The 70,376-nt window shown below is 44.9% G+C and overlaps 7 protein-coding genes, 1 long non-coding RNA gene and 1 other non-coding gene across 15 annotated transcripts; 4 read left to right on the top strand and 5 right to left on the bottom strand.

Moving 5' to 3' along the window:
* Positions 1–15,730: 15,730 nt before the first annotated feature.
* Positions 15,731–17,014, bottom strand: LOC133901412 (uncharacterized). The gene has a single exon (XM_062342788.1). The coding sequence runs from the start codon at positions 17,012–17,014 to the stop codon at positions 15,731–15,733; it is 1,284 nt and encodes a 427-aa protein (XP_062198772.1).
* A 5,291-nt stretch (positions 17,015–22,305) lies between these two features.
* LOC133902598 (small nucleolar RNA Z247) lies at positions 22,306–22,444 on the bottom strand. Its single transcript, XR_009906925.1, has one exon. It is a non-coding gene; the product is annotated as a small nucleolar RNA Z247 (small nucleolar RNA).
* A 5,838-nt stretch (positions 22,445–28,282) lies between these two features.
* LOC133902281 (uncharacterized) lies at positions 28,283–28,908 on the bottom strand. The gene is made up of 2 exons (XR_009906849.1): positions 28,747–28,908; positions 28,283–28,653 (listed from the first exon to the last, which is right to left on the bottom strand). It is a non-coding gene; the product is annotated as an uncharacterized LOC133902281 (long non-coding RNA).
* Positions 28,909–29,328: 420 nt separating this feature from the next.
* On the top strand, positions 29,329–31,458 carry LOC133902059 (AAA-ATPase At5g57480-like). Its single transcript, XM_062343636.1, has one exon. The coding sequence runs from the start codon at positions 29,695–29,697 to the stop codon at positions 31,255–31,257; it is 1,563 nt and encodes a 520-aa protein (XP_062199620.1). The 5' UTR covers positions 29,329–29,694; the 3' UTR covers positions 31,258–31,458.
* Positions 31,459–41,008: 9,550 nt separating this feature from the next.
* On the bottom strand, positions 41,009–43,480 carry LOC133901216 (uncharacterized). 5 transcript variants are annotated; one of them, XR_009906685.1, is made up of 4 exons: positions 43,064–43,480; positions 42,838–42,949; positions 41,680–41,753; positions 41,009–41,268 (listed from the first exon to the last, which is right to left on the bottom strand). XR_009906685.1 is itself a non-coding variant. In XM_062342507.1 (3 exons), the coding sequence occupies exons 1-2, from the start codon at positions 43,268–43,270 to the stop codon at positions 42,887–42,889; spliced, it is 270 nt and encodes an 89-aa protein (XP_062198491.1). In that variant the 5' UTR covers positions 43,271–43,480; the 3' UTR covers positions 41,009–41,268; positions 42,838–42,886. The 5 variants fall into 5 exon arrangements, 2 of the variants coding, with proteins under 2 accessions (XP_062198491.1, XP_062198490.1); XR_009906684.1 differs by having other exon boundaries at positions 42,860–42,949; positions 43,064–43,479; XR_009906686.1 differs by lacking the exon at positions 41,680–41,753 and having other exon boundaries at positions 42,792–42,949.
* A 1,345-nt stretch (positions 43,481–44,825) lies between these two features.
* Positions 44,826–47,896, bottom strand: LOC133902004 (uncharacterized protein C227.17c). Of its 3 annotated transcripts, none has more exons than XM_062343570.1 (2): positions 47,753–47,896; positions 44,826–45,376 (listed from the first exon to the last, which is right to left on the bottom strand). In XM_062343570.1, the coding sequence occupies exon 2, from the start codon at positions 45,366–45,368 to the stop codon at positions 44,997–44,999; it is 372 nt and encodes a 123-aa protein (XP_062199554.1). In that variant the 5' UTR covers positions 45,369–45,376; positions 47,753–47,896; the 3' UTR covers positions 44,826–44,996. The 3 variants fall into 3 exon arrangements, with proteins under 3 accessions (XP_062199554.1, XP_062199556.1, XP_062199555.1); XM_062343572.1 differs by having other exon boundaries at positions 44,826–45,373; XM_062343571.1 differs by lacking the exon at positions 47,753–47,896 and adding an exon at positions 47,153–47,724.
* Positions 47,897–53,221: 5,325 nt separating this feature from the next.
* Positions 53,222–56,367, top strand: LOC133901707 (gamma-tubulin complex component 3-like). Its single transcript, XM_062343163.1, has 2 exons — positions 53,222–55,551; positions 55,649–56,367. Exons 1-2 carry the CDS (start codon positions 53,297–53,299, stop codon positions 55,902–55,904), a joined length of 2,511 nt encoding a protein of 836 aa, XP_062199147.1. The 5' UTR covers positions 53,222–53,296; the 3' UTR covers positions 55,905–56,367.
* Positions 56,368–57,424: 1,057 nt separating this feature from the next.
* Positions 57,425–58,082, top strand: LOC133901708 (uncharacterized). Its single transcript, XM_062343164.1, has one exon. The coding sequence runs from the start codon at positions 57,573–57,575 to the stop codon at positions 57,834–57,836; it is 264 nt and encodes an 87-aa protein (XP_062199148.1). The 5' UTR covers positions 57,425–57,572; the 3' UTR covers positions 57,837–58,082.
* A 2,004-nt stretch (positions 58,083–60,086) lies between these two features.
* LOC133901610 (formate--tetrahydrofolate ligase-like) lies at positions 60,087–64,437 on the top strand. The gene is made up of 5 exons (XM_062343025.1): positions 60,087–60,803; positions 60,881–61,030; positions 61,962–63,137; positions 63,537–63,683; positions 63,880–64,437. The coding sequence occupies exons 1-5, from the start codon at positions 60,360–60,362 to the stop codon at positions 64,153–64,155; spliced, it is 2,193 nt and encodes a 730-aa protein (XP_062199009.1). The 5' UTR covers positions 60,087–60,359; the 3' UTR covers positions 64,156–64,437.
* The last annotated feature ends 5,939 nt before the right edge of the window (positions 64,438–70,376 follow it).

Here is a 70,376-nt window from a genome sequence, read left to right as displayed (position 1 = left end):
TCATGACAAGATTCAGTGTTTCGAGTAGGATCATCATCGACAATGGTACTCAGTTCTCCAGCACAACATTCATCGATTATTATTAGGAACTAGATATTACAGTTTTCTTTGCATCTGTGGCACACCCACAAAGCAACGGATAGGTCGAGCGGGCAAATGGCCTAGTACTTTAGGGAATCAAAACCTACATCTTCAACCGCTTATCCGCTTACGCTAAAGCCTGGGCTTCTGAGTTTCCTAACATACTATAGGCACTTCGAATGATGTCTAACAGGGCACATCTTTCTTCCTAGTCTATGAGGCCGAAGCAATGTTACCCTATGAACTAAGTCAAATCTCCATGAGTCGAACTATACGACGATAAGGATGAAATCCTAAGAGGACAGGATGACCTTAATGTTCTCAAGGAAAAAAAGAAACAAGTGTTGATAGGATCAGCTCAATACCAATAAGCTCTTTAATGTTACCATGACCAGAACATTCACAAAAGATCTTTCGAACCTAGAGATCTAGTTTTACGACTCATACAAAGCCAAAAAATAGCAACAAACTATCTCCGAAGTGGGAAGGTCCCTATAGGGTGGTTGAATCCAATCGACCAAGGTTGTATAGTTTAACTATGGAAGATGGTCAAGTCCTTAAAAATCCTTAGAATATCGACCAGTTTCGTAAGTTCTATGTATAAATACTTAGAATATATTTATAATATTCGTTATCATATTATTAATGTACATCCTTTTGCCTATCCTCAAACGAATACCTTAAAAAAATTGAGATAAGCCGCAATTCAGAAACTTATACCCACACACGCACCTGGTTTTTTTGGACTGCCCATCTAGGGATCCTTCCCCAATAGCTAGTCGAGGGCTTCATGTATACTAGAAGTAAAAAACTTGTCGTGCATATTTTTCTCTAAAGAAAATGGAAGAAATTTTATTTTAGGGACTGCGGAGAACCTTATCGGATCCCCGAGTGCTTGAAAGCTCGGATATTTTCCGCTTGGAGTCAAACCTAAGGTCGTCACGACAAACATCTTGACAAGAAATTTCACAAACCTCAAAACTATCCGAAAGAAATGTTGGACACTTGTTAAAACTTTCTTATTTTCAAAAGAAGGTTCACAAGCATACACATGTATTCTACTAGAAATAGGAATCTTCTATTTAACAAGATTTTTTGAGCTCTTTTACATATAAGCTAATGGAGAGATGATTAAAAAAGTCCTAAAAGAGCTACCTGGTAAAGAGGAAGGAGAGACTGCCCTAAAGCTCCTGCCCAATGAGAGGTTAAGGTCAGCAATGTCCCAACTCCCAGCTGAACTCGCTGGTGTCGTAGCCTGAGATCATCGACATCTATGATGATGACAATTTGGGAGAGGCGTTGATTCCCCACCACCTGTTGTTGCTCTACGATTACGGTTTGGGGGAGGTATTGGCTCCCACCTACCATCGTTAGGGCCTTCACCTTGGGTACTCCCTCTAGCCACCCTCATCAGAATAACACGAGGACAAAGAGGTTCAAGCACCGAGCGTCTTGCCGTCTTTAATGGACACGCTATTGGATGCCTCCCTCTTCTCCGCCTCAGCCGCCACTTTTTCCTCCTCTATTTCGGCATCCACAAGGTCCCAGTCCACCTCATCTTGCACGTGAGGCACTAGGGGCTTACCATCTTTTAACAGGGATGCTGCAAATCGCATCCCTTTCTTCAGGCTCCTCGTCGGAGGAGACATCGATGACCTCCACCACTGAACCAAGTTCTGTGGGAGACGATGAAGGGGTATGGGGTGTGTACTCGAGGGAAGATGGTGAGTAGTTGGGGAAACAGGGCATGCACTCAGGAGGAGGAGAATCCTTGATCGAACTCAAGTTTGGTGCAACTAAGATCCGGTGCCCAAAGGTTTATATAGACCAATAGGTTAGAAGGCGAGACGTCTCACCTCCTGAGGTTTAATTTTGGGTGTGGCTGCATTATGAGTCACGGGTGCTCAGGCGATGCTCGGTCATCAAAGCTACGTCTTTTTAACTAAATGACACAGACAAAGAGACAAACTTCGGTGTATTTATTTTCCCGCTAGGTTTTCTAGCGCATGAGAGCAGTCGGAAGGATGGAGCAATGATCCTTTCACATTCATAATACAAAATATTTTCAACCACCATGCAAACTTCCCGCTGCCACGGTTTAACTTCTGAGCCTAGCCAGCGATGAGTCCTATCTCTCTTGTACTTGGCAAGGACGGGATAATTTTTTGGATCGACTAGAAAATCTATCCAAATGAGACAAAGAATCTAGTGCTCTCTTGAGGACTTGGAGGCGTTCAGAATCTTGGGTAGGAAATCTTAGAACCTAGGAAACCTAGTTAGATGTTTTATCCTAATCGGAAATATGAGTCTACTCGATGACATGGTCAGATAAAAAGCTTATCTTTACTGACTATGTATTTGAACCGTTGAAGCCTCATTTCGTGTACTAATGGGGGGCTTAATGATAAATAATAGATAGTTACTATATCCAGGTACCCTAGGGTTTCTCATAATTCTCAAGGCATATCTGTATCTCTAGAAAGGGGATCCTTTGAAGAAAGGAAACCACTCGTATATACCCAAGACATCCCGTAATCGGGAAGGTTTATCTCTAAGAATAGGTAGATGGAGTCCAGAGGACATATACTACCTCCATATATATAGAGAGCCAAGTGGCCTAGCAGATTAGGAGCCAAAAACAAGTCATCAAAGAGCATTACAAGCAAGATAAGCCAAGAAGGAAGTTGCCGACTAGGTTTAGATCCATATAGACTAGTCACACACACTTGTAATAGGCTCAGATCAATACAAGACAAACAAGACATAGGGTTCTTATCCTCAGGAATGCTTGAACCTATATAAAACCCACTGTGTGTTCCCCTTGTGATTCATTTACTCAAAGTACTCCCTAATTCTCCAACAAGTTTGTTAGATCATAGTTTACCAATCGTCGACACCCACGAAGTCATCACCCTCCAACACCATGCCACTATCGAAATATATGATTTGTAGCGTGTCACTTCCAGTTTCACTCGGACCCTTGCTCCCCATGATAAGAAAATCGACTGGGTCTACAGCTAGAGCTCTCGTGTCTTGGCCTCCAGATCGGGACCTCTGTGTCTAGGTAGCTGCCCAAGTCGGCGATAGTCGTCACTACAAGTAAGACTACTTGGAAACAAAAACAAGAATCAAGAAGGTTTTGATGGTACCTACCGATATGATTCTTATGGCTAGAAGAAGGGATGGCTTCAAAAGAACCTTAACCTTCTTGTTGGTAGCCTCCAATGAATATGGCTACTCGGGATTGGAAAGTACCTAACTTACTTTCTTGGGTCGGATCCAATCTAGTTGGAAATATCCAAGCTCCTGTAGTCCTTAACTTCAGAGGATTAATGAGGCGCTTGTTGAAGTCCCTAGCAACATCGTACGCCATCAGGTTCCTCTCCTTTTGGAGTAAGATCTCCTCAATAAGTTTTTGACGTAGAGTGGTCATCATCGGCTCCTTGACAGCGGCGACAGGCCTTAGTAAGGAAGTCTCTTCGAGCCAGGTTAGTAGTAGAACCACTTCTTGTGCCAACCCAACCAGGAGGACTTGACGTTGAATTCGATGTACTCCACCAACTTGCCTTATTGGAGCCAAAATCTAGCACTGCCGGTGACCTTGTTTTGGAACCTCTTTAGAACATAGAAGTGCCAGAAAAGGTTGAGGCATGGATGAAAGTTGAGAAAGGCCTCGCACAGATGCACAAAGATGCTCAGCATGATTATAAAATTGGGATTTAGATGGATGAGCTCTAGGCCATAGAAAGCCAGCACCTCGAGGAAGAAGCTGGATGGAGGGAAGTCGATGCAGCATCGGAAGAAGTCAAGGAAGACCACCGAGCTGTGGGTGTTCGGGCTCAGGATCGCCTGCCCCGACACCAGTGTGTAGGGGATTAGATCTCAAGGAGGAATCATCTCCTCGCTCTCATCCTTCTCCAATGCCTCCTGCTTGATCTTTGACTTATGGCATTACAGGATTACGCTCGCCATCTCACCAGTGAAGGATCTCTCTTTCTCGATCCTCTTCTTGCCCATGGCAGTGAAGTGATTGGGGGAAGAGGGTTTGGGGGGGGGGGTTGGAGTAGGGGTGCAAGGAAAATGATGAGTGTGACGGGAAGTAGTTGATGACGGAAGAGTGGACATTGAAGCGAGTCACTCAAGACCACGATATCCCTCTTTATCGTCACGTCGCATTTAATACTCGGCGCATGCAGGGCAGTTGGCGGCATACCTGGAGGAGTTTAGCTTCTCACACTGCTGCCGTAATCATAATGTTATGGCAAGAAAAGATTCTCACCACTACCCAAAATCTCCGCTGCTATGTTTCAATTTTTAAAATTCACTAGTAACAAGACTTTTTCCTTCCAAATGGATAGGCTTACAAAGAATCTATCTGGATGGAACACCTTCTCGAGAACTCTCTTGTGGACTCGTAGGCGTTTGGAATCCTGAGTAGAAAATCAGAAAACTTGGTTAGATGCTTCACCCTAATCGGGGACCCAAGTCCTATTCGACGACATGGTCAGACAAATAGCTTATCTTTGCTCACCATATACTTGACCCATCAAAGCCTCATTCACGTATTGATGGGGGACTTAACAATGAATAATGGATAGTTACCATACCCGAGTACCCTAGGGTTTTTCGTAATTCTCAAGGTATTTTTTTATCTCTGGGAAGGAAATCCATGGAAAGGAAATCACCTGTAGATATCCAAAGCGTCCTATAACAGGGAGGTTTTCTTTCCAATAATCGGGGCCCTATGGAGGAGAAGCCAAAACAAGTCATTAGAGATCACCACAAGCAAGACAAGCCATAGAAACCAAGGAGGAAGTCATCGACTAGGTTTAGATATATCTAAGTTAGACACACACCCCTTGTAACAGGATTAGATCAATACAAGATAAATATAATATAGGGTTATTATCCTCAGGGAGGCTCAAACATGTCTAAAAAGCCATTTGTGTTCCCCCTGTGATTCGTCTACTCAAAGCATCCCTTAATTCTTCAACAAATTCGTTAGATCCGTGATTCACCAATCATCAACAATTCCAAACTCTAAAGCAAGCATTGATTCAAGCTCCAGTGCACGCCCTACTAGATTTCTCCAAGCAATTTGACATCGAGACAAATGCCAATGAACTAGGCGTCGATGCAGTACTCATACAGGATGGCCATCCACTCACCTTTGTTAGCAAATCACTAGGATCATGCACTAGGGGGCTATTGACATACGAGAAGGACTATCTGGCTATTCTTGTTGCAATTGATCAATGGTGTTCTTGCCTACAATTGAGTGAATTCATCATCCACACTGACCACCGCAGCTTGGCGCACTTGAAAGTGCAGCTTGCCACACTTGAATGAGTAGTGGCTTCATACGCCATGGCAAAAGAAGGTGTTCAGGAAGTTATTGGGCATTTACTATAGCATTGTATATAAGAAGGGCATCACCAATCGATCTGCGGATGCATTATCTCTCCAGCCGCCTCCTACTATGGAACTACTCTCAATCTCTTCTTGTTAATCGAGCTGGCTCTTGGACGTCAACACTAGTTACAATCAGGACCCATTTGCGCAATGATTGATGGTAGAATTGGCTACTTCTTCGTCTAAATCGTGCTGCTATATGCTAAATCAAGTCATTATACACTACAAATAGCGCATTTAGATTGGCCATGAAGAATTGCAAAACCACATTGGCCATGCTCTACACAGCAACACGATAGGTGGACATTCAGGATTTCCCATCACTTATCATCAGATTAAGAAATTGTTCACTTGGCGCGGGATGAAATCACAAATCCATGACTTGGTGACTTTGTGCACCATCTGTCAAAAAGAAAAGCCCGATCGCGCCAAGTAACCAGGTCTATTACACCCTCTTCTTGTCCTAACTCAGTACTGGCAAATTATATCTCTTGATTTTGTGGAAGGACTTCCACATTCTAGACAATTCAATGTGTTACTGGTGGTTATGGACAAATTCTCGAAGTACGGCTACTTCATCTTGTTGGCCCATTCCTTCACAGCGGCGCACATCGCTAAGGTATTCATGGATTCCATTTACAAATTGCATGGCTTGCCTCTCTCGAATCTCTGACATGGACCGAATCTTCACAAACTCATTCTAGTGAGAGCTATTCAATCTGACTGGCACCAAATTGTGGATGAGCTCCGCCTACGATCCACAAATATATGGGCAGAGAGACTCAATCAATGCGTGGAAACATATCTCCTCTACTTCAATAATGTGTGCCCACCGCTATAGAGCCAATGGATCGCGCACGCCGAGTTCTGGTACAACACGAGCTTTCACTCTACATTGAACAAATCACCCTTTGAGGTTCTCTACGATAAAACTCTATGCCACCTCACCAATGATTCACCGAATTCTTGCTCGGTATCAAAGTTAGCCAAGTGGCTGGAAGAACGCACATTGGTGAACCGGTTGCTCCATCAGCACTTGTTTCGCACACAGCAGCGTACGAAGTCCCAGGCTGACAAGATGCTAACCGAGCACCAATTCGAGGTGGGCGATATTGTCTTCTTAAAGCTCCAGCCCTATGTTCAATCCTCAGTGGTCGTCCATGCAAATCACAAGCTGCCATTCAAGTATTTTGGTCTGTTTCGCATTTTGGAGAAGATCAATCATGTGGCTTACCGCTAGGAATTACCCCTTGCCAGCTCGATCCATCCAATATTCCACAATTGAAAGCAACTATCGGGGTCAAGGCTTAGTGTAGCATCTAGGTCACTAGGTAAGTGGTAAGAGTTTTGGTGATTAATGGTAACCATATAATTATGACTAACAAGTTTATTTTGAAAGTTATTAAAACTTTAGTTCACAATAATGATTGGGTATTTTTTGTCCCTAAAGTTGATTCTATGGACGATCAAAGGATATGAGCATCAAGATAAAGGATCTTCTAGTTCTAAGTGCCACAAGGAGACGAAGGACACTTAGAGTAGTATATGCCATTTTTCTTAGTCTTTTGACTGTATTATAAAGAGGAGCTAAGAGTAGTAGCTTGATCTAGTTAAGACTAGACTAGATTGGATGCACATGTGAAATTATAGCACTAGGTAGCCCAGAGAAGCCTATGGTTGAGATATCGAGAAGTTAGAGCTCAAGATAGTTTGAATTGGACGAGTTCAGAGAAAATTACACTCACCAGATGGTCTCGTCCTCAGATTGTTGTACACACCAGAATGATCTTGGCTCAGGAGAAGCTTTTCAGAAACAACACACTGGATGGTTCAATTAGAGTGGTATGAACACCAGAGTGTTTTTACAGGAGAAGTGTAGTTTTCAGACAAATGATGAACTCACCGGATTGTCCGATGATCACTGAGATAGCCTCACCGTAGTATTTTTTAGAGTTTTTGTCTGTTGACTCGGTGCAGTGAGGACTGGTGCACACCGGATGGTCCGGTGTGTGGATGGAAGACTTCACTGGAGTATTTCAGTAATAACGGCTAGTGACAGTTGGCAGTGGCCAACCGTTTGAAAAAGGTACATGCCGGATGGTCCGATGTGTGAGAGAAGGTGTACACTGGGTCATCCAATGTTCACAGAAAATATGGGTGGTTGAGCAACAGCAAGATTTGGACCTCTAGCCTAGAAATACCCCCTCATTTCATCTCACTTAATGATCTTGCAGACTCAGAAGAGCATATACATTGTGTGTGTTATCAAGAAGCAAGAGAGTGCAATAGAGTGATCTGCAAAGTTCTTAATTGAAGATTAAGAACATCATTAGTGTATATAAAGTAGTAAGTGTGCATCTAGTTATAGTTTAGGCTTTATCTTGGTCAAGTGAAGCTATTGACTTGTTACTCTTGGTAGTTGGCAAAACCTAGTCGGTCTTGGTGAGCTCTTGAAGATCTTGTGGGAGCCCCAAGAGAAACTTAGGGCTTTGTTTGATGTCCTCCAATCCAAAGATGGAGAAGTGGTAATCATGAGGGAACACTTAAAGTCTTGGTGGCTCAAGGGGGAGCGATATCATTAGTGGAGCTCCAACAAGGACTAGGGAGGAGTGCTAACTCCTCGATACATCGGGAAAAAATTCAGTGTCGTTTTGTCCATCTCTTCACTTTTCCGCATTTACTTTGAGCATTTACATTCTTTCAAACTTTCAATTCCACAATTTACTTTGTGTTCTAGCTTGCTTGTTTACTTGTCTTCCTCTAGCTCGTTCGTGTAGTTGCATTATCTTTCATCTAAGATAAGGTTGCTACTTATTCTAGAATTCAATAGAAGTATTTTTAATTAGATCACAATTCATTCCCACCCCCTTTTGGGCCATTCAATCCTTTCACTTAAGTACTCCCTGATTTACCAACAACTAACACTAGTTTTCAAGTGCCCAAACTTGTTTTGTAGCATCGCATGGCCACGTGGGGATCATTGTCTATAGCCTAGGTGCTGATAAAATGGTCTTCGTCGCTGGTGGAGTTGGCGACCTGGGGGGACGATGAAGCACTACGATAACGCTTTCCTAGGGCTCCTGCTTGGGGGCAAGCAGGCGCTCAAGGGGGAGGGAATGTTAGCATTGATGACCAAGATAGTGCCGACATAAGGAAGAAGAAACTACCAGAGGACAAGCCCAGAAGGTCCAATAGATAGCCCAAGCCCAATTCAAATGTTTCTAATTGTAGTTAGGCTTGTTCTTGAGTTGAGGCCCAAGTTGGGGTGTGTGTGTGAGAGGGCAAGATAGAGAGGAGAAGGGAAGTAGCACAACAATGTATCTCCATTCCCCTCTCTAAATTGCTAAACCCCGAACCCACAACCGTTCTTCGTCATCCTCAATTCTTCCTCCGAACTACTCTCCAATAACCCTCAATGCTACCCCAATTGTACCCTAACACCTTGGTTGCAAGGAGAGATCACTAAAAGGTCATTTCACTTCATGCTCCGCCATCATATAGATGTTGCCAATCCCACAAATGGTACTCAACGAATTCAATGATTTTACTAAAGGGTGAACCAAAGTCTTAATAATGTATTTTTCATATTTGATTGCAAGTTAAATAAATCACCTAGCATTTATTTCCAGAAATATTCTCATTAGATATTATCTTAATCTAGTTCAGTAACTATATGTATTCCCACACATTTCTTTAATTGATTAGTAATTACTTTTATCGTCATTAATTTCAGCAGATCCTTCTACCGTTAGATATAAATATAGTTAGCGCAAGAACATAAACATTTTGCTCTTTATGGATATGATACTTTGATATAATTTTTTTCAAAATAAGTTATTGACAGTGAACTATGCAATTGCGGGGCCTTAGTCCATCTCACGTTGTTGTAGCAGAAACCATAAGTTTTCAATATGACATGCTAGCAACTGCATGAATGCGTGAACTGTGACCATGAGACCGACCAACGGGCACCCATCTCTGGCCCCGTCCATGCAGGAGGTCGTTCTTGGGAGGCACAATGCAGCTGGTTGAACACCCTCGCGAGGTGCTTCCTCGGCCACTGCTAGTCTAGCGGCACGACGGCTTGGAAGAAGATCGACATTCGGCACTGCCATGAAATCTGTGATCAAGTACTTCGAATTTAACTCCTCAGACGCCTACTATATTTGGTAGGTTGTTTATGGCTCTGTCTATAGCATTTCATCAGATCCCAACACTAGACTTTTTTTGGCCTTTAGATCGAAATCGAATGGCCCGTGGCTTTCTTCTTCCTCCTGCTCTCGATCTCTCCTCACCCGCCAGCAAGCTCCTGTACCACGTGTCCCCTGCCATGATGTTGCAGTCAACTACTCAGGTGGCCTGAGCCGCCCCTGCCATCTGCTAACGCATAACAAAAACGGCCGATTGGGGGAAAAAAAAATCAGGGCCGCTTACCGTGCGATGTCTGCTAATCTCTGCTTGCTATTCGGCCTTCATTTCTTGGATTGAGCTGTAGATATTTTCCAAAAATGAGGCCCTTTACAACGGCCTGTTAGAATTACCGAGGTATGGCATGACTACAGATAACTGGGCCGGCCCAATTAATACTGTTGCATCTTCGGTGTAAGTTTTGTATTTTTTTAAGTTACTGGATCGACCCAAAACTAAAAAAATTAACTAAATATTCACTCTCATCTAACTAAACTAAGAAAGAAAAGTGAATTAAGAAGTGACCCAGAACGACCCACTTGCATCCCTAATCTTCAGTCTTCGGTGTCTCTGCATCTGCAGGGATCAGCGACAAACTGGTTAGTGCAGCGAGTTGAATTTGCCCATTTTTTAGAGCAATTTTTGGTTGCAATTTTAACAGCAGTAGTAAGGCAGGATCCACTATTTTAACTGGCGGGAAACTCTGTACACAAAAGGTCAGGTTAATTTAATAATTTATCTTAGGCCAAAGGTAGCATAATGCACTTGAAATAAAGGAAAAGAAAAGTTTCCACTAAAGACGCAATGCAAAAGCTCCCTAGGTAAAGATAAAAGTTTGCGCTCAGAAAAGTATAGTTTTTTGGGACTCAAAATCAGATTCCCAGCCATGTGTATGGAGAATACTGCCGGTTGATGCCAAATGTAAGGAAAATTCCTTTGATGAAAAGTAGCAAATGTTTTTATCAGGGAAAGATAACACAAAAGCAGGGGAGTATCCTAGGCCTTGTATTCTGGCAGCGCGGCAAGAGCTTCCTATCATCCATGACACAGAACAGCTAGGATTACCGTCTGCATTGTGCTATTTGTGTTGGGTCTCTAGATTCAGATACTTTCAGTCGAATTTCAGATTGTTCATGAGTAATTCTCTCTTACAAGAAAGTAAACATACATAAACATAATTTGATTTCAGAATTGTACCATAAACATCGCTGAACTTGGAGGGGGAAGTAGAAACAGTGAGCACGCCGGATGATTACAGGATGGAGAGCATAAAATACATGCATAAAGCTCCTGTTCTTTCACATGCATGGTGTCATCAGCTGAACCGGCCTGCTGCTGCTGCTGCAATTTTCGGCCCATGTCGCGAAAGGAAAAGAGCATGGTTGCACGCACTTGCATGCAACGGAAAGGCCCGTCTCGCAATGATGAGTCTTCGTTTCGGCATATATTCCCTCCCAACAAAAGGCGTCTCCAGCACTCCGTCAGTCAGCTACAAAGGACAATTAGGGCCTTTAATCCCAGTCTTTGGTAAAACTAATCCACCCTGCTTTTGGCAAGGGAATGCTACAACCAAATCGAACTTTAGTTTCCAATGCTTCGTGCGAGTTTGATTCCCATGTGACATCCACATGTAAGGAGAAAGTAAGTGCTACCTATCTCCACAGTGCTGCTATTTTGAAGTGTGAGTAGGGACAGTAGAGTTCTGTAGTTCGTAAATAATCTCAGTATCAGGAACACGTATAGACACATGTCAGGAGCCAATGCGTTGAAGCTCTCTTACCTGAGCAGTCCAATTGTTGTGAAGGCGAGACGTGTCTGGAATGCATATATAGCTCAATCATAGGCAGTCAGGCGCCAGAGTTCGTGCCTCGCTGTCAGTGAAACTGACTGACAGACTGAAGCGAACACCTGTAGAGTATCAGCGCCCGGCAATGCAGGAGAACGTTCTATGCGGTAGCTCCTCCCTTCTCCGTGCACTAGCGGTGCAGGTGGGGCGGGTTGCGGACGGCCCCGCGTGCCACAACGCTCGCCACAAAATGATTTGGTGGGTTTTTGTAGCTGCCCACCAATCAACATAGCTGCAATTAGTATATTCGGTGGGTTTTACTGCACCAACATGCATGACTTGCTTGCACTACTATTTCACTTTGTATGTTTACATGATAGCACTAACTAATCATATTGATCAGTTGCTGCAAAAAATTCCAAAGAATCAAATAAAATCTAGGAAATCAGCTAGGATGTGCTCAGTTGCCTGTATATGTATCAGTCTGACGTATGGGATACAGATATCAGGTGTTTGGTTACACATATGTCACACTGAGCCTGGTTCTTGGGATGCGAATGCATGAATTCAATCTGGTTTTGTAGATACGTGGAACTTGAGCGATTCTGCAGAGCCAGGCTTGCTAAATGTAGCCTGCTGCCCGGCTAATGATATTATTAATGTATGATTAGTGCATATAAGTGATATTAATGTATTTTGAACAATATTAAGGCTTAATGAAAGCGAGAGATAATTCACGCGATGATTGATTGATTTACCAGAGGTTACATATATAGGCCAAACCCTTCCATATCTTAACAACCGACTTATGGAAACAATGACCGGGAAGATTAGGAGAGTGATCACGTCTAAATATAGTCTAACACCCCCCACAGTCTGAGCGTCGTAACTAGCCACAAGGACGGACGTTCAGACTGGAGCGAAACTCGGTGAAGACGGATGAAGGCAATCCCTTGGTGAAGATGTCGGCGTACTGAGATGACGTCGGCACGTGAAGAACGCGGACGGCTCCGGCGGCGACCTTGTCATGGACGAAGTGCAGATCAATCTCAATATGCTTTGTGCGCTGATGCTGCATAGGATTGAAAGAGAGGTAGACTGCACTGATGTTGTCACAATAGACAACTGTAGCACGCCGAACAGGATGATGAAGCTCCCCCAGTAACTGGTGCGACCATGTAGTCTCAGCAACAGCGTTGGCGACAGCCCGATACTCGGCCTCAGCACTAGAGCGAGAAACTTTGGCCTGACGTTTGGAGGACCAGGAGACGAGATTATTACCTAGAAAAACTGCATAGCTTGAAGTGGAGCGTCGAGTCTTAGGACAGCCGGCCCAGTCAGCATCAGAGTAAGCCACAAGATCAGCCGAAGGAGAGCGATGAATCCGAAGCCCATAATTTAGAGTGCCTTTGACATAGCGCAGAATGCGCTTGATCACGGCCAAATGCTGCTCGCGCGGATCGTGCATGAATAGATAAACCTGCTGGACGGCATATGCAATGTCGGGACGGGTGAACCTGAGGTACTGCAAAGCACCAGCCAGGCCACAAAAATGAGTCGCATCAGCCACTGGAGTACCATCTAGAGACAACTTGGCACTAGTGTCGACAGGAGTCGTGCATGGTTTGCAGTTAGACATGCCGGCACGGTCAAGGATCTCAAGCATGTAGTGGCGCTGAGACAACTGTAAACCCTCTGCACTGCGTGTCACAGACATCCCCAGAAAATGATGTAAGGGTCCCAAGTCCTTCATAGAGAATTCAGCTATGAGAGCTGCAATGATCTTCTGAAGAAGTGCTGTAGAAGAGGCAGTGAGAATAATATCATCCACATACAGCAATAAATAAATTGTGTCGGAGCCACGACGGAAGACAAATAGAGAAGTGTCAGACTTGGCACCAATGAAGCCCAGAGACTGAATGTAAGTAGCAAACCGACTGTACCAAGCACGCGGAGCCTGCTTCAGACCATATAAAGATTTGTTCAGCCGGCAAACATGATCAGGGCGAGAGGAGTCCACAAATCCAGATGGCTGTGCACAATAAACTGTCTCCGATAGGGTCCCGTGGAGAAACGCGTTCTTCACATCGAGCTGGTGTATGGGCCAGTCCTGTGAAATAGCAAGCGACAGCACGGTACGAATAGTAGCTGGTTTGACAACTGGACTGAAAGTCTTACTGAAATCAATACCGGGTCGTTGTGTAAAACCACGAAGAACCCAGCGTGCTTTGTAGCGATCAAGAGTGCCATCTGGGTGAAGCTTATGGCGATAGACCCATTTACCAGAGACAATATTGACACCAGGCGGAGGAGGCACGAGATCCCAAGTGTGATTTGCTTGAAGAGCGGAGAATTCCTCAATCATAGCATCGCGCCAATTGGGATCCGAGAGGGCACCACGATATGTCTTCGGTATGGGCGACAGGGAGGTCGCCTGAAGATCAAACGCCTTTTTCGGCTGCCAGAAGCCATCTTTGCGGCGGGTGCGCATCGAATGCGCATTGTCCACAGGAGGGACACGGACAGTACCAGCAGGGGGCGCTGCAGCACCCGTGGGTGGCGCGGAGAAGCCAGGCGGTGGTCCACGGGCCGCAGCCGATGGGGCCGCGCCAGGCCCACATGGGGGTGAGGTGGCCGTGGGAGATGTCAGCCCAGCGACAGGGGACGAGGGAGCGACGCCAGGCTCAGGGGCCGGCGAGGCCGCCGGAGGTGCGGCGGGGAACGGTGGCCGGATGCTGGCAACAACCCGGGGCGAGCCGAGGGCAGCATCAGGCGTGGCGTCACTGGTGGCCGCGCCAACCTCGCTGGCAGCAACCTGCGGGGAGGCAGGGGTAGCGGGGCTGACATGGGGAGGACTGCGGGTGTACCTGAAGAAAAAGGGTGGCCAACTGGAGGAGGCCCGTTAGTTTCATCAGAATCGAGAAACTCAAAGTGGGATGAAGGCGGTGCCGAGCCGAGTTCGGCGAAAGGAAAGGAGGACTCGTCAAACACAACGTGACGAGAGATGATGATGCGGTTTGTGGCTAGATCAAGGTAGCGATAACCTTTATGTTCGGGCGGATAGCCAAGGAAAACACAAAGGGAAGAGCGGGGTGACAGTTTGTTGGGGGCTGTGGCAGAAAGATTGGGATAGCATTTGCACCCGAAAACACGAAGATGATCATAGGTGGGTGGGACACCGAAAAAAGCGAAAAAAGGGGTGGAAAAATTCAGTGTTTTGGTTGGGTGCAAATTCAGAAGATACGTAGCTGTGCTGAGCGCCTCAGCCCAATATGGTGAAGGAATGCTAGCCTGAAACATAAGAGAGCGCTTGATATTGTTAGTAGTACGGATAATGCGCTTGGCTTTACCGTTTTGGGGTGAGGTGTGAGGACATGACATGCGCAAGGTAACGCGCTTGGTGAGAAAAAAATGACGCGAGGTCAAGTTGTCAAACTCTCACCCGTTGTCGCACTGGACAGTTTTTACAGTGGTGCCAAACTGTGTAGCAACATAAGCAAAAAAATGTGAGATGGTCTGAAAGGTGTCTGATTTTAGCCGAAGGGGAAAAGTCCATGTAAAATGTGAGCAGTCGTCAAGAATGATGAGATAATATTTATAGCCAGAAATGCTAGGCACAGGTGATGTCCACAAATCACAATGTATTAAATCAAAGTTCTTGATGGCACGCGAATTGGATGTAGCAAAAGGTTGTCGTGCATGGCGACCAAGCTGCCATGCATGACATAAGGGTTCTAGCTCATGTTTATTGCATGGAACTAAATGAGATAAAGCTTCGACACCTAAATGACCAAGACGCCGATGCCAGAGGGTGCTAGGAGTGGTGGCAGCCAGGAGCGCACGAGGCAGGACATGGAAGGAGTAGAGCCGCCCCGAGCTGTTACAGTGGACGATTTCGTTCCTGGTTGCCAAATCCTTTACAGAGAGGCCTAAGGGATCAAACTCGATAGAACAAAAATTGTCAGTGGTAAATTGTCGAACGGATATGAGATTTTTAATAATGTTAGGAGAAACAAGAACATTATGAAGATATAAAGGGCGCTCGACAGAAAAACTAGTATGGCCAGTGGAGATAATGGGCAGCAGTGACCCGTTACCGACAATAATATTAGGAGGACAATTCGATGAAGGGGGAGAAGAGGAGGAGAGGTTACCAGATGAAGACGTCATGTGAGCATCGGCCCCAGAGTCCATGTACCATTCACTGGACGGCGGGGGAGTAAGCGTCATGGTGCTGAAGGAATTAGCAAGTGCCTGCTGATCCTAGTACGGAGCAGGCGGGGAAGGCGTCCAAGCACCAAAGCCGGGGGTCGGCGCGCCTGGCGCGTCATAGCCAGGGGACGCACCCGAAAGACCGAAGGCGGGTGCAGCGCCGTGTGTGCCCTGCGCAGTTAGCGCATGACCAGTGGGAGCGCCGGCACCAGGGGCGCGTGGACGAGCGCCGAGAACACCCGAGTTGTAGCCGGGCCACACCTGGAACGTCCCAGTCATTGGGTTAAAGGTGGTGGACCACGCCGGCCCTCCGCGACCGCACCCCTTACCGCGGCCACGACCCTTGCCGCGAGGCGTCGCGCCGCCAGAGGGAGACACCGCGGAAGGCGAGGTAGCAGCAGCAGCAGTCGAAGGGGCGCCGCCACCAGCAGGCGTCGCGGGTGTCGTTGTCCGTGGAGGGGCTGCAGCGACAAGGGCTTGTGAGGGCGCCTTGGATAGCATGTTGATCTCCTCCAGCTCAAGATCGGAGCGCATGGTGACGAAGGACGGGAACGGGCAGTAGCGTTTGATGAGGGCCGCCATGTACTCGAATTGCTCGTTCAAACCGTGAAGAACGGAGAGAACGAGGGTGCGATCCTCCACCGGGTGCCCGAGATCAGCCAGGCCATCCGCCATACTTTTGAGTTTGCGGCAATACTCGGTGATGGTGAGAGTGCCCTGTACAAAAGTACGGAACTGGCTGTCGAGCATGAGGACGCGCGTCTCCTTATTGCCGATGAATTGTTCCTCAATGTTCTGCCACATCTCGCGGGCAGACGGCGTGCCGGTGTGAACGATCTCCATCAGTTTCGACGTGATGCTGCTGAAAATCCAGGATTTCACCGTGCAATCCATACGCGCCCAATATGGATCGGCGGCGGTGTCGTCATCAATCTCAACCAAGACGTGGTCGGTCAGCTCATATTTACCAAGGGTGTTGAGGAATAGGGCCTTCCACTTGGTATAGTTCGTCGAGGAGAGATCGAGGACGATGGGGATCGCGGCCTTGATGCTGGAGACAGCCACCGCCTGGGCATGGGGCGCAGTGGTGGCGGCGTGTGCCTGGGCCGCCGCATATGCCTGGACGGCCACGGCTTGGGCGGCTTTCAAGTCGGCGTCGAGCTGCGCCCAGGCGGCGCGGAGATCCTCCAGGCGTGTGACGGCGTCCTCGGCCGCGTTGATGAGGGCGGCGTCCTCCTTGGCGGCCTGGAGACGGGCGAGATCGGCGCGCACCACCTCGATGGCGGCGTTTTCCAGAGCGGCGGCATGAGATGGGCCCTGGGAAGCGGAGGCCATGGCGAGAAGAAGAGAGAGCACGCCGGAAGAGAGAGGGGCGGCGGTGGTAGGGACGAACGCATAGCGTGAGACCGGCGGCGATTGTTAGAGGTGCGGAAGCGAGGGTCGCAGGAGCGAACCGCTCGTTGATACCATAAAAGCGAGAGATAATTCACGCGATGATTGATTGATTTACCAGAGGTTACATATATAGGCCAAACCCTTCCATATCTTAACAACCGGCTTATGGAAACAATGACCGGGAAGATTAGGAGAGTGATCACGTCTAAATATAGTCTAACACTTAATAAGATAAAGTAAGAACTATAATATTATAGTGACAAAATAAATATTGTGGTAACATTTGTTTGTATATTTTTATTTTATGCAATATGTTTTTATATAAGCAATCAAACATCATCTCTTCTCAGCCAGACTGAAATACAGATAACCAAACAAATTGCTACTACATACACGTAGACTGACTAAGGTGAGCCTGACTCACAAATACGGATCAGACTCAAGCATACGAACAACCAAACTCACCTTAGAGTCATGCGAGATTAAAATTCACTTCCCATTGTCAATGTTCAGAATTATTTTGAATCGAACAAGAACGAAAAGTTCACAGCCAAAACTGCAAAGCACAATGACGACCTTACCTTCAGGCACCACAAAGCACAAACGGATACTTTGATTAAGAAAAGTAGATCATACTGTCGTCTTATCATCATTGGATTAATCAAAAGATATAGAAGAGATTACATCATCTACCAACATGACTTGTCGATGGTTGTACTTCAGCACGGAGCTTCAACAAACAGATTAGTTGTTTACTGCAGCAGGTCCAGGTCCTCACCATCACCAAAATCTGAATCTGCCATGTTGACATCAGTACAGCCTGAAACACAAAGGAACGGCACAAAAAAAAATAGCAATCACACAGTATTACAGGCACAAGATCTAAAGGGGGTCACAAATGTATTGGACACGTCGGCCAAGAAGGTGGCGGGCTTGACGGTGACTGCGGCGAAGGCGTTCTGTGCAGGCACGGAGAAGGAGCGGTTGCTGAGCGGTAGACGTACTCTCCAACTCTGGCACCTGAGGATGAGTCAACGAGCGGAGGAGGCAGCCGAATACGGAGGAGGCGGATGGCGGCGGCAGTAGTGCTAGGTTGCGAGAGCCGTGAGGTGAGACGGTGGGAAAACAAAGCTACTGCTTGCTGCAAGCTTGTGCTCTCGTATGTGTTATTCGGACACTTGTGTTTAATTTTTTTTTATCAAATTAGGTATTTGAATCTAAGTTGTATTTTGACATCCTTATCGGATTTCGAGTTCTATTTCACGTGTCTCATTTATTTTTATTTATTTTTGCCAAATCGGATTTCAACACCGGAATTTGCGTCCATGTTGAATGAATTGGTGAAGCGTTTGTTACCTCCGTGGGCCAGGAAATCACAGCAATAATACACACGTATTAGGTCTAGTTACATTCAAAAGATATGTCTTCTACATCTCAAGCCTATACAAATTTAGTTCTATCTATAAAAATGAACATAACCAAATACAAACGGAGATACAATAGAAAGTTTTTGTCTAACATTGTCCCTCAATCACAACTTACCTAGATTGAGATTGCGTTTAAATTCTTCCAACTTCGAGTTGATAAAGGCTTAGTAAAACCATCTTCTACTTGATCACTTGTTGGAACAAACTAAATGTCTAGCAGTTTCTGTGCGACATTTTCTTTGACAAAGTGATAATCCACTTCAATGTGCTTAGTCCTTGCATGAAACGCAAGATTCACAGAAAGATAAGTAGCACCAGCATTGTCACACCATAACCGAGCAGTGGGAGAAGATTTAATATTCAATTCATCCAGTAGTGTCTGAACCCACGTAACCTTAGCCGTTGCATTAGCCAGCGCTTTATATTCATCTTCAGTACTTAAGCCTGACATTATGACATGTTTTTGTGCACTCCAAGATATAAGATTTGTTCCAAATAATACTGCAAAACCACCAGTAAACCTTCTATCATCTGAACATCCAGCACAACCTATATCAGAGAAAGCACTAACCAGCATAGAATATGTTGGTGAATTTTCAATCCTATACCCAGAGTAAATCTTAAATATCTCATAATTCTCTTAACTACATTTCAGTACAAGGTAGTAGGAGAATGTAAATACTGGCATACTTTATTAACAAAAAAAGCAATGTCAGGTCAAGTCAAAGTTAAATATTATAAAGCTCCAATGACACTCCTATATTGTGTTGCATCCTCATATCCCAATGCTTCTCCTTTATGAGATGTTAATCTTTCTATGACTAAGAGAGAGGTTCAGTAACAGGCTTGCAATTTGCTATCTCTACATGCTTTAAAAGATCCATAGTATATTTTTCTTGTGTCAATAAAATATTTTGACGTACCTTATTTACTTTAATTCCTAGAAAATAGTGAAAATCACCCAGATCTTTGAGTGCAATTTCGGTTTGGAGATCACGAAAGAGTGCTATTTTAGCTTCTTGTGATAAGCTTGCAACAATTATATCATCAACATATACTAATAGGAATATAGTAACTTTGCCTTTGTTATAGAAGAACAGAGACATGTCAGCCTTTGAAGCATGAAATCCCCGATCTTGAAGTTTTGTGCTTAACCTTGAATACCAAGTCTGTGGTGGCTATTTCAAACTATAAAGAGTTTTGTCTAATTTATAGACATAATGTGGTACTAACTTATCTTCATAACCTAGAGCCTGCCTCATGAACACTTCCTTCTCAAGAACACTACGAAGAAACATGTTCTGCACATCCAGTTGGCGAAGACTCCATCCCTTAGACACTGCAACAAACAACACTAACCTAATGGTAGCAGCTTTAACAACCGAACTAAAAGTGTCTTCACAACCAATATCATAACATTATTTAAAGCCTTGCCTTATACCTATCTATCGTACCATCAGCCTTATGTTATATTTTATAAACCCATTTATAATCAATAATATTTTTGCCCTGTCCCGGTGGTACAAGATATCAAGTTTGATTCTTAATTAGAGCACTTTACTCATGATCCATAGCACCTTTCTAAGAATTATTATTTAAAGTTTCATGCAGATTATGTGGTTCCTCTATTGTGGTTAAGCATCCAAACTTCATAGTCCTATCTGTGTAGACTTTAGATTTCTGAATAGCACTTTGTAGTCTGGTGCATGGAGCTGGAGATGGCGTAGACGGATCGGCAGTCGTAGGTGCAGAGGATCACGTAGCCTCCCCTATGCGCACATGCTCTGGCTCCGAGGTTGGCAGAGAGAGCGTACCTGCCGTAGGAGACGGCATGACACATTCGTGCCACGTGACGCTTGGAGATGAACTGAGGCCGGACGCGAGCATAGAGCACCAGGTCGGAGATGAGGGCGACAGCCGTACTGGGACCTGGCGCTAACTCCATGAAGGATCGACCGGTAGCTCCTAGCGGACTTGATGACTCATAGGAATTGATGGGATCCTCCTTAGAGAACGATGCATCGGGCAAAAGCTCCTCTATCTGCATAAGATCATGACGTTCTCCTCCTTCTTGCATAGTAACTTATGTATCTCCTTCAGTATTAGTATCAAGATTAGTATGAGTATTAATCATAGGATTATATACTGATGCACCCCCAGATTTTGACATAGACTTAGGATGAAGAAGCAGAACTTCAGACCGAAGAGGGGTTCCTACATTAGGGTGAAATTTGGAGAACGGAAAAAATAGCTCATCACAAAAAACATCTCTAGGAATATAGATACAACCAACTGTAACATCAAGGCACTTAAACCCTTTACGAAGATTGCTATATCAAGGTAAACACATTGTTTTGACCAGAATTGGAGTTTGCGAGAATTATACGATCATAGGTTGGGCCAGCAAGCACACCCAGACATACACATACATGAGTAATTTGGTTTTTCCTTGAATAGCTTTTCTAGGGGACTAGCAAACTGGTGGATCTTACTAGGAGTATGATTGATAAGGTATGTAGAAGTAAGAAAAGCTTCATCCCAAAACTTCAGAGGCATGAATGCATGGGCAAGAAGGAAAAGCCCTACTTCTACTATTTGGTGATGGTTACGTTCAGCTAAGCCATTCTGTTGATGGGAGTGAGGACATGAAACTTGGTGAGTTATGCCACTTGTTGGAAGAAGGAATTGAACTTCTCATATTTTCCTCCCCAATCAATTTGCATAGAAATAATTTTCCTAATAAATAGTCTCTCAAAAAGATTCTAAAGTTCATGAAATTTCTAGAAGATCTCAGATTTATATTTTGAAAAATAAATCCAAGTAAACTTGTTGTAATCATCGATGAAGCTAACATAGTATTTCTTTCTCCCAAAAGAATCAAGAGCAGGACCCCAAACATCTGAGAAAATAAGCTCTAAGGAGCACTAGACACGCTAAAAGATTTAGGATAAGGCAACTGACGACTCTTAGCCTATTGACAGGCATCACAGACAGAGTCTTTATTAATCTCACCATGGCATGGGAGATTGTTTTTACTAACAACACGTTGGACAATGAAGTACGAAGGATGACCTAAATGACTATGCCATCTTGCCAAGGTGGGCTTGACAACACTCAACACTTGCTTTCTTGGGTTTGTTGGATTGGAAGAAAATGGGTAGAGGCCGCCTTCACACTTGCCGTGAAGAAGGATTTTCTTAATTGACTGATCCTTAATCAAGAAAAATCAGGGTGAAATTCAAGGAAAGCTTTATTGTCAGAAGCAATGAACAGAAACAAGGTTCGTAGCAGCTTTAAGAACATGAAGAACATTGTTTAGATGAAGATTACGATTAAGGGTGTGAACAATAACATGTCCAATATGATCAATATTCATACCTGCACCACTTGTCATTTTTATCTAATCCTTGCATGCATATCTATCATGAACAACCAGCTTATCCAGTTCGCTAGTGATGTGATATGTGGCACCTGAGTTTATGTACCAATTTGTATCAACTCCATAGGAATTTGTCACCACACCTGCACTTCTTTCTTCAAAGACATAGTGTTGATCAAAACGATGCCAACAATTTGTAGCAGTATGACTGCCCTTGGGACATATTTGGCATCTAGGGCATCGGGTATTGGTGCCTTCATTGTTGTTGGAGTTGGACCGGCCACCATTATTGGAGTAGTTGTTTCTGTTTCGGCCAGGACTACACCCATGTCCACCTCGACCATGACTGTTGAAACCACCACGACCACCATGGGATGCGGCATTGATCGAAGATTGAGAGCTTCTCAGGAGAAGATCCATCTGAGTTTCAAAACTTAATAACCGCGTGTACAATTCACTTATAGCGATTGGTTCAACTCGCGCGACAATGGCGGACACGATTGCATTGAATTCGATGTTGAGTCCGGTGAGGATGTACGAGACCATCTCTTCGTCATCCAGTGGCTTGCCAATGGACGCCATCTCATATGAGTTGTCGCTAATGCTATGTGGGTATTGAGTGACCACACACACGTTTGAGAAACGAACATATCTTCGATTGCTTGCCATGTTTGAGTTGTGGTCTTCATGGTCATTACTTGCGTAAGAACCTCTCTGGACAGAGAGGATAGCAAGTAGCTAAGCACCTATTGATCCAAGGCTATCCATCATGCGTACACAGGATTTTGCGTCTTGATTGCCTTCTCTCCTTGCTAAACGTCGACTTCTTTAGAGGGTGCGACTTCATATCCATCGAGCACCCCCCCCCCCCTCAGTTGCGCACCATGCACAGTTGGGAGCATTTGAACCCTCCATAGGGCATGGTTATTCTTGGTGAGTTTCTCTGTAACTGGATGACCGAGCAGAGAGGGCGTGGTCAGGCCAGAGAGGGCGGATGACGAGGATTCGCCGGTCGCTATAGATGTGCCGGGTAGAGGAGGTGGCTCTATGTACCATGAAAGAATTGGTGAAGCATTTGTTACCTCCATAGAGGCCACTATTACGTGTTGATATAGGTCGGAAAATCATGGCAAGAATACATATGTATTAGGTTCGGTTACATTTAAAAGATATGCCTTCTATATCTCTAGCCTATATAGATTTGATTCTATCTATGAACATGTACCGAACCAAATACAAACAAAGATACATTAGGAAGTTTACCTCTAACACATGTGTAACTTATCCAGTGGGCTTGGCAAGCTAGCCAATGTTAGTCCGCAAAGAAATTGCAGCTGGGCAAGGGCAACATCCGCCAACCCCCAGCAAAAAAAAACATCCACCACAAACAACGATTATGTGTAGGACCAGCCCTGAAGGGGGTCGAGCGGGGCGGCCGCTCTAGCCCCCCCCCCCAAACCAAGGGGCCCTCCTTATATACCTATGTATAGTATGCATGCTTAATAGTTCATATGATAATAGATGGAACTAGATCTAAAGTAGCAGCTAGGCCTAGCAGTTCACACGGTAGGACGCAAGTGGTCTGATTCCTCCGGTCCATAAAAAATCAAGTTACTTGCATGCCTAGCCTATTTGGTTGTTTGTCTGTTTCGTATTTTCTTCCGTTCATACAATCCAGTTTCCTGTGTTCCATGGGACCACGACTCCAAGGCGTCCCGTATGCCCGCAGTTTCGATCGAGGACATATGTTAGCAATTGCCATATGAGCTTTCGTCATTAGTTTTTATCCTTTATAATTTCTACTCCACCTCAAATGAATCTGACCCTTGCTGAGATCGCACATTTGAAATATGGAAAGATCCCGCTTGCTCCGGCGATTAATGGGTCCAGCGTTTGTACTGTGGTGCTGGCACCTGCGAGCAGATAGCTCTAAAGCTGTTATGGCTGCAAGCTACCTATTGCATGTACCGATAAGTAACTAGAGCTGCATACAATAAACTATACATAGACATGTGAGTATCTCTACTTAGCTAACATACATTAATACAAGCATACGTATGTGTACTGCGATAACTCGCAATTTTATTCTCGCAAGCATTTAGGATAACTTTGTTCCAGCTTACCGTAATGGATGTATTACAGATTATTCAAGTTTATCGTAAATGCTCATGAGCTTTACCAGAATATTATCTTTTCAATATTTATTTTTAATAGGTTCCGCTTTAGTTTTGTTTGGGCTATTAAAATCTGTGGACCGACCCTGATTATGTGGAGCGGCTATGTGGGCTCGTAAAAGAACCCGCTCCATCTACAAGCCTACCGTGCACACAGCCCCACTTTTCCGGCGGTCAGCGCCACCACTAGCCACCACGTCCTTTCCCAGATGCCGAGACGCTCCCTCCTAAAGGTGAAGAAGGAGCGTGTGCAAAAGAGAAGCTGCGCCTTATCCTGTTACCCTCCCGGCGCTTTCAACTCTTTTTTTAAATTTTTTTTTTTTTTGGCGCTTTCAACTCTTTCCCGGCCTCTTTTCCTGGCCAGGCAGGCTGCAGCTGAGGCACAGTCGAAATATTCTTTCACCCTTTCTTCTTTAACCAAAGATTGCTGCATGTACAATAGTACTGTGTTCTGACAAAGGGACTAGACACTAGAGAAGACGACTGAAGTACTGAACTAGATGCTGCCTGATAACGTATTATTGGACATCAGAAGTGTTTACTGCTATTTTTTCTGTATGGTTGTTTTCCTGGATGAAAGCTAGAGCGGTGTCTATTTTGGCCTCGTTTGGAACTCGAGAGGGTTTTTTCTCAATTCTACGAAGATTGCATTGTTTTACTGATTTTCTTCTCTTTTATCTTTTTTTGCAAAATTCTAGTGAAATCCGTGCGCTTCGAACTGATCCTAACATGTACTAAAAAGTTAGCTGCCCTTGTTGTTTCAAACCCGGAAATAAAAAAGTTATGGAAGTATTGAGGTGCAGGGATTTTTCCCTAATCCCCTGTCCCATGATTCCTTATCCCAACTTTAGAGACACAGGTTATGATTCGACACCGTTATGATTGTCAAATAGTATTCTTACCCATCTTTTATCAGCTGGTTAGGGTTTTTACGGTGAAATATGTACGTTTGAGTTTTAAGTTCTAGACTTGACACATATGTTCATATTTATAAAAAAGGGTTATCTAAATATCTAGTGACAGATTTTGTAGGACAAAATCTGTCAATTCATAGCTAATAAAAGGCTGCCACATCATATTGAACAAATTTGAAAGATACCACAACAAAAAATCTGTCAGATTTCTAAAAATAGATTGTGGTTAATCCCTAACAATAACTCTGGAGTGTATCAGATGACGAGTGTGTGATCTGCGTTCTGAGGGTACCTGTGGAATGTGTGTGTATTGCTCAAGAACACCATCGATATACAGGTTCAGGCTCCCCGTGGAGTAATAGCCCTACATCCTTTGTATTCTTCTCAAGGAGTCTATCCTGCCCTTCAAAAGATATCCCCTCCCATTTATATTCTAGAGAGGTATGAGTCTTACATGTGGGCCTAACAAAAAGATCCATATCTGTCTAGATGATCAATATAGGCTATCATTACGCATGTGTTGTGCTTGCCCTGGAGCACTGTGGTATCCGTCCCATCCATCGCCCCCCGCCCCCGCTTGTCGCGCCCGAGTCGTTCGGCATGTCTTGTGCCACCGCCGGTTTCCCACGCGTGCCTGCCACGCCCCCTATTTGTGTCTGTGAGTCTGTCCCGCAACAATTAATGTTGCGGGATGGGACACGATAACCTTGCGCCAGCCATGCCGCCTTAGCCGGAGTGAACCGTCTGGGGAAGGAAAAATGGCATGAGTAGCGGTATTAAATGAGGTTTGACTGGCCAGATGAGTACCTGCCCCACGACCAGCTCTTGCTAGTCACGGGAAATCCTTTGAAGGTCAGAGTCATGGTAGTGCTGGTGCCGACTGGTCGTGTAGTGGGTCCGGGCCAAAGAAAGAAAGGTGATACTGTCAAAGCTGGCCATTGCGGGCCATCCTGGCGGGGACCCCTATATTCTTTACATTGAAGTAGCCCTCAAGCTCCATCGCGGATATGGTGATCTGAGCTGTTCTTCATAAGGACGTAGCCGGGCCTAGTCCTACCACTTGGGCCCCGAGTGAACAAGAGTTTTGCCCAGGGCGTGGTCAGCGACATGGTCCACCATCGTGGATGGCTCAGGAAATCGCATCCCGAGAGGAGGTTAAATGTCCATAGAGAGATATCGTGGGAGAGAGAAAAAGGAGGGCGTACGCGAGGGAGAGAATCATGGGAGAGAGAAACCTTGATGGCCACTAGACTTTGAGGGAATTTCGGTTCCCCAAACGGCTCTCGAAATTCGAGGTGGCAGGACCAAGTTGATCCTATAAATCGAAGGACATAAGCCTCCAGAAACCCCTTCACACTCCAAGCCCTTGCGCTAAAGCCCATCGCCTTCGATCTCCTCCCGTAGGTAACATCACAATCGTCCCCCTATCGCTAGGTGTTGGTTGAGTGGTGTCTTATTCCTTTTAATCAGATCTTCCCGACAAGCTCTCCTTTTGTTTATTGAATACATTTGTTTCTTTATATGTTTTTCTTTGTTATGCCCTCCATCGACTTGCAGGTCAGGTCACTGATGGCGGCGGTCGGTAGGTAGGGTGACCCTCCGTGTGTCCCCTTACGTGAGCTTCCCCTGTCAGAGAGGGCTCAGGTTAGACTGGTATGTTAAGCATATTCCAAAGTTTCCTATTCTAAGTCTTTTCCTTGGTTAGGGTCTTATGGTTCGAGTTATTTTCAGCATCTTCTCGAGGTAGATGTCCTATGATCGATAGTTGGCGAGGTTGAGGAGGTCTTTCAGGAGATTGAACGTGGGGGCCAACAGCCCTCCCCGTTGCCCATTGCTACCCTGGACACCCACCGACCTGGTCATGACACCCACCCGTCAGGTCAGGTAGTGATCGCGGGCAGCGGCCTTATGAGCGGTGCCGACCAACAGGAGGCCGACCCGCAGTGCCCTGACTAGACTCGCCATGACCTGGCGCCCTACGACCAGACCCGACCAGGCCAGGCGTGCCCCGACCAGGTCAGGCCTGACAAAAGGCCTCACGACCATGCTCGCACCAACCAGATGCGCTCTAACTAGACCGTCATGGACCAAGCGTCTATGCAGTGTGGGAAGAGGCTAGCCTAGGACTCATCTACCATGGAGACGTCCAAACGCAGTCGCGGGAGCCCGAGTACTGGCGGCCCCATAGCGGGGTTGTCTTCCCCGACCAGTCGATTTGACGGCTTCGTGAGGACCAGACTTGTGCTTAGCTCCCCGCCGTTGCGGTAAGTTTCTCTGGGTAGGTATACCTTGAATTTCCTTTCCTTTACGATTTCGTAACTCTGTTGTTTGCCACATGCCCATGGTAGCTCTTAAGGCTCTTGTCACGACCCCTACGACGGTGCCCCGCAAGACATTCCGATCCTTCCGCCAGCTCTGGCTTTGTCCCTTGGAGCGTCAGCGGTGGCTTCGGTCCCCGTGGCGCCAGTCGAGGAGCCCGTGCCGGCCCCTAACTTGCTCACTCTAGTCAGCTGTATCCCCGCTTCTGTTTGCAGACTGGTCGAGGAGAAGGAAGCGGCGGCTAGTAGGTGTGCCGACCTGGAGAAATAGCTAGCCTAAGAAAGGGAGGTTGGACGCAGAGAGAGGAATTCTACGACCGCCTTCCTCGTTGTTGGGAGAGCAACGAGTGACGAGTGACATTATACGACCATCACAGACGGGCCTTTACCCCCTTAGACACATATAGATAGAGAAAGAGAAAAAAATGATAAAGAAAAATTAAGAAAAGCAATTGACATATACAAAGACAAAGAGATAGAGAGAAACAAAAAGAGACAACGAGATACAGAGAGGGATAAAGAGAAATATAGATTAAGAGACAAATAGATAGAGATAGAAGGACAAAGAGAGAAAAAAATAGAGACAAAGAGAGATAAAGTGACATCTCTTCAGTCGAGTGGATAATAAATAAAAATACTAAGCACAATTTCTTGGTTAGGTATAATTAAAAAAATCTTAACTCAGGTTGCCAGCATTAACAGTGGTGCACATGAAAACAAAATATTCAGACACATCAGGGGACAAACATAGAGCAACGTACAGTGCAAAAAAAAGAGATGCCATTCCTAGATAGGTCATGAGTACAATTAAAAAGGGCTCATTTAAAAACCTGTAAACACAGATACATTGTTTGGATTACATAAAAAAAATATGATAAAACATATCATACACATCACTAATGCCAAAAGAGCACATTTCTAGCAGGTAAACATGAGTATGATTTGGCAACTCAAAAACAAAACTATAGCATCAGGAGCAGCTCGCAAAAACAAAAATGCTTAAGGCATGGCGAGCAGTTATTTCATTTTCTTGTTGCAACCCAACCAAACTGGCATGCACGCCGAAATTACATGAGGATTGACATGCAATAGAGAACAAGCTCCACTTACCCTGTGCTGCAGTGCCTTGCCCAAAACCAAAATTGGGTTGGGGCAATTCGTGGAACAACTAATAGACAGGCCTCTCGTAGCTGCCCTGCTTGTGGCAATTTCATGGCAGACCAACGCCGTCGTATACTGAAGCTGAGACGAGTTGGTGAAGCTGCAAGGTCCATGCGATGCCTTGAGATGAACTCCTGTGCTCCCCACACCACATCCTCCTGAGAACGATGCTGCTGCTGCTGCCCCATACCTACAGGAATCATATCCTTGTTGCACGAAAGGTCTTGCCCCATATCAGAATCCATAGAAATCCATCAGAAATAAGAGAATATATGGGATTCTACACAACATGTCGTAACCTGATGGATCAATCCTCAGTATGCTCCAGCAGATCGCCTCCAAATCGATCCAACTCGGTTGATGCTCAGGGATTTTGCAGCAGCAACTCGAAAGTGCTATGAACCTCAACCAATTTCTTCCGCCTTTCTTGCTATTCCAAGGAACCCTCCACTCGCAGATTAAACCCTAAAAGATAGGAACAATAAGAAAACAATGAAGAACGATGATTCAATCAACGAATCGAATAGATCAACTACCAGAACAAAGTAAGCCACTCAAATCAAACCTTGAAAACGCCAGTTCCATAAGGAGATTTGGGGTGGCGACAAGGGAGAAATGGGTGGAGAACGAGAGAGGTCCAATTGAAGAAGAGAGAGAGAGAGTAGCGTCGGTTACGAAGTGGTGGGGGAGACAATTGGGGGGAGAGAGGGCCACGGTCTTCGAAAAAATCAAAGCGGGTTGCGAGCGAACATCTGAATTCGGTAACAATATCCGTTAGATATTAGTCAGAATCAATCAAAGTTAGCATAACTTCCAAAGCATATCAAAAGACCATCAAAAAATCTGTCATCCGATAAATAGCAAAGTTCTATAAAATAACTACATTCTGTTAGTATAGAGGCAAAGTTGTACTTCATCTAAAAAAAATCCATCTCTTATCTACCTTTATGTAATAAAGAACTAGCTGTATGCATCGTCAAAAGGCCGGAACAGTTTCTATTTTCTAAAAAAAAAAATCTATCATTAGGTGCATACATGTATGCATACCTGCTAGTACCTTTTCACTGTTCTCCTCTCTTTTCTTACCGAGTTTCCCTCCATATAACAAGATGCCATGGCCAATCCACCAAAGCTACACAACACTCCCTCGAGCTACTCGCTACTAGCACGTCGTCAAGTCCCATACCAATACCCAAGTAGAGCAAGGTCTCGCCAGAATCTGAGCTCGTAGCTCCATTGCCACATCAATGGAGTTCCTGTCGCAGATGTGGTCTCTCCTGGGCCTCCTCACCATCCTGCAGAACGTCCTCCCCACGCAGCTCCTCTCCCTCCTCCACTCGCTCTGGCAGTCGCTCCAGGACTCGCTCACGCCTTACTCCTACTTCGACGTCCCCGAGTTCCTAGGCTCCGCCGCCGTCGAGCCCAACGCGCTCTACCGCCATGTCCAGCTCTACCTCCACCGCTCCCTCCTCCTCTCCTCCCCTCCGCCTCCCCGCCTCACGCTATCGCTGCCGCGCTCCGCCGCTGCCGTCTCCGGAGGGGACGCCGCGTCGGCCGCTGCCGCGCCGCCGTCCGTGTCGCTCTCGCCGAACCACTCCGTCGCGGACACCTTCAACGGCCACCGCGCCGTGTGGACGCAGCACGCCGACACGCTCCAGGACTCGCTCGAGGAGCGCCGGTTCTTCTCGCTGCGCCTCCCGAAGCGGCACGCCGCGGCGGTGCTCCCGGCGTACCTCTCGCACCTCGCCGCCGCGGCGGACCATCTGGAGCGCTCGTCGCGAGCGCGGAGGCTGCACACGAACGCGGCATCCCTGCGTGGCGCCGCGGCGTGGGCGTCGGTGCCGTTCTGCCACCCGGCCACCTTCGACACGCTCGCGCTCGATCCGGGCCTCAAAGCGCGCCTCCTCGCCGATCTCTCGGCGTTCGCCGAAGGGAGGGAGTTCTACCGCCGGACTGGGAGGGCCTGGAAGCGCGGGTACCTCCTGCACGGCCCACCCGGATCGGGCAAGTCTTCGCTGATCGCCGCCATGGCTAACCACCTCCGGTACGACGTGTTCGACCTCGAGCTCACCCGCGTCGCCACCAACGCCGACCTCCGCGCGCTCCTCATCCAGACCACCAACCGCTCGCTCATTGTCATCGAGGACATCGACTGCTCCCTCCACCTAACCGGTGACCGTGGCCTAGCTTCTGAGAGGCTTCACAAAAGACGCAAGCTCCACGCCACCGCGTACGACGACGACTCATCTGACTCGAACGATGACGCCGGCGGCAACGGCGCCGACAACCATCGGGGCAAGGTGACCCTGTCCGGGCTCCTCAACTTCACCGACGGCCTGTGGTCGTGCTGCGGCGAGGAGCGCGTCATCGTGTTCACGACAAACCACGTGGACGGCATTGACCCCGCCCTGCTGCGCCCCGGGCGGATGGACGTGCACGTCCGCCTCGACGCGTGCGGCGAGCACGCCATGCGGGAGCTGGTGCAACGGTACGTAGGCGTCGGCGAACACGCGATGCTCGACGCGGCGGAGGACTGCATAAGGAGCGGTGCGGAGATGACGCCGGCCGAGGTCGGAGAAGTGCTGCTGAGGAACAGAGACGAGCCGGTGGCGGCGGTTACGGAACTCACCGCCGAGCTCAAGGCGAGGAGACGGGCGGCTGACGATCTCCACCAGTGGGAGGACTCGGCGGCGGAGCTCTCCGACGGGTCGCCGACGAAGAAAGGGAGGAAGGGGTTGGGGTGGGAGGGCAAGGTCAGGATCTTGGGGAGACTGAGGAGTCTCACCAAGTCGGAGTCCGGCCGGCGATGAGCGTAGTTTGACCGTGTTTGACTTGGTGTTTTAGGTCAGCTCTTGCCTCTTGGTCGGATTAATTAGAACCTCGTGTTTGGATTTGCTGTGTTCCTTGTAATCTTCCTCCGTAATTTTCTGCAAACCAAGAAGCCTTTGGTTTCTAACTAAGCTCATGCCACGTCATCCTGTTTGGATGCTTAAATACTGCCGATAAATTGATTAAGCCACGTGACGCGTTTCCCGAATCCGAACACGACTCGGCACGAGTGACGAAACTCGTTCCTCGTCTCGTGTTCGACTGCAAACGCCACCTCGATCACCATGGTCGCCAAGCGATCAGTTGCAGCCGTCGGGTGCATGTCCGACGAGCGCGCCGCACCGGGAACGATAATGGACGCTTGCTGCCGTCTACACCAAGATCGACGAGTACGCCGCCGGGGGCGCACCCATGAGCAGCAGCCGAGACGAGGCCATCTGCGCCATGATCGACGACCGAGCCGCAGCGGGAAAAAGGCAGCAGGACGCTGAGGAGCAGGAGCGCGAGGTGCGTCGACAGCACCCACTGCTACAAGCAGATGACGAGATCGGCAAGGGCTGTTTCGGCGTCGTCGTCAAGGCACGCGACCGCAAGACCGGCCAGACCGTCGCACGCCCCGAACGCGCGACGGCAAGAAGCCGCCCGACGTTAGCGAGCTGCTGCGTGAGGCCTGCGGCGGCCAGCCGTACCTCGTCGGCCTCCATGGCGTCACGGACCCACTTACCAAAAAGTACGTCGGGCGGAGCCTGCGCCACGCCGTGAACGACCATCTGCACCGCCACGGCCGCGCGTTCCCGGAGGCCGACGTGCGTGACACGCCCGAGCTCGAGTGAGGATCGATCGAAGAAGAACTCAAGCGAATCAAACAAATCCAGCGGAATTCAGAGACTTGGAATTGGGACTCAACCTATTGTATTCAACTAGAACTGAGTTCTGGAATGAAAAATAGTTCTTGAATGTCCCCCATCCACATGTCAATCGGCTGGTTATATCTCCCAGTCCGTGCTGGATTCTTACAGCGATTAAAAACGGAAAACAAGTTTAATCACATCTGAGCTGCATTAACTGTGCTTAACCGGACACATGAACTGTGCGCAGTAATAAACGAACAAAACGGTCCACAGCCATTGATCACGCAGCGAAGCGGTGCCGAACCATCTCCGCCGTTGATGTGTCTAGTACGACGTCTTCCGTATCTGGGTCATGACAACACCCCCCCCCCACCCTTGAGACAGCACTTGCCCCAAGTGTTGAACTGAGCGAGAAGCCTACTGAACTGGTGTCGATGATCCTTGAGGCCACCATTCTCTAATGATTGAATCATAGAACTTGCTGAAAATGGATTTGATGAATGTTTTGTCCTCCCAAGTTGCTTCGCCAGGTGGACTGTTTTCCCACTGCGTTAGCCATTGAGTAACCACCGAATCCCCTCTTGGAAGAGCTCTAGTATCCAAGATAGCTATCGGATTTGATTTGATTCTTCCGTGAGCGTCAACCAGTGGTAGATTAGCTGTAGGAATAGCATGAGGGCCCAGATGCTTCTTCAACTGACTTACATGGGACACGGGATGGATCTAAGCTTGTGAAGGTAGAAGCAGTTTGTAGGCAACAAGGCCAATTCTTTGAAGAATGCGGAAAGGACCATAGTATCTTATTGCCAATTTGAGGGAATTTCCGATACCTAGAGCCACTTGTTGATAAGGATGCATCTTCAGATAAACAAAATCCCCCACATTGAAAGTTCTTTCAGTTCGCTTCAAGTTTGCTAATTACTTCATTCTAGCTTGAGCTTGTGCCAAATTATCCTTCAAGGAAGTGATCATGTGCTGCTTTTCAGTTAAGAAATCCTTTGCAGCCAAATCTGGTTCAGGAACACTGACCTCACTAATGAGTGAAGGTGGAAAACCATACAATGCTTGGAATGGAATACACTTGAGGGAGGTGTGGTAGTTAATGTTGTACCACCATTCGGCAAGAGATAACCAAGATGACCACCTTTTTGGCTCTGAGAAGACCATGCATCTCAGATAATTTTCTAAACATTGGTTGACACGCTCCATTTGATCATCACCTTGTGGATGGTAGGCTGAGCTAAATTTGAGGGAGACCTTTAGAGATTTGAAGAGTGATTTCCATAATTCACTAGTAAAAATTCTATCACGGTTTGAAACAATTGCTGTTAGTAGATCATGTAGTTTTTAAGATGTGGTCTATGAATACTTGAGCCACTGTTTGGAGCATTGACAGGATGTGAGAGTAGCAGAAAATGAGATTATTTAGTAAGTTTATCGACCACTACCAAGATGACATCCTTGTCATTAGACTTTGGAAGACCTTCCACAAAATTCATTGAGATTTGTGACCAAGCCATATCTGGAACAGGAAGTGGTTCCAAAAGGCCAGGGTAGTGACAGTGCTCACTCTTTGCTCTTTGACAAATAGGACAAGTTGTGACAAAACTTTCCACTGCTTTCTTTAACCTTGCCAATGAAATAATATTTTGATTCTTTGATAAGTGGCTGCAATAACAGAGTGGCCTCTAATAGCTGAAGAGTGTAGAGTAGCAATGATGGAGTTCTGAATATCCATGTCATGGCTAATATGAATCATGTCCTTGTATCTGATGATGCCATAATGCAAAGTATATTTAGAAGAGGGATATGCTGCCAAGGACAATTGCGTAATCAGTTGTTGACAATGATTGTCATTCTCATAGCTTTTGAGTACTTGAGAAACCCATAATGGTTGGACTACTGATACAGCCAAGCAACTGCTAGTCCTTCTAGACAAGGCATCATCCATCATATTATCCTTTCCTTTTTTGTACTCAACGATATAGTCAGAGTTGTAACATAAGCTTATGTCGTATGCCCTCTTGAATCCTCTGATCAACAGTGTATTTGAGGCTCTATTGGTCAGTCTTAATGATCAATTTGGAGCCTAAGAAATAATGTTTCTATTTCTTGACAGTTTCTAATATAGCTAAAGCCTCCTTATCATAAGTAGAGGAAGCTTGAGCTTTGTTGCTAAGTGATTTAATGTAACATGCAATTGGTTGGCCTTTTTGCAACGGGGCAATTTGCTGTTACCATCGCAAAAGTTGCACAAGTTGTAAAATACCATTGGTGTGAGGATGACATGTGGGTCATGGGCCCATATGTCATCCTTACAGCCGATAGTATTTTCTAATATGAGCATTTTACGATGGTATCCACCTAATTTTGCCTTTTGCATAAGAACTGCTCCAATACCCACTCCACAAGCTTTAGCCTCGAATGTAAAAGGTTGTGTAAAATCAGGTATAATAAGCACGGTGGAGAAATTAACCTTTATTTGATTGATTCAAAAGCTTCTGTCTGTTGTGGCCCCCATGAGAAGGAATCATTTTTCAGCATGTCATGGAGTGGTCTGCATATGAAACCAAAATCTTGCATAAATCTTCTGTAATAGTCAGCTAGGCCAAGAAAACTTCTAAGTTGTGAGACATTCTGAGGAGTAGGTCAATCCTTGACAGCTTGTATCTTTGTTTTCTCAGTAGAAAGACCAGCGGCATCAATAATGTGGCCCAGATACTCAATTTATGTCACAGCAAAACACATTCGGTCTTTTTGACAAATAGTTTGTTTTACAGTAGAATAAGAAATACAGTCTCCGGTTGACCTAAATGTTCTTCAAATGTTTTGTTGTACACTAATATGTCGTCAAAAAAATCAAAACAAATTTCCTCAAGTAGGCAACAAACTGAGTTCATCATAGACTAGATTGTGGCTGGGGCATTAGTGAGGTCAAAAGGCATTACCAAAAATTAAAAATGTCCAAAATGGATCCCAAAGGCAGTCTTTGGTATGTTTCTCATCAATCAATATCTGGTCAATTCCTGAGCTGAGATCAAGCTTAGAAAGGAACTTAGCCCCATGTAACTCATCAATTAAATCATCCACAACAGGAATAGGAAATTTGTTCTTAATGATCAAGTCATTTAATTTCCTATAATCTACATAGAATCTCCAAGTGCAATATTTTTTTTCTTGCAAGAATGGAAGGTGATGAATATGGACTCTCAGTAGGTTGAATCAACCCTTGGTCCAGCATTTGTTTTACAAGTCTCTCAACCTCATCTTTTTGGTAATGTGAAATTCTATAAGATCTTAGGTTGGGAGGGTTAGTACCTAATTTGAGGGGAATTGAGTGGATATAGTTCCTTTTTGGAAGGGAGTCTAGAAGGCTCACTAAAAACAGTTGAGTATTTCTCTAGGAGATCTGAAATAATGATATCTTATTGATGTTGTTGGTGTGGTTCAGATGACAACACCTTGACATGCAATATGTACCCAATGCTCCTTTTCTAAAATTCTCTCCAGCTGCTTGATAGTCATGATACTAGGTGACTGTTCAGTGAACAATCAACAAAGCTTACTTGTGAAAGACCATGCATAATGAAAAGTAGTTTATGTTTGAGATCCATCTCAATGGGGCTATGGTCAAAAATCCAATCACATCCTAGGATAATACCACAGCTTTTAAACTGGAGTAGTTGGAAACTATTTAAAAATGCACCTTATGGATGATATAGGAGCAGGAAGGAACATATTCCTAGACTTTAATTCACCACCCTCAACCACAACCACAGATTGAAGATCAATATGTTGTATGCAACAGTCAACTTTGTGTGCAAAAGATATATCCATAAAACTATAGGTACTGCCACTAGCAAGTAAGGTTGTAGCTCTCTTCCTACCTATAACAACAGGTAGGCAAAAGGTGAAAATAGTTATGGTACCTTGGACTGCACTTTGGGATATCTACATGAGTGTTGCTTGCTGGTGGTTGTCAATGTCATCCGGATGTTCATGCTCCCCATCAGAACAATGCAGTTCTTCAGGCTTCATTGACATAGCATGTGCTCCACTTTGATAGAACTCGCATTTTAGCTTATGTTTAGGGGTCCATGGAGCAGCACATTTCCAACAAGTTCAAGGTTCTTTGATTTTTATAGTCAGGTGGGGCATCTTGTTAGTTCTATTGGTGTTGTCCATCTTCTGGATGGGCAGTTGTGTGCTAGACACCTTAGGTAGGGAACTCAAGTGCTTGGTAGAATTAGTTGAATAGGATAGGACTGATTTTCTGCTCAAGGCTGCCCTTTCTAGATCCTTTGCAATAGCATAGGCTTCCTCTAGAGAGTTAGGTCTGTGAGGCTTCAGAAAATATTTTATCTCATCTTTCAAGCCTCTGACATAGCACTTGATGTAATATTCTTCTTGTAACCCAGGATGTTATCTTTGCATGGCTGACATCAACTCTTCAAATTGGTTAGTATAGTGAGAAACACTTGTGTCTTGTGACAGTGAGTGAAATTGCTCAACTATATCATAAACATTATGTTCTGCAAATTTGTTTCATACCATCATGCATAACTGAATCCACTTGATCTACCTGGGAAGAATTCTCAAGCTTGAGCACCAACTTTCTGCACGCCCTGAGCAATGCAAAGTTGCCATAGAGACCCACATGTCATAAGCAACATCATCCAAGTCAAAATACTTTTCACATTGACGAGTCCAACCACTTGGGACGAGACATGGAGAGGCTGAATGAGTTATCCTGGTGTTTATGGCCCCATTTGTCTTGGTGTAACCATGAGGTTAGCTTAACTGCATCAGCAGATCGAGCTTGGGGTGTGACATAACTGTGTTGGGTGGGATTTCTAGGAAGATGCTAGTTGTGTAACTGGAATATGCGTTCTTGGTTCATGTCTACCTCCTGGTGCTGGGAACTAAACCTTGCAGGATTTTCAGTGTACACAAAATCCAGGAGGTTGATGGTGTTTGGGGTGCACTAGTTCTGACAGTTCCAATATGTTCTCCTCTGTAGTTTTCCCAATTTCTCACCTAAATGAATCTTACCCAACTCGTGTATATCTGCTCCACCCCCTTTGATATCTTCATAACTATCAACCCAGATCACTCTAGATCCATCTATAGCCTTGGTGTTCTTTACAAATTCAAGCATGGTAGTGTGCATATTGTTCATTTGGTCCCGCATATGAGTCATGAGGAGCTCTATGTTCCCTATTCTAGACTTCATCTCGATCATCTCATCCTACATGTTTTTAGAAAACCCCAAATTGGAACCATATAACTCATCATTGGTAATACCTGTGGCCAACGTTGCCACAACCGTCGTCTTTGTGTTTCGTGTCATGCCTCGCTGCCTGAATGGATCGGTTCAAAACAAAGTTCCTCCCCTTGCAAATCCACTCAGAGGTCTACCGTCGCCTGGATCAGATATCGGCTAAGGAATTTTACATGTGGACTTGCCACACAACCCTCACACTGAATCTGATCCCCGCCTTCACCACCGCGACTCTAAATCGATCTTCGGTTCTCGAGATTTCACGCACAAGTAGGTGCCGAGCAACCATCACCGACGATTAATTCCATCACTAATTTCAGGTAAGATTCGTCTGGCTCTAATACCAATTGACATGCTCGAGCTTGAGTGAGGATCGATCGAAGAAGAACTCAAGCGAATCAAACAACTCGAGCGAAATTCAGAGACTTGGAATTGGGGAAAATGTGGCTAAACCTACTATATTCAACTAGAACTGAGTTCTAGAATGGAAAATAGTTCTCGAATGTCCCCAACCACACGTCAATCGGCTGGTTATATCTTCCAGTCCGAGCTGGAGTCTTATAGCAATTAAAACGAAAAATAACAAGTTTAACCGTAGCTAAGCTGAATTAATGTTCTTAATCTGACACATTAATTATGCATGGTAATAAATGAAGCGGTACCAAGAATTTGATCATGCAGCGAGGTGGTACCAAGCCATCCCCGCCGTTGATGTGTATGGTTCAGTGTCTTAAGTAGTTGGGTCATGACAGTACACCGGGTAATGAAACGGCTCCTAACCGGCGCCGAGGTGATGCATAAGTACCATATAATTCAATGCAACATCAAACCCAGGAATGTCCTCGTTAATGATGATGGTTGTGTCATGAAGATCTGCAACTACGGGCTGGCCATATCCACGGCCAAGTCCCAGCAGCCGTACTCACGGTCGGCACGGATTCGTACATGGCCCCCAAGATGCTGCTCCACAAATTGGACTACGATGAGCACGTTGATCTGTAGTCACTCAGCTGTGTCATGGCAGAGCTACTCTCCAGCAAGGTGTTGTTCAAGGTGGGCAGAGAGACACACCAGCTCGACAAGATGCTCGATGTGCTCGGCATGTTGGGCGAGGAAACGTTATGGACGTTCATGTCATCACTCATGGTCAGGAAAGTTTTGCGATGACACCGAGCGATGTAACTAGGATCGTGTTACCACGGCCAGCTACGCATGCTTTTTCCCAGCAGATTCTTGTCACGGGATGAATTCTTGAAGGGGCTCCTCACATGTAACCCCAAGGAGAGGCTAATGGCAGTCGCCGTGCTCCCCCTCCCGTGGTTCACTGACACCATCGATTCTCCTGTGTCCAAGATAGGCACCATTGTGTCATGTAAGGACCGCAATGCTCTAACAGGCGGGGTGAATTAGAATCACTTAAAACTAAGGCTTAAAACTATAGGATAAAACTATTTCAATTTCTATCTAAATATGCTCTAGATTTATTTAGTGTTTCTACTCTATCGAAATAAAGTTTTGCACCCTAGTAACCGATCCTACCAACTACATATGGCAATTCTAGGAAAAATAAATACAAAATAGTAAGTGCATGAAAAATAATTACGGAATATAAAGGGTAGAGAGAATGCAAACACTCAGCATGATGACTTTTTCCCGTGGTATCGGTGGATTGTCATCTACCCCTAGTCCACGTTAGAGCCCCTCACAAGAGTCAAGCTCCCCGATCGAATAACTCTGTAGATAGCCGTTAGAGCTTCCCACTCACAAATAGGACTCCTACTAGGCCTCTCCCGGATGCTCACCATTGTCTTCACTATGATAGTGCTTCATCACTCTGGCACGAGTCACTCCTCCCACTTACAAAGCTTGTGACTGCTCCACACCTCTTTGTAGGGTCTCACAAAACACAAATGCCACCAAGCTATCTAGGTGTCGACAAACACTCTCTTGATCCAACTCTAGGCTAATCACCTAGCTAGATGTACACTAGGCCTAAACTAACAGGAATCAAGTTATTAATCTCATGCTAATTGTCTTTGTTTTTAATGTGCTCAACTTTGGTGGCAAGAACTCATTTCAAGTGTATGTGTATGCTCTGAGCTCTAGAACCCTCAAATAACCATGTGTGCGTGTAGGGGGTTCCTATTGATAGCCATAACTCCTAAAACTAGTTGTTGCCTCTTAGGCCCAAAAAACCGTGAATACTGAATGATCCAGTAATCACATTTTCTTTAGCACCAAAACATCCAATGATTCAACAGACTAGCCGTTGGAGTCCATTGCCACATCATCGGATCATCCGATGGTCTTCAATCTTCATCATCGGAACATTCGATGAGTGTATCTCGCCAACTCCAAGCCAAACAACCTCTCTACATAAACTTTCCGGTGAATCCTCCGGTGTACTCATCAGAACATTCGATGAGTGTATCGTTCATCTTCCGGTGCGAACATCAAATCATCTGATGAGTGTTGGCGCCTAAACCTTTTCATTTCATCCCTTTCTGGAAATTTGTTCTGGTGCACATCGGAACTTCTGATCAACATTTCTGTGTTCACATCGGATCATTCAGTAAGTGTAATGCGATAGGAACTTTATCCAATTCAATCAAACTTTGTTCCGGTTTTAATGTCTTTTCTTTCTTGATGCCTCGGATCTTCCTCTGGTCTATTAGAACTAGTTAAACCTAATATGCATCACTAGTAGGTAACTAACTTAAAGGTACTGGATCAAGCTACTAAACCCAAACTCATCTTTATAGTATAGCAAAAGAAAACAAACTAATCTATACAAGTGATATTCTCAATACCATATCACTTTTCTAAACAATAGGTCTTTACATCTTCGTAAAGCTCTTTTTTTGACTTTCATATTTAATTTTTTGAGGTGTTTGATACCCCGAGTATATCGCATAGCATTCATGAGACTAAACCTTTGCGCACAAATAAATCATATTAGTTCTAATAACTATATTGATATTAATCACCAAAACATACTAATCATATGCTAAGATTATTGATCTTTCATGTCGTCCACGAAGACGGCATGGCCTTTCAGCAAGGTGCTGACCGGTGCTGGGCATTGTTGAGGAAGATGGCATCGCCGTTAGTTCGGTTGCCCAGGCATTGCTTAGGCACAAGGCGTCGTCCAAGCTGTTAGGTCGCCTCTGAAGATTACAATGAAGCTGGACCGGTAAAAATTGGATGACCCAACCGGTTCCATCTGAAAATCAGGAACCGGTTGGTTATTTGTGGCCGATACGGGTTTTTTTAGGACATGTAACCACCAGTAAAACCAAAAAAGATGGGAGCCTATATCCAGTGATCCAAGTCTGCTCCGGTGTCCAAGTCGCTGTCTTGTGATCGATGCACATATAGCACTATAGCTAGTGTCTCTGTTTCACTAGCTGCGAATTGTGAAAAGTTTTATTTAGTTTCGTGCTTTATGGCCTAGTGCTGTGACGCTGTAATAATTTGACGCTGTGTGCATCAATTCAAAGTCCGGGATAATTTCATGTTCCGTTATATAAAAAACTAGATGTGAATTGTGAAACTAGTGTTTTGCCCCTGCTCTGCCACGAGAAATCAAACAAGGATGCATATCACCCGTTCAAATCTACTTCTACACCTCAGTTTACCTATTAGATCCAAAACACTGGTGCAAAACCATAATTAGTAGCACAAAGCTTCCAACTAAACAAGCGGACTGGTCGATGGAAATGCACAGGAAGAACATCGTTCTTCGATTACTACAGTTGAGCAGAGTAAAGAACCGCAAGCACCGGCATCAGAGCAAATTGTAGGTAGCAGCGCTCCAGCAGATTAGGCCATACCAGTTTCTCGAATACTACTTGTAAAATCTGGATACAGGAGAGAGCAAGCGATTACTTTGGATAAGGTATATGATTCTACACATAAAAAACCGATGAAGGCATATACACACGCTAAAATTTAGAGCAAGAACAAAGAAAATGCGTAACTTAACTTTTTTTATTTTTCATGGAAAACGCAAGGCTTGATTATCAGGACAGCAAACATATTAGGATACAATAGTACTTAAGCACCCTGCCATGACTAGAAATGTAGCAAATAATGACGAACAAAAGATCATATTAGCTAGGTCGGAGAATACAATGAACAAATGTGTAGATTATACTATTTCCACTGGACAGAACCGTACGATCTAGTCAAATAGATTATTATGTTGCTGTAGCTCCTAATGATTTGTATGCCAAAAATAATAAACATTCTTGGTTCTTAATTCTTACTACCCTGTGATATTGTTGTTTCCATCCTACTATCGCAGCACTTGACTGTTCCTTCGCAAATCAGTTGAATAGGTTTTCTGCAAGGATGTCATAAATGATTAAATGCGGGGAGAGACTCTGAAAAACTATCCTTAGAATTTCTAATATTACCAACGTTATTGCTAAGATACACTGTCCTGGCCGCACCTAAATAATTAAAAAAAAAACAGTAGATAAGCTAGCACTCGAGCAAACTAATTTAGCACAGATGATAACACTGTTGTTATGATGTCACTACCAGGTGAAGGTAGTATCTGTGATAATTTGACCATTATATTGTAACTGAAACTCCGAAGAAATAATTAAAACTGCATTTATGGAAGGTCTTTTACAACGGTGATGAAAGACATCTAGCTTTAAGAGTTCCAACTGAGCATAAAATATTTAAAGATCTAAACCAACTTTCCCTTCTTCCTTCCCTAACAATGTAATACCTTATGGTTAGAAGTGGTTCGAAATTAAAATACACTGCTAGTCCTGGTACCATATCTTACAGGTTGAGTTTTTCTTTTGGTCAGTTTCAACATGTTTGAAGGCTATGGATTTAAAATTCTCATTTCCACTGCCTGCTAGACTAATTTGAATGTTTTAATCGGTATGTTTCCCCTCATATCTCAAACTAATAAAGCATTTATTTTTATGATCCACATTACTCCAGAGTCTGAAACAGAATGCATTCCACATTGCGCTCCAAACAACAAGAACAGCCAGTCTTCTACTTATGAAGGGTTTTGGTCAAAGATGTAAACCTATTCTCGAAAAATTACAAAATTCACCTATTTCCTTGAGCAACTGAACAATATCTAGAGCAGTCTCAGATGGACTGCATCCAGAAATACTAGATGATGAATGTTGCCCAAGTTGGTGCAGTACTCGTTCCAAATATTATAAAACCATTGTCCGTACAATCTTATGGCATTTATGTAGCGGACCACTAAATTCCTTGCAATTGCTGGTGCTCAACTCCACCTGGCTTGCAGATGGCACAAAACCTGGCCGACGCATCCAAAGAGCACGAACAGATGCTGAAAATCTACAGAATGAACCAAAAGATGACCCCTTCTATCGCTACTGACCTTAAAATTACTCTATAGGAAGCAGAGCTAGGACCGAGAGATATACACTTGTAGCTAGCGCTGCGTACCATCAGGATTCAGGAGGTGGTGCGATCTTAGGGGAAGGGCGGCAGCCGCAGCACGGCCTGCTCGGTCTCCACCGGATCCGACCGCGAGATCTGCAACAACGCCCAAAAGAGCACCCCCACACCAAACCCTAGATCAGCAACTCAGCACGAACAAGAGATGCGATGAGGAGGAGACGTTGCTAGCCAGGTGGGTGGGGGAAGAACCGGGTCGCGGAGGACGGGCTTGGTGTCGTCTGCGGCGGGCCGGAACGGCTGCTTCCTGCTCTTCGTCGGCGCCCCCGAGGACGAACACCTGCCGACGCTGTCCGTGGCGGCGGCGGGGGCGGAGCCGGAGCCGGAACCGCGGGAGAAGTTGCCCGGCACCGCCGAGGGGGTCGCGAATGTGTGGGGTCTCTCGCTCCCGGCGGACATGATCGCGACGGGGAAGTTGCTTGCTGGTGGATTTGCGGGGTTCGGCGGCTCACTTCTCTTCAAAATTTCAGGATACGAGATTTCGGTGGTCCCCCTTTTACACAACAGTGTTCAGCACTGGACACAACTTCACAGGATATCTGAAATTTAGGAGCAACGATAAGATGACGATGGTCCGTAAGTTTGAAGGTTCGAGAGGAGGTTTTTTTATGTGCTTTATTGGTTTAGAGGATGCTAAAAACAGGTCGGTTTGATGGAGGTGAGTGTTGGGATGGAGCAGCCAGGGTGTCACATACGGCAACTAGTGGGCTAGTGCTAGTGACGGGGAGGCAAGAATACAACCCTGTAGAGTTAGGTTATCACGGCGGTGAGTGATAGGCGTGGATTTGGTTGGCCATCAAAGATAGTTCGAAAGTGGGTAGGGGATAGGAGTAGTTGGGCGAGCTAGAGGAAGAAGATAGACGAGCGCCATCCGTTTGTAAATCGATGGTCGGCTGAGGAACCTTCAATTTTCAGTGCATGACAAATAGCAATTGGCTTTTCTATAAACTCAGTACATCATGCAGACACACGTACAAACTTGAGTCAGCTAATCTAATGAAGAAAATGGACGTAGCATAAGGGTGTATCAACAATTCAGCCGAGATGGTATTCCTCAACTCAAAGGACCTAAAAAATGGTTTTGCTTTTGCTTGCTAGAAGAAAAAAAATTCAACCAGCTTCTTTCCTTCTCATGAGAACCGGATTAATTGAAAACACATAGGCTCCTTCCAGGCTTTGGTCCGATTTGATTCAGTTTCTACTGGCTTTTGCTATTTAGAAAAAGAAAGCTGAACCAAACATCCCGCTTCTTAAAAGCAAAAACTGATATTATTACTAGAAGTCAGAAACTAGTTTTGAGGAGCTTTTTAGCTTTTAAAGAATAATATTATAAAAGATATTACATATATTATACATTTTATCTGTTTTAAAAACCAATTCAAAAGCAGCTTTTAAAAAAGCTTCAATGTAACCAAACATACCCTTAACTGGTTTTTGAGCTATCCAATGTATGTGCATGCTATTTGACTGAGCAACTACTTTACCATACACGCTGCAACATCAGATTTTTGCTCTGATTTTAAAAGCTGATATCATTCCCTCCATACGATGTACTGGGTTTAGCATACACGCTGCAAAGAACAAGACTAAGGATCAGACATCATTCCCTCCATGATTCCATTACTTTGCTCCGTAGTTTACGCACAACTACACTGGTCATAATAATACAAGTGCTACGATCACATACAAAACACCTCTACACGAGTAGGATGAGAACACACATGCTGCAATCTTCAGCAGTAGTTTAATTAAAAATGCAAATACCACCTGTTATTCTGATTTGCAAACAAGAAACAGAAAATAAAGCCAGCTTTATTCAGTTCTTTGCTCTGAAATCAAAAGGCACTCAAATGCCCATTCTTCATCAGCAGTTTGTTTACAAAATGCAAATATTTCCCATTCTTCTATTTCGCAAACAAGAAACAAAATACAGAAGCAGTTTTATCCAGCTGTCTGCACTGAATTCAAAATGCATTCATATTATCATTCTTCAGCTGTAGTTTTTCAACCTCCATGATACCATTTCTTTGATACGTAGTTTACAATCAGACTTCAACTCAAGTCGTTGTTAATATCACAATGCAACATAAACACAAACAAGAACTTGCATAAATCCCCTTAACTCTCAAGATTCACCAGACTTAGGAGGGTGGGCAGCACCTGGCAGCGGTGGAGACATCATCACAACATGCTTGTACATCCGCCACCAGTGCTCCGACGCCTCATCGACTGTCCGGTAGGTCCAGATGTGCGGCTTTGCCTTCTCCCGAGCGACGAGGATCTCCTCCACCTCTGCAATTCGCTTTGTCTTGAGAGTGAGGCAGTCTACGAGCGTGCCCCACTTTCCAAAGCAGTTGTCAAACTCCCCATACCGGTAGTAGCTCTGCATCTGGTGGAACGGCGAGTAGCAGAACCATAGAGCGTCGAAGCACTTTATGCAGTCCAGCCGCGGTTGCGGCGGGCCACTGTTTGTCTCCGGCTTCTCTTTCGGATCCATAACCCCTGCTGCATAACAAAATTCCAATAATTGTGAGATTTATAAACATTAGATTCGAGTAGGGAGTACTACTAGTAGTGGATTTGCATCTGGTCAAGAAGAGTTGAAAATTTTGTGCGGGCATCAGAATGCACAAGGCCACATGGAAGGTGGTTTGTGCCAGAATCACATCCCGGAGATCAATCTCGGCAACGTACAGCGCTGAAAACGCTACAGGAAGAAGCGCATCAGAGACTCTAATTTATTGCCTTTTCATGTGGTAAAATCATCTCATGAACAGAGTGTTTGAAATGGAAAAGGAAAGAAAATGTTATCTGTTTGTTGGTAGATCAAAAGGAATTGGCGCCTCAGAACTGGAATAGTGTTTGATTTGAAACTGCAAACATAAAAGCAGTTTGACACTGAAATTGTTTTGCAAACAAAAAATTGAAGCAACACTGAATAAACTTCACAGCTAACTGAAGTCACCACATCAAAGCAACCAAAATTAGCATTGAATTCCCACAGAGACATATTAGATGCAAGAAAATAATTAAGGTTTACACGCAAAATTATAAAGTTCAGATTAGATTGAAAAGAAATATCAAACTTTTACACCAAATGAGTAGATCAAAAGGGAAAGGGAGTGATTACTGCACAAAAACACTCAATATATCCTCAATTGCTGGGCAACCACACTTGATCTCAGTCAGACCGCGAGATAGATTCATTGCCAGGGCCTAGGGCAGTACCAAAACGCATCTCAGTGGCTCAGTCACACAGCAGCGATAGAACAAACAATACAATAATTCAGCATTGTAGAATTTGTTGTACGGCGCAAATGCCACTTTATTTTACATTTGCATTCGTCATTTTGAAGATTCATTCATTCCGAACCAGAATATTTTTTCGAAAAGAATTCCAAATCACTCCTTTAGAAATCAGAGTGTTTGGGGACAATATGTAATTTGGTTTTTAAAACTATGGTTTTTCTAATACCCTAATATTTCTGGAGTTTTAAAAGTTCCACTCCAACCCCCCCCCCCCCTCCTTTCCTTCCTAAAACCGAGTTCTCCCCTATGTGCATGTCTAATTGCAAGTGCTCTCTATTTACTTTATCTTCATGTATTCTTATTAGCGATGTATTACTAGCGAATATACAGAAGTCACTGGCTCACTAATCGTATTGGCCCTTGAAACTTGTGACAACATGAATATGGTTTGGTCTAACTAAAATCTAGCTACAGTTACAACAAAATATAGTAGGAAAACAAAGAATGGTAACAGCATAGGATACATGCCAATAGAACATGGGAAGGGCAAGTGAGCAGGGAGTGCCAGAGCGATTACAGGGGCTAATCAAGGACGAGGAGGGTAGGCGATGCTGCTGTGGTGTTGTCACGTCCCAGATACAGCAGGTGTCAAGGAGCAGCCGCGACACCTACCCAACGCAGCGGCTGGCGGTGGAACGTGGTCGCGGCTTCCCCAGGTCTGGATTGGGAAAGCGCAAGGTCTCCAAGGGTATTGTATGCAGTGCGCGTCTGGTGTGGGCGCTGAGGCCGGAGGAGGTGAGGCTGTGAAGTGGCGGACCGTGGATGAACACGCTGCAGCGCTGGAGCCGGTGGGCGCAGGCTCCAAAACCAAAAACGAATTTGCGGTTCCTCACAAATAAAATTTCTGCAACGGAATCCAATTAAGAATGGATCGATTCTTTGAGTCACAGATCAATACTAATTCCATGAACAATCACGGATCAAACCAATCCCAAGAACCAACGGATTCGGAGGATGTCATTGGAGAGTTACCCGTGAACTCGTCGCAGGTTGCTTGCTGATCGCTCCTCCCCGTTGCTCCTTCTCCTCCTCTGATCCAGCAGAACCTAGTGTTCTTGCGCCGCTAGATCATGCCGGGAGGGGCCTCCGATGCTTCAGTGCTCGCGCGGCCGCGAGGTCACTACTGTCGCGGCTGAGGTTCGCGCTTCATGTGGGGATGCGCAGAGGGCGAGTACGACGGGGTCGGCAGAAGAGGCGCGGCGGCTAGGCGAAAGCCGATGGGGAGGAGCCGTCGAAGGGGACGGGATGACGGGTAACGATGGGGATGCCCTCCATACCCGACCCAAACGTACGGGTGTGGATTTGGGGAATGGGTAAGGGTACCCAACGACAGACCAAGCCGCCAAGGCACAGGCGAGTTCGTAGGAGGAGCCTGCGCCGTGGACCTCGTGGGGTGCCGTGCAGGCAAGCACTAGATCGGGATCGGCGGCGGATCTTGATGAAGAGACGAAAGGTCAGGAGACGAGGGGTCCGAGGGTACTATGGGGAGGTAGGAGGAGGAGGAAAGCGTAGGAGCCTAGGAAGCGCCATGCCAATCACTACTGGCGAAGCCGAGGAAAGGATGAGGATTACCTGGTGGAAGCCGGCGGCGCGGCTGTCTTCCGTTGGTCCTCGCGCAGGCCGGTGGCGGCGGGGGCGAAGGATGGGGACTCTCTCAAACAGAGGTTGCGGGAGCCCCAATGCTAGTTGCACAGCCTCAGGGACCCATTGAATGGATCACGGAAATTTGGAAAAATACTGCTTGCTCTAATTACAAATATAATTCATTTTAGCCTTCTCAACCATTATCTAAATATAAATTATTTTTAAACTTCTATATATTTTTTTCTTTTGTTCCTATCTTATCTTTATTCAATGAATATTATCACTCTAACAAATTAATGAGTTATCTTTTTCAATACAGAATAAATAAAAGATAATAAAGTTATTTGATCTATTTTTTAATCCTTGTACTCAAGTCTAAAACGACCTACATTTACAATCAGAGCAGTATTTTTGGTTGAAAGGTGCAAATAATATACTACATCCGTTATGTTTTACTTGTTATTTAAGATATCGATATAATCTTCAATAAATATATTTGATTATTATTTTTATAACTATTACTTGGTAAAAGTTAAAAAAAATTAGATGATATTAAAGTATTTTTCATGACATATTAATACTACCATTTTAATGTGTCAAATCTAATAATTTTGTATATATTAGTGATAAAAATTTTAAAGTTTAAATGCACATATTTTAAAAATACATATATTTTAGAACGAAGATAGTATTAGGTTAGGATTCCCTTGTTAATGAAACATTTTAATACAAAACTCCCACGGCGTCAAAATCTGGGCAATTATGACTGATGCCGGTAGGACCGTAAAAACTAGATTGTAAGTTAAAATAAATAATTGAATTATGATTATAATCTATAAATTAAAATAATAGTTAAATTATAAAAGCCGGATTGAGCTTTTAGACAGTAACAATCTATGCTTTAGATTGTACGATCTGACAATTTATCTTTTACCAGTTTTTATAATTTATAATACAGTTTTTTATAACAGTTTTTATGATCTACTAATTATTTTTATAATCTCTAACTAAAATAAATAGAGTTAAGTTGAACGGTAAGATGAACATTAGATTATTAGAAAAAGAGCCACACTAACACAGCTCGAGCTGCAAAAAGAGCCGTCCTCTTCTCGGCTCGCGAAACATGGTAAGGTATAGACCTGAGCAAACTTAGGACGAATTTGGGAATTTAGACAATATATACGGCCGTATTTGCGAAATTAGATAATATATTGGCGTATTTGCAAATCTAGCACCCGTATTCGGTAGCTCAAACGCCGAAAACTGGCTTTCGGTACCTCAAAATCTGAAATTAGCCCGGCCCCACAGTTTTCGAAAACTCAGGTGCCGAATACGGCACTGTACGCCGTATTCGGCATCTCAATTGCCGAAATCTTCCTGTATTCGGCAACTGAGGTACCGAATACGACGTGCAATGCCGTATTCAGCACCTGAGTTTCCAAAAACATGTCGGGCTATCTCAGTGCAAGTCCCGGTGCAAGTGCTGTCTCGGGCTGTCTCAGCGTACAGAGCTTTTATCCCTTTTTTTTTAGCACCGCCGGGCTGTCTCGGGCACTCTATGCCTCACGTCGCTGTCATGTTGTGAGACATGACTTGAGTAGGCCATGCTATATTGCTAATGTGTATTCGGATCTGAATGATATGAATTTACTAAATTCAGAGCATTTGTAACGTGCAGTTCGGTCTGCTTTGTACTGGCTTTCCTTGCATTGACGTGCTCTCTCATATTTTATTTGTTTTCTCTTACAAATTTTCGAGAGGGATCTCAAATTGAATGTATCAGATCTTAGAATGGCAATTGAATTTAGCAAATTGAATGTTTTCTTGACTCCTGTATATCATTTGTTAGACCATCGACCTCCCTCTACAACCAAGTTGCCGAATACGGTGTACAATGCCGTATTCGGTAACTGAGTTGCCGAAAAACAACGGGACCTGCGTCGCATCCGCCGTCTTGTCGCCGCTCAACGTCGTGTCGCGTTGATTTCTGTATCCCGTTTGACAAATTCATCGGGCCATGGCACCGTCTGCGCTTCATATCCCGTTTGACATCGCATACAACCGCTCTGGCTGTGACACCTTGTCGCTGCCGTTTTCGGAGTTGTGCATCCGTGTGGTGCCGGTTATAATGGGGTTGAGCAAATAAGTAAAGCAAGGAACTGGATAAGTGAGTGTGTTATTTTGTGTCATCTCCCTACATAGAGTGCAATTTTTTTTAATATTACTGTTGCGTACGGAAATTACGGAGATAGTACATAAAATGGTAAAATTTCAAAATTAATACGTATTCGTCATACGGTTTGGCGAAAATTCTATTTTCGCCGTACCGTACGGCGAAAATAGAATTTTCGCCAAACCGTATGGCGAATTTTTATTTTGTGATTCAACTTATTTCTTATACGAAACGAAAAGACGTAAAATAAATCATAGAATCGCTTGGTCAAAAATGGAACATAGCTGATAAATATTTCATTGCAGGCTACAATTTTTTTAACAATAGTAGTTGTAAAGCATAAGTAGCATGGAACCCGGTACAGAGGTTACATACGATGATGAAGATTACATGTAACATGGGGTTTTTCGTCGTAGCGCGAATAGACCCTACACATAAAGAGCAGATAACAACAAACATTAGCATGTACGATACGCCTAAAGAACATAATAACATGCCGCTGCTAATCCTAACATGCCTTAAGGAAAGAAAATATACAGGGTTACAATAGACGCTCAGGGCGAAGGAAAGTGGTGACGCAAATTAGCGTAAGAATTCCAGGTGTGATGGTCAAAGCTATCCAGGTAAGATGGTTGTCGTCTTCGAGATAGTTTTGGGAAGTTGTAAAAATGAGTACGAGCAAATCCATCATCATTTTCAGGGTCATCAGTGTGCTCCGGAGATGGAAGCCTCAGAAGGCGGGGTCGTTGTGGCATAAAATCGTCGTCGCCGTTGTCACCTTGAGGTATCACAGTAGTACCACATCCTATTTCCCTGTCGGTTATACGACATCTCGATGTTGTGCGTGAATGTCCTCTTGCAGTGTTCCTTGAACCTTCTCCTGTATTGCTGCTGGAACTTCGAGGCATTAGGGATATGAAATCGTCATCGTCTTCGTCCTCGTCATTATCTGGATGATTCGTAGAGGTCGTCACTGTACCCCTTAGGTTCGCTGACTGTCGTCGTCTTCTATGCGAACCAGGCATCACATTCCTAATAGCCTCTTCACTGCATGTATGTGGGGTGTGTCTACTGATCACAAAATAGTTCTCATATTTCAGCTGATGTGCTCGTACGAGGTAAGGGCAATTCGGGTGCTTGGTACACCATACCTCATACTCTGTTGGGTTAGACCGGGCGTACTTGTGGTACCTTCTTGTTATTACAGCATAGTTGCTAATAAAGTGGATGACCTCCCCTCTGTTATGAAACTGTTGCCCGACCTGAATGTCGTTATTCTGGTATCCCCAGTTAGATAAGGTGTTATACTCAATGATGGCACAATCCAGCAACCCAGTATCACGAAAGTACTGGATCGCCGGCACCGGGTCATCATTGTCAGCAGCTTCTTCATCCCTGCTACCACCGGCTTCATCATCCATGCATCCTGCATCGACCTCAGAAGGGTCTACTCTAGCTCCCTTCCTACTGGAACTGCCCTTCCCGACATGCCCTCTATCCTTTTCATGCATCACCTGCTGGCCTGAGCCTTCCATGGTAGTCACTGCATCACCTTGCACCAGTCGTGGCACTATATTTGCGTACACCCCCATATCAAAGTTCTCCTCCAATACCTTGCGTGAGTACAAAGTCCATGCGTTATTCCTACTCATCTCGAACAACGTCTGGACAACGACCGAACTGTTTGGAACAAGCCGTAGCCGCACTCCCTTCAGGACAACAGTATGAGACTGCTGGTTCACATGCAAAAGGCTCATAACATATGATTTTAGGTCATCTAGGTCAATAGGTATCTCAACTGAACTCTCTATGTTCTGGCAGTTTTGAATTGTTACGAGCCTCCCGTGCAAAACAGCGAGACATTCTCCATAATAAATATGAAAAATCATATTGTATCTGCTAAACAAAGGTACACGTAATTTTTTCTAATTTTACCGGATAATGACATTCATATAATTATACTAAGGACACAATCTAATTACAATGCTGAAAGAAATTCATGATACCAAATTAATTAAATAATCTAATTATACAGACTAATCAAATTCATATAATCAAACTAAGCATTGTAATTAAATAATCTAAGTACTCTAATTTATCAAATAATCTAATTCATATAATCTAATTAAATAAACTAAGTACTCTAAGTACTCTAATTAAATAATCTAAGTAATCTAATTACGTAATTAAATAATCTAATTCGTATAATCTAAGTACTCTAATTAAATAAACTAAGTACTCTAAATACTCTAATTAAATAATCTAAGTACTCTAATAACATAATTAAATAATCTAATTCATATAATCAAAATACTCTAATTTATCAAATTAATATAATTAAATAAATATAATTGAACGGATTAAACAAATCTACTTTCGAAAGAACTAATGTACTTCTGAACAGACTAACCAAATAAGCTAATTACTCTAAATACTATTACTAACCTAAATATTAACTAGGTAATCTAAGAACTAACTGTTATGAAAGTGAGCGCTCTCGAAGTGTTAAATTGGCGCTGCTGCTGCTCGTGTTGCTCCTCTTCTGCTGCTTTCTATACTTGAGCTGCTGCTCCTCTGCTGATGCTCCTCGCGTTCCTCCTCTGCTGCTCCCTTCTCTTCTCTCTTCTCTGCTCTGCTGCTGCTCCCTCTAGTGCTCCTTTCTCCTCTACCAGCGACTTTATTTTATACAGCACTGGACGCGAAAGTACCGACATCCTTCTCCTCTACGCGCCGCACGCGACCAAAGCAATGACACGACGAGACGTGACGCGACCGCACGGCACCGAAAGCAAAAAGTGGCAGCACGGGATGTTAAACTGAGTACATGCATGAAAAAATCACTAGCTCGCCGAAAGCATCACCACGCGTGGGTGCTCACGGAAAAAAGCGTTTGACGTGACGCGGCCAAAAGACTTGACGTGATGAGAAGCGGCCGGCTGATTTCGGAAACTCAGGTGCCGAATACGGCACTGTTCACCGTATTCGGTACTCAGTTGCTGAATACGGTCGTATTCGGCACCTGAGTTGCCGAAAGCTGTGGGGCTGGGGTGTTTTCGGAATTTGAGTTACCGTAAGCTAATTTTCGTATTTTGAGTTACCGAATACGAGTGCTAGATTTACAAATACGTCGATATGTTATCTAATTTCATAAATACGATCGCGTATGTTATCTAAATATCCAATATGGTCCAAACTGGTCCGAGACCGAGCTGAGCCGAGCCTGTGTGGAGTCAAGCCGGCTCGTAAGAATTAACCTTTTTTTTTCTCAGCACCTGCCACCACCCGCACCCGCAAAAATCCCCAAACCCCGCACACAGTTGCTGGAACCCTAGCTCCCACCCGCCGGCTGCCGCGCACAAATGGACGACCACCGAACCCAGGATCTCGTCAATGAGCTCGTCCACCGCCTCCTCTCCGCCGCCGAATCCGGCGGTGCAGGCGGCGGGGGGCGCGACGCGAGCGGCGCGCTGCGGTTCGCGCACCGTCTCCTCTCCAGCCGCCTCGCCCCCGCCGTCCTCCCCGACGAGCACGCTCTCGCGGAGTCCATCAAGCGCCGCCTCGCCGCCTCCGGCCGCCCCGACGGCGCGCTCGCCTTCGCTGACCTCCACTCCAAGCTCTCCGCCCGGTCCCGCCCGGCGTCGCTCTGGCCGCTCCTTTACCTCCTCGACTCGCTTTCCTCCCACCGCCGCGCCGCCGCCGCGGCCTCATGCCTCCCTAACCTCCCCACCGCCGCGCCACCGCGGGCCTCCTCGGCGGCGGCGGGTGCCGGAGGGAGGCCGGGCTCGCGGGTGCACGGGGCGCTGCCCGGCGGCGTGGTGCTGGTCTCCAAGGATCCCGACAACATTCGGGAGATCGCGCTGCGGGAGTACACCGAGCTGGTGCTCGACGACACAGAGGTGTCGGAGGCCGCGCTCGTGCGCGACGTGCTGTACGCGTGCCAGGGCATTGACGGTCGCTACGTGCGGTACGACAAGGCCGGCGACGCGTACGGCCTCCCTGACGGGGTCCGCGTGCCACGATCCACGCGCACCCTCGTCCGCAAGCTGTGCGAACTCGGCTGGCTGTTCCGCAAGGTGCGGGCCTTCATTTCCGACAATATAAGCCGCTCGCCCTCGGATGCTGCCACTGAGGTTGGTACGGTCGCACAGGCCTGCTGCTCAGCGCTCCAGGAGGAACTCTCTGATTACTATAAGCTTCTTGCTGTTCTCGAGTCATACTCATTGAATCCAATCCCAACACCTGGATCTGATTCAGGCGTTTCAAGTAATTACCTCTCGCTGCGGCGTCTTTCTGTGTGGCTTGCTGAGCCTGCTGTGAGGATGCGCCTGATGGCTGTTTTGGTGGATGGATGCCGGGGATTGAGAGGAGGCGCTATGGCTGGTTCGATCCATGGGTATGCCCAGCATGGGGATCCGATGTTTCAGGAGTTTATGGGCCGATTGCTGCGTCGGGTGTGCTCACCTCTATTCGAAATGGTCCGAAGCTGGGTGTTAGAAGGGGAATTGGAGGATGTATTTGCAGAGTTCTTTATTGTTGGGCAGCCAGTGAAGGCAGAATCTTTGTGGCGGGAGGGCTACCTGATTCAGTCTGACATGCTTCCGGCTTTCATTTCCCCAGTGCTTGCGCAAAGGATTCTGAGAACAGGAAAGTCAATCAACTTTCTTAGAGTTTGCTGTGATGATAATGGCTGGGCTGATGCTGCTGCTGAGGCTGCGGCACATGTTGGCACTACAACTACTCGGGGTGGGCTTGGTTATGGGAAGATTGATGCTTTGGAGGCATTGGTGGTCGAGGCAGCCAAGAGGATTGATCGGCATTTGATGGATGTGATACATAAGCGGTATCGATTTAAAGACCATTGTCTTGCTATCAAAAGGTACTTGCTGCTTGGCCAGGGTGATTTTGTCCAGTATCTGATGGACATCGTTGGCCCTGAGTTGTCTGAGCCAGCAAATAGGATTAGCTCCTTCCATTTGGCTGGCTTGCTTGAAACTGCGATTAGAGCATCTAATGCGCAGTATGATGACCATGACATCTTGGACAGGATCAGGGTAAAGATGATGGATCACGGAGATGGCGATCGTGGCTGGGATGTCTTCTCTTTGGAGTATGATGCTAGGGTCCCCCTAGATACTGTGTTCACGGCTTCAGTGATGAAGATGTACCTGAAGGTTTTCAATTTCTTGTGGAAGCTCAAGCGTGTTGATCACTCTCTGACTGGAGTGTGGAAGACAATGAAGCCCAATTGCATTGTTTCTTCGCCATTTTACAAGGAAGGAACAAACATCCGAGCTCAGTTTGTTTCAGTCCTCCGTAAATGCGAAGTTTTGTTCAATGAAATGAATCACTTTGTGACCAATTTCCAGTACTACATTATGTTTGAGGTCCTGGAGGTTTCATGGGCCCGTTTCTCTGATGAAATGGATGCGGCAAAGGATTTAGATGACCTTCTTATGGCACACGACAAGTATCTCTCCTCCATTCTGGAGAAGTCCCTCCTTGGTGAACGGTCTCAAGGGATTCTGAGAAATCTCTTTGCATTGTTTGACATCATCTTACAGTTCCGGAGCCATGCTGATAGGTGGTTTGAACGGATATTTGAGTTGCAGCTAAGGTTAGATTAGCGCAAAATTAGATAATGCCATCTTTACTGCAAGATCTTATCTCGTATATATTGTTTGATTTACTCCAACCTTTCATTTGTACTGCAGGGGAAAGGGTAAATCAAAATCAAAATCTAAGGAAACAGGTTCATGGGTTGATGGTGGCAGAAAAGCCATGATCCAACTAGCTGGGGAACTTTTCCGGAAAATGTTTGAGGATCTGGAAAGCATCACAAAAGATTATACAGCTTCTCTTGATGCATTTATTTCTCAGTTGCCCATGCAGCAGCACGTTGATTTGAAATTCCTTCTCTTCCGTCTAGACTTCACTGAATATTACAGCCATGCCTCCTCCAACAAATGAAAATGTGTTCCCAATGAGCAAGGATTAGGAGTTAGCTTTTACATTTTGGTTGGGACTTGGGAGGTATCCTTTTTTCACACCTTATCCCCACTGATTGATAATTGGTCACTCGAATGGCATGACCACTTGCGTTTGCGCTGGACCTCCTGATGAAGGTGAATTCAAGGGTCAATCTGAATATCCACTTCTTATTGATGGTTGCCAATACCAGAATTTATGTTGAATCTGTCGCTGTTATCCTGCTGATGATTATCCGCAAGTGCCACGAAGTTGGAGCTGCATTCCCTGAAACTCTAGTGTACAAAAGTGATTTAAGTTTACTTGGGTTTGAATTTCCTTTGGATGCATTGGTGTACATTTCATTTATTTATTTTTGTCTGTTTTTTTAGAAGTTAGACTGCTGGAGATTTCTCCTTTCCAGTTTGTATTATTGACCTTACAAGAGTGAGATCTCTTTTGGCTAGTTTCTATTCTTTCTCCTATTATCAAGTTTGTTGTTAAATTTAAACGTGCAAGATTGCCGGCTAATTGTAAAGACAACTCTTGATAAGATAACATCTGCGGAATTGCTCTTTCAAAGAAGTGAACAACAAAAGACTCCATTTCATTGTGATATCGTTCCCTTTAGTTCTGCAAGTTTTATTTTGGTTTTGGTACAGTTGAAGCATGAAAGACTTAGCATTGCTAACAACATATGAGTGCCAGGCGTCCAAGTCTGTGAAGTGCCGGGCAAGGTTCAATTAAATGAAGAAGGCAAAACAAGATACTTATAAACATCTGTGAAAATGTTGTTATGCTCAAGGCTTGTCTCAAATATATTACAGCTACTGAACCCTTTACTACAATGGGCATCACTAACCATCTGAAGACAGTACCATAAACCCGCAGGCATCCTTCTTCCGGAGAAGAAAACCAGTAGTGTCGAAATGAATCTACCAAGAAAACGTGCGCACATGAGTTTTGTCACGATTCGGGTCTGAAAAGTTTATTCTTTGGTTCCGTTTGATCAAGAGTTCAAGACCATGCTTTTCTGGATGAGATAGCCGCTGACTCGGAAAGTTCGCTTTCCTAGGTGGCTACCTCATCCTCCGCGTAATCACAGTCAGGGACTTGGTAAGGCGCACGAGTTCTGGATCTCGTGGTAATTTTGTACTCTACTTACGCACCGTTCCAACAGCGATCTGGTATGTTAGAGTGTGTGTCCGATAGACAGGACCAGGTCTGTTCCAACGACCGCGACGCGTCGGTTCGTCACGGCACGAAGCATCCAGATGCTCGCGTGGCCAGGAGCCGTGACCCATGCATCCGCGACAGCAGCTCGACCATATTCTTGCGCACGCGGCGACGCAAGCAGATTGAGACACGCCCGGCTTCCTAGTTTTCAGCTCGTGGGTATCGGCTGCACCAAACCGGTGCAAGTTGGCGCCGGCACGAAGCATCTCTGCACGCACGTCCGGGACGGCCACGGTCAAACCGGCGGCCCGATCGCCGCCCCTGCCCTATATAACCGCGCGCCTGCTCCCGCCGCTCTGCCTCACAAGTCACAACTCACAAGCGATTGGTTTCTCGGTCGAGCTCACGGAAGAATCGCTCGTTTTGAAGACCAAAATCTCGAGGCAAGAATCGTCGGTTCTGATCGGAAGGCAAGGCGAGAGAGCCGGTGTTGCCATGGAGTCGGAGCTGCAGGCGGCGCTGATCAAGGTGGGCGTGTTCGTGCTGGTGCAGGCGCTGGTGTACCTCATCCTGTCGCAGTCCTCCACCGTGTTCTCGCGCACCAAGAGCCTCAGCCTCCGCCCCGCGCGGTCCCTCAGCGCGCGCCGCATGCTCGCGCTGCTCTCCGACCTGCCGCCTGGCGGGGAGCCCTCGCCCGTCGCCGTCGCCGTCGCCGGGACGCTGTCGCGCGTACTCGCCGCCGACCGGAAGGAGGACTGAGGCCGATCGATCCGTAACACGGACAAGCTTAACTTCGCTGGTTCATGGCTAGTTTAGTTGATGATCGTGTCCTTTGTTATGCATTTGGCTCGCGTAGGCGTGTAACGACTCACCATTCTTTCATTCTTTTTGATCGATTGATGTGTTGCTTTGGTACTTTGGTTTGTTTGTAACTGGCTTGGATATCCAAGTTTCATGGACCTTCGATTTGTACGTATACAAACTATTTGTGGTTGTTCTGTGTCATTACAGTGCATTCAATCGTGCTTATATTTTGTGGAGAGATTTGTGAAGGGATCCATCCCAATATCCCGTTTGTGAATGGACTGTTGAACGTATGCGAACTATTTGTGGTTTCAGTGCGCGTCTCTTTGTCCTCGCCAGTGAGCCCTTGCCTAACGTTAGGTGGGTTACGCCCATTTCACCTGTACGTAGATCCTCATACGGCCCAGCTATAAAGGGTCGTTAAGATCAGAATTTTTTATTTTTAAATAAAAAATTACAAGTATATACGTCCGTTTCAAAAAATTACAAATATATCATCATTCCGTCGGGCAGACAGGTTTAAAAATAAAAAACAGTACATTCCGATGCTTCAAAATTCAAAACACTTGCAAAATATTAATGAAAAGCTTATGTGGTGTAGAGGATATTATCATCTAGCTCTTTTAAAAAATTCAACTCAAGTAATTACTTGTGCAATGAGAAATAAAAAAGATAAATTTCAGGATTCCTAAAATTGTTTTTTTTTGTTTCTTTTTATGGAAGTCATACTTTTATCGGAAAATTTTGGAGAGCTAGTTGATAGTATCTTTTGCACCATATCTTTTTTTTTTTTGCAAAAAAACTATGATCATTTCGATAGTGTTTTGTATTTTAAGAGCATTAGAAAGTGATATTTGTTTATTTTTTAAACTTGTCGCCCGTTGAAGGGCGATAGATGGTATGCCGCCCTTCTAATTGGCAACGCGAGTCTAGATTTGTAATTTTTCAAACGAACACATATATTTATAATTTTTTTGATTTAAAAATATTAAAATTCAGATCGATTAAATCGTTAGGCCCAACTTATGTTGGGTTTTATCTACAAGAGAGCTCACTGGGCCCATTAACACCTTACGTCTGTTTTCTTTTCTATATATATATCAATTTTTCTACCTTTATCTCCTACGGAAACTTCGTTGGATTTTGTTTACGCATAGAGGTTTCTATCGGGCCAACTCACTCTGATGACAACGATGACGCCTACGCTCGAGATCGATTCCTTATCAAGTTGGTTATAAATAAATCTCCTCTGATTTTCTTTTAACGAAAGGCATTGTTACCAAGTGCAGGTTGTATCATTCTAGAGAGATCATTGAAAGTTTACTTGCTGCTTCTGTGACCATTGACAATCATGTTGTTGTTGTAAAATCACGGATCTTTGGCGAGGTGTTCATTTACGTTCTTCAATGTAAAAGTTAGGTATTCGAGTACTTGTTTACGTTATTATTAATAGACTGACGCATATTTTCTACCACGGGATAAACTGACGCAGCTTTGGTGTAGCCAATCTCTTTCTCATTTTCAGTTGAATTTTCTAAGCAGATATACTGTATATATACGATCCATAACCTCAATCCGCCCAGTGGGTTTATTGTATCGTAATCTATGCATCGGGAGATGGGAAAAAAACTACGAGTGAATCAGTCAGAGTGAACCAAACGAATCCCCTTGCTTCAGATCCGGATCACCAGACTTGGACAGCGACGTTGAAGCTTAACGAATCATCACTCATCAGTTCATCACTCGCCTAGTAAAGGGAAAATTTCTCCATGCATGTGAGCATTTTCTTATCTGTATCATGCGATCCAACACTTGAAAACCCTCAAAATCCAAGGAAAGCGACCTTGCAAAAGCGCGCTTCGCAAATTTGTCGCGTCGTTTGCTTTGCATCTTGAGGTAATTGGAGTGCTGTTCAGTTACAGAAAAGGCTATGAGATGTGGATACGGCTCACGATGACATGAACAAAACGTTCAATTCAACGCTGCTAATGCACAGTTCAACGAAAGACAAGATTAAAAAAGGTTCATTTTTTCGAAAAATGCTCCTTTCCACGTACAAAAGAGAAGTTTGATATCCCACTCGACTTGCCTACTGAATTTCACACACAATGCTCATGAAGACGTGAACTGATACCAGAAACTCATGCAGGATCACCTATAAATCCGCATAGACTTGGCTCTGGCTCCTCCAAAACTCCATTCTTCCCATATCACAATTTGCAACATCATCATCGGTTCATCACATCCACAGCTCCACAAGAACCCTTATCTGGATTGCAATCCGTCTTCCATCCATCCATCTCACGATAAGAGCACCCGAAGCCCAAAACCCCTCCCGCTCTCCCCTCCCAATATCAGAATTTTTTTTCTTAGTCTAACCTGTAATCGCGAGATATCTTTTTCTTAACCCCTGTTGTTTTGCAGTAAAAGAGAGTGGAATCTTGGGTTTATGCACCTCCGTCATTGTGGAGCTGTGACATGGATCTGCCTGCCCCACCAACCAATTATCCGAAAACTTTATCCTCCATTATCTTATGCCGTCGTCGTCCTGACGCGAGGGCGGGGAGGAGGCCGGAGGCAATAAACAATTGCGCGGGCCAGAGGCTTTCCCGTCCAATCGTCTTCCCTCCACGAGCCTCAGCGCACGACAACCACCACAACTCGCTGCTGCAGCCACCCGGCCGCGACCGCGAGCGAGCCGTCGTTGCAAGATCCGGCGCCGTCGTCGCGCCGCCGCTGCCCCCGCCGCTGTTGCTGCCGGAGATGCCGAGCCCGACGATCCGGAGGCTGGAAGTGGCCTCGCCGGTGCCGGCGGACATCGACATCGCCAACTCCGTTGAGTCGCTCCCGATCGCCGACATCGCCGCCGAGCTCCGCCTCCGCCCCGAGCACTACGACCTCTACGGCAAGTACAAGGCCAAGGTGCGGTCTTGATCGGTCCCGTGTGCTGCCCGCCTGGTGCGGTTTGATCGGATCTTGAGCTGCTGTGCTGGCTGCAGGTATTACTGTCGGTTCTTGATGAGCTTAAGGGGCAGCAGGACGGGTACTACGTCGTGGTGGGCGGCATCACGCCGACGCCGCTCGGGGAGGGCAAGTCGACCACCACCGTCGGGCTGTGCCAGGCTCTGGGGGCGTTCCTTGATAAAAAGGTGAGAATTATAATTCTACTCCGTTTGTCCGATAGTTCGATCATCGATGAGAGTGTCTTGATTGGAGCAATCTGTGAGTGCTGATTTGTTTGTCGGAGTGCTGCTGTCGGTTGATGAATTCGACCTTAAGGTGCCATGGTAGAAACTTGCAAGCTGTTTGGAACTATGGGTCTTGCAAGAAATTGAAACTGTTTGATGCAATCTTGGGCTGTACTGTAGAATGCAACCTTGTTGCTGCCACTTAGATAGTGAATAATGATGCATTTACATTGGTTATACTAGCTGCCTTTTTCTTTATGGCAATCGGTATTTATCATTCAGTTAGATTGATATGGTTGCAATGGTGGGGTTTTGTTGAGCAATCCTTGTTGAAACACATGAAACAGTCAGTCGCTCTTGATCCGAATAGGATTTAGATATTATGTGTGATTTATCTAGGGAACATTACAGTAAGTTACATAAAGATTGGCACAAGTGCTTCAGGAGAAAAGATCTGTGAAATATGTTGTTTCAAGTGCTCTGTAGGACTGTGTAATTTTTCAGAGCTTATAGTTGAGCTACATCTTTATGTACATGTATTTGCTCACCATGACTCATATCCACTAATTCTCTTTCGGAACCTATTCTACGCGCTAAGTTCCTTCCAGCTATCTACGCCTTCAGAAATCATTTTCCACTGTGCTGTCCGTCATTTGTATAAGCATATACTCGTACCATACTGTTGGCCCGCATATCTGTTTTGTGTAAACCTTGGGTCCATTATTTACTTTTTGTGCAGCTGATAGTCTGCAACTTTCTTACGTTGCCATAATATTTTAAGTATCGAAGACAACCATATGTTGTGATAAAACAACTTCAGACTATGATGTAACTATCCGTTCCTGAGCATGCAGAAGTCGTTTCATGTATTGATGTATTACTGCTGTTATAGGTTGTCACTTGCCTCCGTCAACCATCACAAGGGCCTACCTTTGGAATCAAGGGAGGTGCAGCTGGAGGTGGCTACAGCCAAGTTATACCCATGGATGAGTTCAATCTTCATCTGACTGGCGATATCCATGCAATTACAGCTGCAAACAATCTTCTGGCTGCTGCTATTGATACAAGGATCTTCCATGAAAATTCTCAGTCAGACAAAGCACTGTTCAACAGGTTGTGTCCACCAAACAAAGAAGGCAAGAGGCGCTTTGCTGATGTAATGCTCAGACGTCTGATGAAGCTTGGCATTTCAAAGACAGACCCTAATGAGCTTACACCAGATGAAGTTAGGCGTTTTGCAAGGCTCGATATTGACCCTGAGTCCATTACATGGAGACGGGTAATGGATGTCAATGATCGTTTCCTGAGGAAAATCACTATCGGACAGGGCCCTGAAGAAAAAGGTATGGTGAGAGAAACAGGCTTTGACATATCAGTGGCCAGTGAGATAATGGCTGTATTAGCCCTTACAACTTCACTTGCCGACATGAGAGAGAGGCTTGGAAGAATGGTGATAGGGAACAGCAAGTCAGGTGAGCCGATTACTGCTGATGACCTTGGTGTTGGAGGTGCCTTGACTGTCCTAATGAAAGATGCTATTCATCCCACCCTCATGCAAACTCTTGAAGGCACACCAGTTTTAGTACATGCTGGACCATTTGCTAACATAGCTCATGGAAACTCTTCAATAGTTGCTGATAAGATTGCTTTAAAGTTGGTTGGAAAGGGTGGCTTTGTTGTTACAGAGGCAGGTTTTGGTGCTGATATTGGAACTGAGAAGTTCATGGATATAAAGTGTAGGTATAGTGGATTGGTGCCACAGTGTGCTATTATTGTGGCCACAATTAGAGCTCTTAAAATGCATGGAGGGGGCCCAGAGGTTGTGGCTGGAAAGCCTCTAGATCATGCGTATGTGAGTGAAAATGTGGCCCTTGTTGAAGCTGGATGTGTCAATCTGGCTAAACATATATCAAACACTAGGAGTTATGGAGTTAATGTTGTAGTCGCAATCAACAAATTCGCATCAGATACTGAAGCAGAAATGAATGCGGTGCAAAATGCCGCTATGGCTGCTGGTGCTTTTGATGCTGTTGTGTGCACACACCATGCGCATGGTGGTAAAGGAGCGGTTAGTTCTCTTTCCCTATCTAGATTATTAATTCAGTGAAATATAGACAGCTAGGCCTGTTTAATTGGAAATACTTAAGTGCAAATATGTTGTAGGGTTGGTATTGTGGCTTTGTAGCAGCACAATTATTTGATATGATTGTCCCCTAAAACACAGACATATTTTAGTGCTGATTGTTTGTCGAATGTGTTATTGTATTTGTTACAGTTTCTTTAATGTCAAAACAGAACTCATGGTTTTTCAACTTTCCAGACTGGTACCAAAGAGCTACAGTATGATATATACTTATGTGGCTATGTGATTATTCCTTCTAGTTCACTGCTCCGTTCTTGCCTAAAACAGTATGAATGTCAGAATTGTAATTGTCTAATTCTATCATGCCATTTAACTTATTTTCAGGTTGACCTTGGACTGGCAGTTCAACGAGCATGTGAAAGCCAGGCAGAGCCTCTGAAATTTTTGTATCCTTTGGAATCTAGCATAAAGGAGAAGATTGAATCAATAGCTAAGTTCTATGGTGCTAGTGGCGTCGAATATTCTGAACAGGTAATTCCTCGTAACCCTACTTTGCGTTTGATTCCCTTTCTTTTTGCTCATTTCATTTATAAAAGAAGATAAAACAAACACGAACCAAGATTATCAAAGACACCTCATGCGTTCTGCATGTGGAGATTACCTGCACAGTGCATGAAGTCATAAAATTCTGCTTTACTCTGCTGATTTCTCTCTGACTTACCTGCAGGCTGAGAAGAAGATTGAGATGTACACCAAACAAGGGTTCTCGAACCTCCCCATATGCATGGCGAAAACTCAGTACTCGTTCTCACACGTTCCGTCTATGAAGGGCGCCCCGACCGACTTTGTTCTGCCGATAAGAGATGTGAGGGCCAGCATTGGAGCTGGGTTCATCTACCCGCTCGTCGGCACCATGAGCACAATGCCTGGCCTTCCTACAAGACCCTGCTTCTATGAGATCGACGTCGACACAGCCACCGGGAAAGTCATGGGCCTGTCATGAAGTGAAGCTCTGCTGGCGCCGCTTCTAGACCGGTTTGCATATGCGTTGGAGCGTAATTGTGCAGCTACAATTTTGGGGCACTCCTGGATCTGAATAATAATAAATAGCCTTCCCTGGCTTCCTGCAAGTGCAGTGTTACTTGTTACGTTCTTCAGTAACTTGATGACTGTAATAGTGGTCGAACCATATTGTTTAGACTTTGTGTTTCTTCCGGTGCTCCATATGTCAGCTTCCCGAATCTGATTCTGATTCTCCCCTTGTCACTGATTCTTTTCCCTGAAATGTCTTATAATTGCTTGAGCAATGATGGACAGTCTTATAATAGTTTTTTCTTCTGAAAGGAAAAAAGTAAAAATAAAATCCTGAAGCTGAAACGGGAGGAACCTCGTCCACGGCGAAGTGTTGTACTGTGCTGGGAAGTACGGGCCGCTGCGTGCAAGTGCAACGCGGCCCGCATAGAAATAGAGGACCTGAGGCCGTTGGCATTTGCCATGCCGCGCCACTCGAGACGTGTTCTCTATGAACCCAGCCGCCCGATCCACGACGCACGACCCATTCGCAGTCTTGGGCTGCATCGTCAGCGCAGGCTGCAGTACTGATGTCGCTTCGTCCATCTCGTCAGTTTGGGCCTCTTCTTGCACCGCGCAGGAATTTCAGAACCTCCTAACCAAATCCTCTCTCTCTCTCTCTCTCTCTCTCTCTCTCTCTCTCTCTCTCTCTCTCTCTCTCTCTCACACACACACACACACACACACACACACACACACACACACACACACACACACACACACACAAAGACACAGTTGAACTTCAATTTTTGAAACTTAAACATCTAGCAGTATATACCAAAATGAATGTATTTTTCACATGCAAATTGTTCTGCTAGATTCGTTGTCAAAAGTAGTTTCATATGAGTAACTTTTTCAACGATACATGGCACTAACATGTAATGTTTTTAGATGCACGGTAACATGTAACAAACGGTCAAAATTGTCTTAAACGATGCATCGAGAACAGATGGCGTAGTGCTTTCGCACACTGACGCCAGGCAGGGGCAGCAAGGCAGACGCATCCTTCTCTATCAGCTCGCCTTTTCTCACGATGGATCAGTGGAAATCCATCGCGGAAAAGTACGCACCGCAAGGACCAAACCGCAGCCGCGGCGAGTCAACGAGCGCGTCGTCTACGCCGCAGTCGCAGAAGCACGGAGAGCCAGTTGGAGTTGGGCAGAGGAGTAAGACCTCGCCGAGAGGGCACCGGCAGTGCCCCCGAATTGACCTGGTTCACATGGCCGTTTGCCTGTTTCCTCGAAGGAGAACAGGCTCATGTTGCTGTCGCATGCAGAGTCTTGTTCCTGTCAATCCATTTGCTGGAAGGAATTAGCAACGCTGGAAAAAGCTTTTCCCTCTGCGACAGGTCGATGCGAAGATGTAGCGAAATTATTGGGTGCATGGGAAAAGATACTAATCATGCCGGTAAGAAGGGTTGGAAATTAGTCAGATCTATCACTGTCAGTACTGTTCCATTTATGTGCAAAACCCCAAAAAATATAGTAATATCAGACAAACATGAACAATTTTTAGTCAAAGTTATTTTATAACAAAATACTACTAGACCTTCTCGGTGTATATGTTTTATTCTCTGGAGTCTTATATAGACTTGAGAGGATCCCACGCCTTGAACAATTTCACGCGACTGTTATGCTAGTGGAGTGGACAGGCGATTCCGGTCGCTGAAAGGTTGCAGTTGCAGTCTTGCAGACAACAACCGAACCTAGCACACTTGATGGACACATGATTATTCTGTCAAGGAAATTTAGCATACTTTTAATCTTATCAAATGAAGGAGGAACACCAATTCCAGTCCCATCCCCTTCAGCTCATGCAAGCAAAGGTCCCAAGGACAGTCAGATTCCTTGCCTTCATCGCATGCAACAAAGTAATGAGCCTTCAAATCCTAGTTGCGAGCTAAGACTGCCAAGGAAACATCAAATTTTCCAGGGCTGTTCTATGGTACTCCTCTTACCTCCTACAAGTAAGACCAGTATTAAATCTCAACCATCCATTGATCAAGGACAGATTTGGCCACAGGAGTATCTACCTAGTATGGTAAGTTACCAGCTATTTATAGAAGAGAACGTTTTAAAGAAATTTAATTCTCTTTCTAATATTAATACATGAGCAATTAATTACACCAATCATGCATTTATATGTTGAGTGACAAGTTTATTCTCTTGATCTAAGTTAGATATATACGTGGGGGCGTGATTCTGTTTTTGAAAATCTGCAGCATAGTACTTAAAAACACATTAAGCATATTATATGTATTGTCAGAAATAATGTGTAAATTTATATCTAACTTGCCTTAACACTGAAAGTTCGTTATTTTAATTTTCTATGTAATAATCACACATCGTAATTTGCAATTTGCACAACATGTTGAAGGAAAATGGAGTCTCAAGAAAAGATAGTAACATAGCTCACATTTGTGCATGCATGAGAAATTAGAACCAAATTTGGCATATGCAGCTAATAATAATTACCATCATTATAACTTTATTTATTTATCTTATGCTTTAATGGTAATATTATTTTCTTCCTTAATTATACGAAGTGAAAATTCGATATTATCCTTATATAGTGATTGATGACCTCTTACCTACTAAGAGGTAATAGTAAATACCAGCCACTAGATCAAGAAAAATTAATGGCTCCTGTTGATTTGGATGTACTGTAAAATTTCCCAATGTTCCATTAATAATTCCAATGGTATACACGTAATACCTTTTCAGCACACAGTGAACTATTTCAAGGTATTTTCATGCTACTGCTTCCCAGAACACACACTGCAATAGGCCAATGGGTAAGCATGCATGTCTGATACCCATCAGTCTAGGAGTACTTGTTAGAGAAAATTGCTGCATTACCAGGTGATTACCAATGGTAATATTCAGATCTCAAGAGTGGGGATCATTATTTGATGTGACATGAATCTCTGAGCACCTTTTCCATTCACCCATTGCGCTCATGCGTTGGACCTACCATAATGCTGTGCTTCGCGGGTCGCCAAATCTGATGTCCTGGATGGGCAAAAGGGCATTTTTCTCTGTGCATGGTCGGCATTTTTCTGTGCATGGTCGGCATTTTTCTGTGCATGGCAATGAGTGGACGCTTGCATGCTTTGTTCGTAGAACAGCATCATTTTCTCTAATAATCTCGCTGATCCGCCAACTACTTGGCAACATCCTGTAGTAGACTTGTATCAGAAAGTTCCATTTGAACAGCATGATAATTTTGTCCGAGAGATGCATGTCACGAAATGACTTTTGTTGGGCCTTAGGAGGTCTGGAAATACGTTCCCTCAAGGTTGACCAAACTTTCCTTCTTCCTCAAAAAATTCCAATCCTAATATCTCATGCAAAATGACTTCTTCGTGAGATACTTTACTCCCTCATGTTTTACAGAAAGTTCCTCTAGAAAAAGCTCACCCCCGGAGACGCTGTGCAGCTCCTGTGCAGCTGCATAGTGTGGGTCTCCACTTTGAAAAAAAAGAAAAAGTTCCCATGCAAAAAAGATCGAGAAGAAAGTGGCAAACATGACTTTATGAGAATATGAATATAGGCTCTGATGAGTTTCCGGCTGCACATCATATTTTAAGATTGCATACTGAAATAAAGTGATTTAAATCTTCATTTTTAATTAAAAAAGGAATAAGATGGCTCACTCAAATATTTTCAGTGTAGCTCCGTAAATTTTTAGAGCTAAAAATATCCAACTCTAAGCATATAGTATATTATACAACTAGCTCGTGTTGTTTAATTGTTTATGCGTGGTGACTTGATTGCATGGCTGCACGCCGTCTCATCAGGTCTCAAACTATTCTAGATGTTACATCATATATTTTAAATATTATAGAAAAGATTAAAACGTTATGTATTTTGAGATGGAGTAGTAGTCCTTCCCTCCTTTATTCTTTAGTCAGAGGCAGATCAATCAAACACCGGGATTTGCACGGCCGATTATTTTGAAAAACAAAATTGGTCTCTATTTGACATAAACAATTGGTCGGCCTGTCACTCCGTGAACGCACATGTACTCAAGTGGCTCTGAGCTACGTAAGCGATGAAATAAATCCGAGGTAGGTATATCCTACGCTTTCATGCATGTTCTTCGTAAGTTCATTAATTGCACGTGAGAGACGACGGAAAAGTTACAGAGCCTGGAAACTCTTTTTTATTATTAAAAAAGAGAGACGACAGATCGTTCAGATTTCAGGAAAACACCTGTCGACAAAACTTACAACTACCTAGGTGCAGAAAGATAAAGATTATGTTAAGCTACTTTGCCGCCTCATTCCAAACTTTTGTACATCTCTCTCGACTTATTAGAAGCTTAAGAACTTAATACATGCGAACTTAAATCTCGTCGGAAGATCCTACGTCCGCTGCATCTGGCCTATCATGAGCATATTCGGAATTGCTGTCAGTATATATCTCTCATTGCAATCTGCTATCATATCGAGAACAAAAAGAGAATCCATCGCCCGACGCGATAAACCGTCCGCTCGATCGTACCACATCGACGTTAGAAAGGGACGGCAAATCGGCCATCCAAACTTGGGGTAACGGGTAACCCCACTTGTTCCACACCGAACGGATCGAGCAGACAGCAGGGCAAGAGCACCAGATGGGAGGCAGCGGCAAGTGGTCTGGCCTATGCCCAGGACCCGGCAGAAGATTGTGGCGAGCAGGGCAGGGAACATCGCAGAGCGGCAAGGAGACACGACGCAACTTCCCGATTAACCTGCCTCCCGAGGGAGCAAGGAGAAGGCCAGCCCCTCGTGCCCTGCCGCTTTCGTTTCGCTGCTCGTGAGCGTCCGGTGAGTTATGGCTCCTGATCAGTGCCACCTGATGTCGTTTCTGCTCGGCGGGCTAACGATCTGCACGCTTTGGGGAAGCGAATTATTGGTGCAGTCTTCTTTGGGGGAGCGAAGAACTGTGCAACTAGTGCTCACCGTTCTGTAGTGAGACTGCATGTTGGTGATCTAGAAAACCAAAGTATTGTTGTGTTTCAGATGCTTCTGTCTCAATGCAACGACACGCAAAGCCACTCCATGCTCTTGAGATGAAACGTATGAATTTCACAAGTTTATCCAGCTTAAGTCTGAAATATGTATATTCTCAGGTTCTGATTCGGTTTGTGAAAAGAACATGCCAAATTTTGTCCTCGAGGAGAAGACAAGAACGTGCTAAAGTCAGCATTTTCTTCTGTGAAGTCCACATGAAATGTTTGGTTGTGGTAGAGAAAAAATAAATTGTGCATTTGCTAAAGTATCTTTGAGTTCACATGTTTAAATTTTGGCTCAGGACTAATGTTAGCTGCTCTAGTGAAAAATCGACACGGTAGTAATAATATCAGTACTCCTTATAATTGTGTTTGACCATTGACATGTCAGGTAGCTATAAGCTTGGTCACATCAGCATCTGTCATACGCGGAGGAAAGAGAAGGAAGAGATTGAACGCAACTAGAAATTTAACCCACTTTTAATCTTATTTAATAAAGGAGGAGCACCAAATCCAGTCCCATCCCCTTCAGCTCATGCAAGCAAAGGTTCCAATGACAGTCAAATTCCCTGCCTTCACCGCATCCAACAAAGTAATGAGCCTTCAATCCTAGTTACGTGCTATGACTGCCAAGGAAACAACAGATTTTTCCATTCTGAACTATTTCAAGGTATTAATCATGATATTGGTTGCCTGCACACCCTGCAATAGGCCAATGAGTAAGCAAGCATGTCTGATATTCATCAGACTAGTACTTGTAGTATGAAAAAATTGCAGCACTATCAGGTAATCACCGGTGCTAATTGTTGAACTCGAAAATGGAATCGATAAATAGTAGATAGAAATGAGTTTGTTATCTTTCATTCATTGATATTTTTATACATTTATACAAGATGAATAGGTGTCTCCCCAATAGGGAAACATCCCTTGGGGAAAGGTCATGACTACTACCATGAGCGGTTGTCATGGGAAGAGATAAACCGTAACACTCTCTCTCGATCAATTCACCATCTGTATATTAATTAATGAAGAACTTCTCCAAAAACCATGTGAAAAATATAAGGAGAAAAAATAATTGTAATATGTCATTGAAAAACCCAGTGAAAACCCAGTGAAAAAAATATTAGCAGAAAATAATATAGCATATACGCTTGTATT

This window comes from Phragmites australis, chromosome 20, assembly GCF_958298935.1.
Source record: "Phragmites australis chromosome 20, lpPhrAust1.1, whole genome shotgun sequence".
Classification (NCBI taxonomy): domain Eukaryota; kingdom Viridiplantae; phylum Streptophyta; class Magnoliopsida; order Poales; family Poaceae; genus Phragmites; species Phragmites australis.
This window is presented reverse-complemented; position numbering and strand designations above follow the sequence as displayed.

Coding starts and splice junctions, on each gene's coding strand:
- LOC133902004 (XM_062343570.1), bottom strand. CDS start 45,368: ATGGATCCGAAAGAGAAGCCGGAGACAAACAGTGGCCCGCCGCAACCG.
- LOC133901707 (XM_062343163.1), top strand. CDS start 53,297: ATGGACGACCACCGAACCCAGGATCTCGTCAATGAGCTCGTCCACCGC. Junction 55,552..55,648: donor ATATTTGAGTTGCAGCTAAG/GTTAGATTAGCG, acceptor TTTGTACTGCAG/GGGAAAGGGTAAATCAAAAT.
- LOC133901610 (XM_062343025.1), top strand. CDS start 60,360: ATGGATCTGCCTGCCCCACCAACCAATTATCCGAAAACTTTATCCTCC. Junction 60,804..60,880: donor ACGGCAAGTACAAGGCCAAG/GTGCGGTCTTGA, acceptor TGCTGGCTGCAG/GTATTACTGTCGGTTCTTGA. Junction 63,138..63,536: donor CGCATGGTGGTAAAGGAGCG/GTTAGTTCTCTT, acceptor ACTTATTTTCAG/GTTGACCTTGGACTGGCAGT.
- LOC133901412 (XM_062342788.1), bottom strand. CDS start 17,014: ATGGCCTCCGCTTCCCAGGGCCCATCTCATGCCGCCGCTCTGGAAAAC.
- LOC133902059 (XM_062343636.1), top strand. CDS start 29,695: ATGGAGTTCCTGTCGCAGATGTGGTCTCTCCTGGGCCTCCTCACCATC.
- LOC133901216 (XM_062342507.1), bottom strand. CDS start 43,270: ATGTCCGCCGGGAGCGAGAGACCCCACACATTCGCGACCCCCTCGGCG. Junction 42,950..43,063: donor AGCCCGTCCTCCGCGACCCG/GTTCTTCCCCCA, acceptor GCGTTGTTGCAG/ATCTCGCGGTCGGATCCGGT.
- LOC133901708 (XM_062343164.1), top strand. CDS start 57,573: ATGGAGTCGGAGCTGCAGGCGGCGCTGATCAAGGTGGGCGTGTTCGTG.